General features: G+C 38.1%; 3 protein-coding genes across 3 annotated transcripts; 2 read left to right on the forward strand and 1 right to left on the reverse strand.

Annotated features, from left to right (window-relative positions):
* The first annotated feature begins 7,448 nt into the window (after positions 1-7,448).
* LOC135107200 (zinc finger BED domain-containing protein 5-like) lies at positions 7,449-8,219 on the forward strand. The gene has a single exon (XM_064016875.1). It carries the CDS (start codon positions 7,449-7,451, stop codon positions 8,217-8,219), a length of 771 nt encoding a protein of 256 aa, XP_063872945.1.
* Positions 8,220-8,394: 175 nt separating this feature from the next.
* Positions 8,395-9,219, forward strand: LOC135107211 (zinc finger BED domain-containing protein 5-like). The gene has a single exon (XM_064016881.1). The coding sequence runs from the start codon at positions 8,395-8,397 to the stop codon at positions 9,217-9,219; it is 825 nt and encodes a 274-aa protein (XP_063872951.1).
* Positions 9,220-18,475: 9,256 nt separating this feature from the next.
* Positions 18,476-21,252, reverse strand: LOC135107220 (piggyBac transposable element-derived protein 2-like). The gene is made up of 2 exons (XM_064016888.1): positions 20,900-21,252; positions 18,476-18,686 (listed from the first exon to the last, which is right to left on the reverse strand). Exons 1-2 carry the CDS (start codon positions 21,250-21,252, stop codon positions 18,476-18,478), a joined length of 564 nt encoding a protein of 187 aa, XP_063872958.1.
* Positions 21,253-72,089: the final 50,837 nt, after the last annotated feature.

The raw sequence follows: 72,089 nt of genomic DNA on the forward strand, positions 1-72,089 counted from the left end.
CTCTATCAATCACTACCTTTGGGGTCAAAGCTCTCAGGGATTTTATTACAGTCATAGAGTCAAAATCAAACCTCTTATATATCTGGGAGCTAGCTTCACTGTAGAAATCCAAACAAGATAACCTAAAATTCTGTAGTTCTTCCTTTTCATAAGTTGAATTTCTCAGCTGCAGTGTCACTTTTACACCAAGATAAACTTTATCTAATGGAAGAAATTTTCCAGGATCTCTATAATTGATTTTTGTTAATTGAGTCTTGTTGAGGTACCCTGGCTCCATGTATAATCCTAAAATTGTTTTGAGAGTAGATGAAACTGAGTTATACAGGACATGTACTTGTGTTGATTCTGCCTGCATTTGCTTGTTTAAGTTATTAAAAAGAGGCAACACATATTCCAAAAAAAGAAGATACAGTTTGGTCATAGGATTACATAGCCTATTTAAGATTGTTTCAGATGCAATCAATCTATCACCTAGCACAACATTGGTAAAATATAGCTTAAGTGCCTCATATTGCTCAAGCAACCTTGCCACCACCATTTCCAGTGACAACCATCTAGTCTGAGAAGGGTGTAGGAGCTTATGTGGTTTAACTTGAATGAACTTTTGAAATTCCTCAAAGTCACCCATCCTCTTTGGACTACAATGAAAATAATTATAAATATCCCTTGCTAGATCCTCCAGTGAACGAGGAAGCTTTAAGCAAGCATATGAAGCACACAAGGCAAAAGAATGGCAAATACATTTCATTATAAATAAGTTAGGGATATCTTTTTTCAGCAGAGATGACAATGAGTGATGTGCTCCCAACATAGCATTTGCACCATCAGCAGCAAAACCAATCAAATTTTCTTTGTATGGAATATTGTGCTTCCTAAAGAATTCTACTACATGATTGTACAAGGAATCAGCTGTGGCATCTTTGAGAGGAATCAAGCTTAGAAAACAGTCCTTCACCTCATTTTCAATCATAACCCTAGCTACCATGCATAAATGTTTAACACAGCCTTTGTCAGTTGACTCATCAACAATTAATGAAAACTTATTTGTCTTTAATTGATCAATTAATTTTATTTTGCTTTCCTCCCCTGTCACATGATTAATCAGGGCAGTTACTTTTGTTCTAGCACATTTAACTTCTGTAGCAATTTTAGAATCTGGACACATAGCTTCTACAAGTTTAGATAAATGATCTGCAACTGTCATGGGTAAATCATGCTCTGCTATGAATGCAGCCATCCTCAGTTCAGCTGAATTTACTTTACTCTGGCTTATTTTAGAGCTGAAGATGTTAGTAATGGGCCTATTACTCTGAACTTCTTTAGCTGCATCCTTGTTTCTTATTATCAGCATGCCTCTTAAGATCTGTTTTTCCTGCAGTCAGTTTCAAATGTTTATCACAAGGGATGCAATAGGCATAAAGATCACCTTTTGTGCTGGCTTTAATCCAGCCTTTAAAAACTGGATAATTTTCGTAGGAAGAAGAATATTTATTGCAGTACCTATTTTTTTTTTGTTTTTGCACCCCTTTTTTTTATCTTCCTCTGAATTGTAGTTATCTGATTCTTCACCATCCATTTTTTAATTGTCTGAAACATGCAAAAAGCTTATTTTACAAACATGCCAACATGCAGTCATAATCTCAAAATAATTGAAGGTGAGCAAACCCAAATTAACCCAATTAATCCTAAGCCACTCATGCCTTCAAGCTATCAATCAACACATGCACCATATTTGGCCAACTACTCTATCCAGTACCCAGTCCATACAAATTCAGAAAAAAAAAAACAACAGTGCTAGGAAGCATCCCTGCCTTCATCTCATGTTTTAGGTTACATGCATAAAAAATGTTTGGGAGGCATGATATATCCGATTCATTATACATAAAAACTATTATTAATAGAGAAAATTATACTCTGTTTGCCATCATCTGATATACAAAAATATGATTGATATCATTGTTAAGATATTAATTACAACTTTCTTCAATGCATTGCTATTTGTATTATGAGTCAAACATTAAAATTAATTAAAATTAAGTTCACAATTCGTAATCAACATGATCTTTCATAAGGTGTATGGTCATTATCAGTTGTAGCCCATTTATAAAAGAATATAGTAATGTAAAACAATCACAAAACGTGAAAAACTTCTCGCATCTCTTCCTTTAAAAATTATCAATATCACAATATCACAATATCAATTATCAATCACAGGTATACAATAACAATAACATTGTGTAATGTCTTCTCAGTTTCTGTTAATGATCATTTGCCAGTATTATATAGAGGAATTTGAAATACTTTTTTTCTTAAGTCATTAAAATATAACGGTGAGCAGTAAGGTAAAGTGGGGGCGTACGCTAAGCTGCGCGTTGCCACGGGCGCTCATCTCCCGCCATATCGGCCTTTAAGCCTGTGGTGAATATAATCCGTTAACCTGTGACACAAGGCCAGTGCGAAATCCGGGTAAGCAGTAGCCTACATTATTAGTTTTTTTTCGGCCATGGGCACATACCCCTTGGGTCCCTTGGCCCCTTTTCGAGACTTTACGTCCATAGGCTCGGGCCCCCTTTACCTAATCATTATTATATAGGCCCTGGCCCCGTGGCAGTTTGCTACCTCTGCCACCCTATTGTTACGCCTCCGAGCATGCAGAGCTTACTTACTTGCTATAGCTTGTAGTTGTAAGGGTATAGCGACGATGTAGCTCTATAGCTTGTTCTTGTGTGTTTGCTGGGGTCGTGTAGGGCAGGCTGTGGGACTGTGGGAGTATGTTTGTACTTTGTTTACATGACGCGCGCGCCCTCGGGCCTCGGGGATCAGGATGATCTTGATCTTTATGTAGCCTCTGAATTAAAACTTGATGTTGCAGGTGCCTCCTTCTAGGGGAGGGCTGGCCTTTTTTATCGGCAACTCCCGCAAGGGAAAAGAAAAATACAGGGCATCTGTCCCGAACTCATGCATACCATATTCTTAAGTAAGTGCCTTAAGTGAGGAAAATATCTGTAGATTTTGTCCATTTAGAAAAAAAAATCTGAAAATCTGAAACAAGGTCTGAAATCTGTAGAACCTCAGGAAAATCTGTGGATCTGGCAACACTACAAGTGGACACGGCTGCCCTCACCGCCCGCGCCGCCTCGGTACATACCCCGCGGGTACCTCCCTAGGCCGCCCCCGAAAAGTGCGACCTAGAAATAGCGCCAGCGGCCTTCAGGTCGTGGAGACGGTCCATGGAATGCTGGCTCTTTCTCTGCAGATGGTCACAACAGGAGGCAGTCCACCACGTACACCACTGCACACCGGCATTACAGCGCGCCATCGACGCAAAATTCACCCTCGGTGAGTAAGGCGCCCTGACACAAGACGCGGCGTTAGACGCCATAGGTAAGCTAGTGCTTCGCTCCTCGAATGTAGCAGTGCAGTGGACAGAGTTCTTTGGTGATAGCCAGGGACAGGACGAGAGTGTCGGGGATTTTTTCGTTCGGTGCGCAGAGAAAAGCAGTGACTGCGCGTTTCAGTGTCCCCAGTGCAACCATGACCTCTCTGAGTACCTGCTCCTAAGAAAGTTGATGACAGGGGTCCGTGATACGGGCCTGAAACATCAAATCTATCACATGTGTGATAGCATAGATAGTGTTGATACCTTAAAGGTCATGTGTTGCTCTTAAGAGGCAGCCCGCCGGTACGCTGCAAGCGGGAGCCTGTGGCGGGAAACGGGTCGTTCGTCTGGCACCGCCATCGAGCAGGAGGAAGACCAGCCATGCGACGGTGCCGCCGCTACAAGAGCTGTTAAAACACAAGCCCTCTGTGGCTGCTGGAACTGCGACGCCAAACAGGCAAGAGACAAAGCCTCTTGCCCTGCCAAGGAGGCAACTTGTCTCGGGTGCCGTAAACGAGGCCACTTCAAAAGATGCTGCAGGAGCTCAAAGCGCTCCGACTGTACCTCACCCGGCAACGTTGTCTCAGGCTCAGTGACAACAGCGGGCACTCATCTTTCCCGCCAACCTACCGTACACGTGACGGTAACACCTGAAGGGGCCGGAGCCGAGCACCACACTGCGGCAGTCCCAGACACTGGAGCACAGGTGTGTGTCACCGGTACGACCCTGCTCTCCAGCCTCCACATCAAACCTGCTCGTGATGTGGCGGACCTTCCACTACAATGCATCGGCTCCCACCCGTGTAACATATCCTTGGGAGGCCTGGTAACGAAGCAAGACGTCTACTTCTTACCCTCAGCCAAGTCATTGTTTCTGTCACTGGGGGCGTGCGGAGAGCTGGATTTAATCCCAGAAGGCTTTCCCCGCCATCACAGATTGGCAGTGCGGGCACTGGCCACCAACGCGGTGGCCGAGTCGTGCCCACACACCAAACCCTTAATTAAGGATGCCGTTACACCGCATGAAGAACACGCACACCGGCTGGAGGAGTGGCTTTTACAGCACTTCTCAGCCTCGACATTTAACACCGCCAGAAACCCACTACCGGCGATGGAAGGAAAACCTCATCATATCCACCTGCTAACGCCGTCCCCTACGCTTGCCACACACCAGCATCAGTGCCGAAACACTGGGAGGGCGAGGTGAAGGCTCAGCTGGAAGAGGACATCAAACGTGGCGTCATCGAGCCTGTTCCGGCAGGGGAGCCCAGTGGTCGTGGTGGCTAAGAAGTCCGGCCAGCCGCGGCGCACCGTGGATTACCAGCGTCTCAACGCCGCGTGCCAAAAGGAGACACACCACACCCCTGCCCCGTTTGATATGGTATCAAGCGTCCCCACAGGTGGAGCTACATGAGGAGAGCTGAAAGTTTACCACCTTCATCACTCCATGGGGAAGGTTCAGATACCCCCATGGGCCACTTCTCAGCCGGCGACGCCTACACGAAGCGCTTTGACGACGCTATTTAGGGCATAGCACGGAAACACAAGTGCATGGAAACACAATGGCACCTTACTTTACGACAGCAGCATCGAGGAGGCCTTCTGGCATACCTACGATTTCTTAACGACGTGCACATCGAAAGGCATCACCCTAAAACCAGAGAAGTTCCAGTTCGCTCGGAGGGAAGTCAACTTCGTGGGTTTCTGTCTCGTGTGGGACGAATACAAGCCTATAGACGAGCCTCTCGCGGTGGTTAAGAGCTTCAAGATGCCTGAAAAGTCCTCCATTTCAGACCTAAGGTCGTGATACTTGTTTGTAAGTCAGCTTGCGCCATTCCTCGCCACAGCACAGATTATGAATGACTTCAGGGAGCTCCTGAAAAAAAAAAAAAAAAAAAAAAAAACTGGGAAGACCGTGTACTGGGACGAACAACTAAAGAAGTTTCATAAAGCTCAGGACACCATATGCCAACTCGCTCGGGAAGGCTTTGCATACTACGACAACACACGGCCCACAGCAGCCATCACAGATTGGAGCAAGGAGGGCATCGGATTCGTCATACTGCAGCAGTACTGTCACTGCTATTCCGCTGCCGCAAGTCAGGGTGGCGCTTGGCTTTGTGCGGCAGCCGCCACCTCACCGCCGCCGAGGCCGGCTACGCTGCTGTGGAAGGAGAAATGTTGGCCCTAATGTGGTGTCTCCAAAAAGCCAGGCTGTTCCTGCTAGGATGCCCAAACCTCACCATCATCACCGACCATCGCCCGCTCACGAAACTCTTGGGGGACAGAGCTCTTATAGAAGTAATCAACCCGCGGCTCTTCCGTTTGAAGGAACGGACCCTTAAGTACCATTTCCAGATGAAGTACTTACCTGGAAAGAGACACACCGCAGCAGACTTCCTATCGCGATACCCAGAAGTCCCCCGGCGGACACCGACAAAATTGCACTGGCACTCCCTCAGTACCTGAAAACTCTGTTAAGGGGGATAAATAAGTCGCCCGCCCAACTCACCGCGGGGAGGCAGCTACACGACGTGGTGCCCACGGCCCGCTGGCACCTCAAGGTGGACACTCCGTGAAAGAGAAATACGGATGGGAGAGGAATGCAACACGCTGATGGTCAACAGTCTCGCTTCTCCCAGGCATTCGTGTGCTGGTGCAAGACCAAACTTCGAAAGCGTGGGATCGGACCGGCCTGGTGGTGGAGGGGCTAGCGCACAGGCAATACACCGTCAGGCTCGATGGTAGTGGTTGTATCTGTCTCAGGAGCTGGAAGTACCTGAGGCCCGCCCTCGCCCCCACGCTACTAGCGGCAACACGCTTAGGTACGGGCCACACCGCAAGCCCTCCTCACCCCCAGTCCTCACCCTCACCAAAACCTGCAACCCACAGCCACCATGCCCCAGGAGACAAGCTAAACTCGCGAGGTAGCTGGCCGATTTTGTCTAAACACACACACACACACACACACACACACACACACATATTATATTCACTGGTCACACGTCTCCAGTTTAGCGTTTTATTTCTCAGTTTTTGTTTGTCCTTGAACAGCTGCCTTTAGTTCCTTTGATATATGTACATCACCCATTCCACATGTCAGATCAATGTGTTAGTAGATACACATTCATCTTAAAGGGGAGATGTTGGAGATGTAATATGTACGATATTTTTTCCCAAGGGTGAGGCGGGACGCCTCGCAGTTGCTGCGTTATCAAATAAAGGAAGAGATGTGTCATGCCATGCCTCCTTGACGTACTAGCCAAGCATTCTGTTAGCAGTTTTTTTTTTTTTTTCTGATTCTTCTTAAAGGAGACTTTATATGCATTTTATCGGTTTGGTCCATAACATGATGGTAATCACTAACAGTACATGTTTTTGGCAATGTCGTTCTCTTTCACTATGTAGAACAGTGGTTCCCAAACTGGGGGCCATAATCTGAGGCTATGCATAAAACCAAAGGAGTTTAGCGGGTAGGTAGCCAGTGGAGGGAACTTACAGGTTCAGTACAGGTTTGTGCAATGCCTTGCTGCCAGACACAGTAATACGTCCCTTTTTTTTTTCTTTTTTTTTTTTTTAATCTGATTCTGTGTTCTTGACATAAAACAAGACATGGGGATGTATTAGGGAAGCAAGATGATTTTAACTCAACATAATCCTAATCTAAGGCTTCCTAAGCTGTGTATTCTGCATGATAACCTGGTCTTGAATCTTACGTATCAGCAAGGATGTTCATATTATTCAGTTAACCAAACATTCACAGTTGCAACACTGATCACCGTGTGTGCCTCCCCATATAATCAGTTTCATCCCACCTGTGAATACTTCAGCATTATATGAACTTAAGCCAACATCAATACCACTTTAATGGTAAGTAAGCCCTGCATCATGAAGTATATTAAGAAGAATATCTGCTGTATTTATGCACATTCTATAACTTTTTTGTAACGTAAAATCTAACTTCCTTTCAATCTCATATTTGCCATTTTATTATTCTAATCATGGGTGATGACATATGTTAGCGGTGTTAGAAATAGCAGTTTTTTGTTTGTGCATAGCAGGTACAGTGATGGCTTGTAATAAGAAACGTAACTATGATGACAACTACCTGGATTTTGGATTTACAAGTATCACTGATAAAGGTGTAGTGAAGCCTCAGTGTGTGATTTGTCACAAAATACTCACAGCTGAATCACTAAGGCCCAGTAAACTTAGATTACATCTGGAAACCAAGCATCCTCAACATGTTGGCAAAGATCGTTCCTTCTTTAGTCGACAAGAATTGAACATAAACAGACAGCGACTTGATGCCAGTGGTTCCTTTCATCAACAAAATGCTGCCGTAGTAGAGGCATCATTTCTTGTATCCCTTGAAATAGCAAAGAAAAAGAAGCCTCACACAATTGGGGAGGAATTAATTTTGCCATGTGCCAAAACAATGGTAAAACTTGTTTTGGATGAGAAAAGTGCTGAAAAGCTGAATGCTATTTCACTCTCAAATAATACAGTGCAACGCCGAATCTCCCAAATATCTGATGACATCAAAGAGCAGGTGATACAGGAAATTAAAAGAGCTGGATTATTCATTATCCAACTCGATGAGTCCACTGACGCCCAGTCCTGCTCACAACTCCTGGCTTTTGTAAGGTATGTTCATGATGAGGATCTGAAGGAGGAATTCTTGTTTTGTGAGCCTCTTGAACAATCTACAAAAGGTGAAGATGTAAAGCAGAAACTTACTGAATTCTTTGAATCTGAAGGTCTTGACTGGGGCAATCTCTGTGGGATATGCACAGACAGGGCTCCAGCCATGTTGGGTTCTCAGTCAGGTTTTACATGAGTTATACAAAAAGCACCAAATGCCATCCCTCTTCACTGCATGATCCACAGGCAAGCTCTTGCATCAAAAGCGCTACCCTCAGAATTACAGGATACTCTGAATACAATTATAAAGACAGTTAACTTTGTAAAAGGTAGTGCTCTTAGCACGCCTTTTCAAGAGACTCTGCCAAGATATGGATGCAGCTCATGAGACCCTCCTATTTCATACAGCAGTTCGCTGGCTATCAAAAGGAAATGTAGTTCAGCGTGTATTTGAGCTCAGAGAAGAGATCAGCCTCTTTCTCAGAATACAGAACAAGCAAGATTTGCTGTCAGCATGGTCTGCAGATAGCTTCGAAATATGGCTAGCCTATCTTGTTGACATATTTGGACAGTTGAACACACTGAACCTTGAACTCCAAGGGAAAGGAAGCTTGATAATTGATTTTGTGGACAAATTCAAAGTTTTCATTCGTAAGGTGGAGAATTGGAGGCACAAAGTTGGAATGGGAAACTTGGCAATGCTGGAGACAGTGTCGGAAATTGTAGAGGAGTGTGATGCTGCTACGCAGAACTTGATTACCCAACATCTTGAGGCCTTGGAAGGGGAATTTAAAAGGTACTTCCCAGATATCCAAAGCCTAACTTCTCGGCTAGTAAGGGCCCCCTTCACTGCTCCAGTGACATGCATTCCTGATGACAATTATGATGGCCAAACTGAGCTGTTGACACTTCAGGAGGATTCAGGAGCTAAAATGAAGTTTGAAACTGAATCTCTCACAGTATTTTGGTCATCAATGGCAACTTCATACCCAAACTTATGTGACTTAGCTTTTCTCCACCTCCTCCCACTTTCATCAACTTATTCCTGTGAGGCTGCATTCTCTCAACGACTCCACATTAAAACGAAATATCGCAACAGAATTGAAGTGAAGTATGACCTACGGTGTGCTTTAAGTGAAACAAAACCAAGAATCAAAAAGCTTGCTGATAATCTGCAACATCACCCTTCACACTGAGTGGAATGGGGATTCAAAAGTGAAGGAAACATGAACCTGGCATGAACGTTCAGAAGCAAATGGTCTGGGAGGAGGTGGGTGTGTGGCCACTGAAGGCCATGGTTGTGGCAGTTAATTATGATTCCCTATGATAGCATTTCATTTCAGAATTACAAAGTTATCAGATTTGTAAGATTCAAAGAGATCACATTGCGTGGGATTAATACACTTTTTCAATCCAGTGGAATTTGTTTGTTTGGAGAGGGCATGGACAAGGATCATATATGAAAAGTGGGTAACGACCAGAAAAAAGTTTGGGAACCAATGATATAGAGTGATATTGATGTGTTTTAGCGTTTTGGTACCTATGAAGCTTAAAAAAAAAAAACACTCATAATACAGAAGCTCAAAAAAAAAAAAAAAAAACTCAAAGGACACTATTTTGATAAACATGTTTTGTTTTCCAATATAGCGTTTTCCCATGTTTTTTTTTTTTTTTTTTCGATTTGGTACGTAAGAAGGTAATTTTTTTTTTTCCCACAAAGGATTTTTCCACATTAGTTTTACAACCTAACAAAAATTACAAAATTATCAAATTAGCCAAAAAGGTAAAAAAGAAAAAAAAAAAAATACACTGTTATTACACGTTTCTGTTATTATCTATTGGTTTTCCAAATGTGACGTTTCTTGTAATAATGTCTTCCCATATGGGGTTCTTTGTAAGCACCTTAGCGTTTTCATACCTAACAAGCACAAAAAACACTCAAAACACACGTTTATGTTAATGTTGTTCAGTTTTTTTTTTTTTTCTAGAAAAGGTGATTTGTATGCGTCTTAACGTTTTTATACGAAAGAAGCCCAAACACACACACACACACACACACACACACACACAAATAATAATAATAATAAAACACTATTTTGATAAAGTTGCTTTGTTTTCCATTATAAAGTGTATTCCATGCTTTTAAGTGTTTTGGTACGTAAAACTAGATGTTTTAGAAATACAGTTTTCTTTTTCATTAAAAGTGCTTCGCATGCATGTCAACGTTTTGGTACCTAACAAGCTCAAAAACACTCATATTACAGGTTTTTAGTATTATTGTTCTGATACACTGCTGTTTGCTGTTTTGGTCCCCAACATTGTGGTAATTGTTCATAATACACGATTTAAGTAAGGATATTTTGTTTATTCATATAAAATAATATTCATGTGGTTTAGTGTTTTGGTAGCTAAGAAGGTGAAAATCACTTATAGTACATGTTTCTGTTTATATCGTTACATTTTCGAGAATGGGTACTTTGCATTCATTTCAATTTATTTATCAAAATACACGTTTCTCATAATGTTGTCCTGTTTCTTCAGAAAGGATATTTTGTATGCTTTTTAGTGCTATTCATGTCTTTTAGCATTTTCATAATTAAGAATCCCAAAAACACTCATAATACAAATTTCTGTTAATATCTTTTCGTTTCACATATTGGTCACTTTGCATACACTTTTTATAGTTTTGGTGCCTAACAGGCTGTAAAACACTCAAAACACTCAGGTTTTCGATTTTTTTTTTGTTATATATTGTTTTTTTTTTTTTCTTTTTGGTGCCTAATGCGCTCATAAACCCCCAAATGAAGCGTTTCAGGGATTATCGTGACTACTTCATATGGGGAGATTTGCATGTATTTTGACGTTTTCATACCTAACAGGATAAAAAAAAAGTTTTTTTGTTATATGTCTCCAGAAAAGATGTTTTGTGTGCCTTTTTTTCGTTTTTATTCAAAAGAAGCTCAAAAACACTTGAAAACACAAATAAAATTTTTGTTTTTCAATATACAATTACTATTGTATATTTCAATTACTTGTTTTTTTTTTGGGGGGGGGGGGTTTTGTAAGAAAATGAAAAAAAAAAATAAATAAAACACGTCTTTGGTAAGACTGTTTTCTTTTCCCATATAAGGTGCTTTACATGCACCTTAGTGTTTTTATACATAATAAGCTAAAAAAACATTGATATTGTGCGTTCTTAGCAATGTTTTTTTTTTTTTTCGAATTCTTCTGATAGGGTATACTATATGCATTTTGTCGATTTGGTCCCTAAGATGGTGGTAATCGTTCATAATACACGTTTTAATGTTGTTCTATTTATCCTTATAAGGTGGTATGTGTTTTAGCGTTGTGGTCGCTAAGAAGGTGAAAATTACTCTTATTAAACGTCTGGTAATATCGTTTCGTTTTCCTTAATGGATAATTTGCATATATTTTAGCGTTTTGGTAGCTGACATGGCCAAAAAACTCATATTACACGTTTTTTTAGCATTGTTCTGAATATTTTTTATAGTGCTTTTCTATGCAATATTCCGTGCTGCTCCCAAACATTGTATGTGATTACACATTATACATGTTTTTCTGTAATGTTCTCTTTCTCCACATAGAGTTACAATGATGTGTCTTAGTGTTTTGGTACCTAAGAAGCTAAAAAAAAAAAAAAGAAAATCATAACACGTTCCTTTTAACTTCTTTTCCTTTCCCATATTTGGCACTTTTATATGCAGTTTTACAGTTTTGGTACCTAAAAGACTATAAAACAATCATAAAGTACTTTTTTTGTATAAAGTTATTTTATTTTCTGATATAAAGCCTTTTCAATGTTTTTAAGCGTTTTGGTGCCTAATGCATCGAAATTTCACGTGTTTGATAATATCGTCTCGTTACTCCATATTGGGTGATTTGGATGAATTTTCCCGTTTTGATAACTAACAAGATTAAAAACACTGAATACACTTTTTTTTAATATTTTTCTTTTCTCGAGTTTTTTTTTTTTTTTTTTTTTTTTTTTTTTTTTTTTTTGTACACGTTTTACAGTTTTTGTAAGATAGCATCTCAAAAACATTCAAAAGGCGATTTTTCATTAAGTTTTGTTTTCCAGTATGGAGTGTTTTTCATGCAGAAAAAAAAAAAAAAAACACTGATAAGACACATTCCTGCTCATATCGTTTCCTTTTTCCCATATAGGGTGGTTTGCTCCCACTTTAGCTTTTTAGTACTTTTCAAGCCCAAAAACACTTGTATTAAACGATTTTTTTGTCGTTATCATGGTCGTTCTGATTTTTCTTTTATGGTATACATTTTGCCGTTTTGGTAAAAACAAAAACACTCAAAAGACAGTTTTTCGATAATGTTTTGTTTTCCCATATAGGGTGTTTTTCATTTTTTTTTTTTTTAGCTGAATATGCTCATAAGCACTGAGATGACATATCTCTGGTAATATTGTCTTGTTAGTCCATATGAATTGTTTTGCATGTAAGTTGGCGTCTTATAACCTAACAAGCTCAAGAACACTAAAAAAAAAAAAAATAATAATAAGAAGAAGAAAAATAAAAATAAAAATGAATGCTATTGTGCTTCCCTAGAAATGTATCATTGTATCGTTTCAGATTTTTGTACGAAAGCTCAAAAACATCCAAAAGACACGAATTAATTTTTTTTTTCCAATATAGCATAATTTCTATGCTTTTTAACGTTTTAATACGTAAGAAAAAAAATCAAAACACACTTTTTTGGTATTTTTTTTCTTTTTCCATTTCCATACATATTAGCGTTCTGATATCTATCAGTCTGAAAAAACACTCAAATTACACGTTTTTAGCACTATTGTTTTGATTCTTCATACAGGGTGCTTTTTTGGCATTTTGGCTTTTTGGTCTCTAACATGGTAGTTATCGCTCATAATAGACGTTTTTAATAATGTTGTGTTTATTCGTATAAATTTTTATTCATGTATTTGCGTTATATTAGATAAAAAGGTGAAAAAAAAAAAAAAAACACGTTGAAACACACGTTTCTGTTAATATCGTTTCGTCTCCATAATGGGTACTTTGCTTGTATTTCTAGAGTTTTGTTAACCAGCAAGATATTTATTTATTTTTTTTATTTTTAATAGTTTTGTTTCTCAGTAAAGGATTTTTTGCGTGTGGTTTTTCACGTTTCCGTTTATAAAATAGCCCCACAAAAATAAAAAAAAAAGACTCTTTTTCGATAATGTTGTTTTATTTTTTCATATAGGATATTTGTTGTATAGGATTTGCTGTATAGGTTTCTGCTAATATCGTTTCGTTTCTCATAATGGGTACTTTGCATACATTTTAAGCGTTTTTTGACAAACGTTTTTTCAGTGTTGTGCTATATCCGTATTTTTTTTTTCGATAATTTCGTTTCATTTTCCAATATAGGGTGTTTTCCATTCTTTTATTTATTTATTTATTTATTTATTTATTTATTTATTTGTTTATATTTTTTTTAGCGTTTTATTGCCTATTGCGCGCATAAACACTCAAATGACACGTTTCTAGTAATGTCGTCTCATTACCCCATATTGGGTGCTTTCCATGCATTTTGACGTTTTGATACCTAACAAGGTAAAAATTAAGTAAAACACACGATTTTATTAATATCGTTTTTTTTTTCTCCAGACAGTGTGCTTTATATGTGTCTTAGACAAGATAAAAAACACTGAAAGATATGATTTTTATTTATTTATCTATTTTTTCCAATATAACTTTTTTCCATGCTTAATAGCATTGTGATAAGTAAGAACCTGAAAAGCAATAAAAGATGCGTTTTTGGTAATTTTTGTTTTCTTTTTTTCATATAGGGTGCATTCCATGCACTTTAGCGTTTTGGTACCTAACAAGTCCAAAAATAATCTTATTACAAGTTTTCAACATTATTGCTATGATTTCTCTTATAGAGTGCTTTGTATCCATGTTGGTGTTTTGGTGTCTAACATGGTGGTAATCATCGATGATACAATCTCGTTGTGCCTGCATCGGTGGTAATCATCGATGATACAATCATCGTTGTGCCTGCAACAATCTCATTATGGCTGTATCTCGTTATTATAGTGCTTGGAGTCCAATGTTATAAGTGTTCGAGGCAATTATTTCTTCGTTAACGTCAGTTTATCTAACATATTTTTTCTTGTGACTAGAGAATTGCTGTTTTTGATTGGTAATATGTATGTGATGGTCGTGCCTTGACATAATATTTTTCGCAGATTGGATCTATTCATTAAAAGTGAATGCAACGCACGGCCTTTTGATCTCCATTGACTTGTGGAAGAAATGAAAACAAATATCTCGTTGTTATTACATGGAGGAAACAAGGAATCAAGGTAGCAACGTCATTGTGGGTGTACCGAGGCAACAATGTCTTTGTGGCTGCATCGAGCCAACCCCATCGTTGTGAATGCACCGAGGCAACAATCTTCTTGTGGCCGCATCGAGAGAGCAAGGTCGTTGTGGCTGCATCTAGGCAAGAACCTTTTTGTGGATGCATCGAGCCAATCCCCTGGTTGTGGCTGCATCGAGGCAACAATCTTGTTGTGGCTTTTTTTTTTTTTCAAGCTTGAACCCGTTATTTCTTGTTCTACCCTGGTTGCTGATCCTAAGAATTTTGCTTACATCTTCCTTGCTATAACCCTTATACCACTTAAAGACTTCTATCAGGTCCCCTCTTAACCTAAGTCTCTTTAGAGAATGTAAATTTAACATCTTCAACCTCGCCTCGTAAGGAATACTCCTCATCCCCTGTATCCTTTTAGTCATTCTCCTCTCCTTGCATCGAAGGAACAATCTCATTGTGGCTGCATCGAGGCAAAAATCTCTATGTTGCTGCATCGAGGCAACAATCTCGTTGTGTCTGCATCGAGGCACCAAACTCGTTGTGGCTGCATCGAGATATTGTTCTCGTCATGGCGGCATCGATCCAACCTTCTCGTTGTGATTGTATTGAGGCAACAATCCCCTTTGTTTTCGGTGCATTGACGTAACAAATTCGCTGTAGCTACAATGGGAAAGCAAACTTATGCCGGCTGCATAGAGGCAACAATCTCGTTTTTGCATCCAGTCAACACCACCTCTTTTTGGCTGTATCGAGGCAGCAAGCTCTTTGTAGTTGTTTCCTGGCAACAAACTTGATCTGGCTGCAACGAGCCAACCCCCTGGTTGTGCCTGTTAGAGCGAACCTCTTCGTTGAGGCTTCATCGAGGCAACAATCTCGTTGTTTCCGCATCGAGGAGACAATCTCGTTGTGGCTGCATTGAACCAACAAACACGATGTGACTGCATCAAGGCAAACTTTTCGTTATGGTTGCATCGAAGTAACAATATCGATGTTGCTGCATCGAGGCAGCAAGCTTGTTGTGGCTGTACCGAGGCTTCAATCTCGTTATGGCTGCATCTAACGACCTTTTTGTGGCTGCATCGATGCAACATTATCGTTGTGGCTGCATCGAGGCAACAACCTCGTTGTGGCAGCATCAATGCAACAATCTCGTTGTGTTTGCATTGAGGAAACAATCTCGTTCTCTCTGCATCGAGGCATTAATCTCATCGTGGCTGCATGGAAATAACCTTTTTGTGGCTGTATCTAGGCAACAATCTCGTTGCCAACCCCTTCCTTGTGGCAACAAATTCGTTCTAGCCTTATTGAGCCACCCCACTTGTTATGGCTGCATCGTGGCAATAATCTTTTTTGTGTCTGCATCGAATCAACCCTATTGTTGTGGCTTCATGGAGGCAACAATCTTGTTTGGCTGCATCGAACCAACAATCTCGTTGTGGCTACATAAAACCAACCCCCTCGTTGTGGTTGCATCGTAGCAGCAAATTCATTTGCCTGCATCGAGGCAACTATCTCGTTGTGGCTGCATCAAACCATTTCGTTGTGGAGTCAACAACCTCGTTGTGGCTCCACCGAGGCAGCAAGCTCATCGTGGCTGCATCGACGCAACATTCTCGTTGTGGCTGCATTGAGACAACAATCTCGTTGTTGTTGCATCGAGCCAACCTCCTCCTTGTGGTTGCGTCGATGAAACAATCTCGTTTTGGCTGCATCGAACGAACCCTTTCGTTGTTGTTGTATAGAGGCAACAATCTCGTTCTGGTTGCATCGAGGCAGCAAGCTCGTTGTGGCTGCATCGAAGAAACTCTCCTTGTGATTTCATCAAATTAACCTCTTCGTTGTGGCTATATCGAGGCAACACCCTTTTTTGTGGCTGCATCGAAGTAACACTTTTGTTCACGGTGCATCGAGTCAACAACTTCGTTGTGGCTGCATCGAGGCAAAAAATCTCATTGTGGCTGTATCGTACCAACCCCTTCATTGTTCCTGCATCGAGACAACGAGCTGGTTGTTCTTGCATCGAGGCAGGAAGCTCGTTGTGGCTGCAATGAGCCAACCCTCTCGTTGTGGTTGCATCGTGGGAAAAATCTCCTTGTGGCTGCGTCGAGACAACCCATTCATTGTAGCTGCATCGAGATAACAATCTCAATGCAATCTCGATCACTGTAGCAAAACAAATTTTGCTACATTGAAAACACACATGTTTGTTAATGTTCTCTTGCTCTAGAAAAAGGTGTGTTTTTTTTACGCTTTTGAATGTTTTAGTACGTAAGAAGCTCAAAAACAATCTAGAAATATAATTTTGATGAAGTTGTGTTTTCCTGTACAGGGTTTTTTTTTTCAAGGTTTCGGTACGTAAAAACTCAAAAAAAAAATACTCGAAACAACGTTTTGGTATTGTATTTTTTTTTTCTTTGCTTGCAGTGTTTCATTACCTGATAATCCCAAAAACACCCATATTACACGTTTTTTAAATTTTTTTATATCCTTATTAGGTGCTATCCATGCATTTTTGTCATTTTTGTTCCTAACATGGTGGTAATTACTCATAATAGATGCTTTTGGTAATGTCTTTCTGTTTCTCCATATTGAGTGCTATTCATGTATTTTACCGTTTTTATACCTAAGAAGCTGAACAATACTCATTATACATGTTTTTGTTAATATCATTTCGTTTCCCATACTGGATACCTGCCATGTATTTTTTTTGCCGTTTTGGTAGCTAACGAGCTCAGTAACAATAAAAAATTTCGTTAATGTTAATTGGTTTCCCATATAGAGTGCTTTACATGGTATTTAGCTTTTTGGCGCCAAATACACTCATAAACACCCAAATGACACCTTCCTGGTAACATCGTTTTGTTACACTATCTCGGGTTCTTTACGTGTTTTTTTTTTTTAATGCTTGAGAAGATCAAGAACACTCAAAACACACGGTAAAGTCATTCTGTTAGGTCCAGAAAGGTGTTTAGTATTGGTTTTAACGTTTTTGTAAGTAAGATACTCAAAAGACACGATTTACATTTTTTTTCTTTTCTAATACAGAATTTTACATGCTTTTTAGCTTTTGGTATGTAAGAAGAAGAAAAGCACTCAATAGACATATTTTTGGTAATTTGTTTTCTTTTAACATAAAAGATGATTTCCATGCACTTTAGAGTTTCGGTACTCTTAGATTACACGTTATTTATCATTGTTCTTTTTTTTTCTTTTTCTTCTTCCAGGGTGCATTTTCTCGTTTTGGTCACTAATATTTTGGTAATCACTCAAAATACATGTTTTTGGTAATGTTGTTATAATTTTTCATATAGAATGCTATTCATATGTTTTGGCGTTTTGGTACCAAACAAACAAAAAAATCTCATAATATACGTTCCTGTTAATAACGTCACTTTCGTTGTGGTTGCATCGAGGCAACAATCTTTTTGTGGATTTATCGAGACAGCAAGCTTATTGTGGATGCAATGAGGGAACATTCGCGTTGTGGTTGCAACCGCACTCTTTTTCGCTGCATCAAGGCATCAAGCTCGTTGTGGCTGCTTTGAGGCAACAATTTCATTTTGGCTATTTTGAGCCAACCCCCTCGTTATGGCTGCATCGAGCCAACCCTTTTGTTGGTACCAAACAAACAAAAAAAAATCTCATAATATACGTTTCTGTTAATAACGTCACTTTGGTTGTGGTTGCATTGAGGCAACAATCTTTTTGTGGATTTATTGAGACAGCAAGCTTATTGTGGATGCATTGAGGGAACATTCGCGTTGTGGTTGCAACCGCATTCTTTTTCGCTGTATCAAGGCATCAAGCTCGTTGTGGCTGCTTTGAGGCAACAATTTCATTTCGGCTATTTTGAGCCAACCCTCTCCTTATGGCTGCATCGAGCCAACCCTTTTGTTGTGACTGCATCGATGCAACAATCTCGTTGTGATTGCATCAATGCAGCAATGCATTGTATTAATGCAGCTCGTTGTGTCTGGATCGAAGCAACAATATATTTGTCGTTGCATCGAGCCAACTCTCTCGTTTTGACTTAATCGAGGCAACAATCTCGTTGTATCTGAATCGAGGCACCAATCTCATTGTAGCTGCATCGAGGCATTAATCTCGTCGTGGCTGCATCGAGTCAACCTTCTCGTTGTGGTTATATCGAGGCAAACATATCCTTGAGGCTGTCGCGTCAATCCCTTCGTTGTAGGTGCATCGACGCAATAAACTCGTTGTGGCTGCTATGGGGCAGCAAGCTTGTTGTGGGTGCATCAAGTGATCATCATCACGCGCATCAAGCATCGAGCCAATCCCCTCGTTGTAGCTGCATTGATGTAACAATCTCGCTATGTCTGCATCAATGCACCAATCTTGTTATGGCTGCTGCATCGATGCATTAATCTCGTCATGGCTGTATCGAAACAACCTTCTCTTTGAGGCTGCATCGCTTTAGCCCTTTCGATGGAGCTGTATTGTGGCAACAAACTCGTTGTAGCTGCATCGGAGCAGCAAACTTGTATTGGCTACATCGAGGCAACAGACCTGCTTTGACTGCATCGAACCAACATCTTTAAGGATTCATCAAGACAGCATGCTCGTTGTGGCTGCATAGAGCCAAAAAAATTTTTGTAGCTGAATCCATGTGGCTGCTTTGAGGCAACAGTCTCTTTGTAGTTGCATCGAGGCAACAAGCTCATTGTAGAGGCATCAATGTAACAATCTCTTTGTGGCTACATCCAGCCAACCCCTGTATCGACGCACCAATCTCGTTGTAACTGCATCGAATTAAGAATCTTGGTGTGACTGCATAGAGGCAAATGTCTCATTTAGGCTGCATCGATGCAAAATCTCGTTGTACCTGCATCGGGGAAGTAGGCTTGTTGTGCTTGCATCGAGGCAACATTCTTGCTGTGGTTGCAACGAGGCAACAATCTCCTTATGGCTGCATCGAGCCAACCACTTTGTTGTGGCTGCATCGGGGCAATAATCTCGTAGTAGCTACATAAAGGCAACAACCTCGTTGTGGTTGCCTCGAAGGAACTGTCTTGTTTTGGCTGCATCGAACCAACCCCTTCGATGTGGCTGCATCGAAACAACAATCTTGTTACTTCATCGAGGCAAGAACCTCGTTGTGTCTACATCGAGGCAGCAAGCTCATTATGTCTGCATCTTGTTGTGGCTGCATCGTGGCAACAATCTCGTTGTGGCTGTATTGAACCAACACATTCGTTGTGTCTGCATCGAGGCAACAACCTCGTTATGGCTGCATCGAGGCAACAAAAACATTGTGTCTGTGTGTCAACATCGAGCAAACCCCTTCGTTTTTTTTTTTTTTTTTTTTTGCATCGAGGCAACATTCTCGTTCTGGATGCATCAAGCAAACTCATTCGCAAATTCATCGAGGTAACAATCTCTTTGTGGCTGCATCAAGACAGCAAACTGGTTGTAACTGCATCGAGGCAAGAATCTCGTTGTGTCTACATAGAGGCAGCAAGCTTATTGTGTCTTCATCGAGGCAACAACCTCGTTGTGTCTGAATCGAGCCAATCCCATATTTGTGGTTGTAGGCAAGCTTGTTGTGGCTGCAAAGACTTAACCCCCTCCTTGTGGCTGCGTGAAGGCAAAAAATTCGTTGTGGTTGCTTCAAAACAGCAAGCTTATTGTGTTTGCATCGAGGCGACAACCTCATTGTGGCTGCATGGAGCCAACCCCCTCTTTAATGATGTATATGACGGAACAATCATGTTGTGGAAACAATCGCGGAAACAATCGTTATGGCTGCATCAAAACACCAATATCGTTATAACTGCATTGAATTAAGAATGTGGCTGCATCGAGACATTAACCCATTTAAGCCGAAAAAAAAATGGAAGTAAGAATTTGATGTTGCGGCTTTGATATATGCATAATGTAAACCTAACCAGCAGACATATGATGAAAAATACTCCATATGTACAATGGCTCTCATTTTATTGACGGAAATGTGTTGTTGCGTAAACGCAACGAGCAGCGTTTCGACCGCAATACATGTTGCGTAAACGCAACTATCGGCACACAAGGAGAACCATCAGAAAAAAAGAAACATACATACATACATATATATGAGCATGATGGGAAGCAAATTTGCTCTTCTTCATATGAAAAACTAAAGGAGCCGACTAGGATAAGATTTTTAGCTTGGAAGAATTTAAAAAATGCCATATGAAATTCACTTTTGATACATAATTAGAATTTCCTGACTAAAAAAGGAAACCTTGAATTTCTTGATTACAAATGAAAGAAAACCAAAAAATACAGTTCTCGAAGTGGGGAAATGTGGTGCATGTGATAATAAAAAAAAAATAAATCTTGATAAAGAAATAGTACAATCTACCTTACATACATTTTCACAGTATTCTCCTGGCCTACATGGTATGGTACTGCACTGAACACTTTTGATGCAGGTATACTTTACATTTCTGGCATATAAATACAGTCTGATTGTTACACAACCTGCAACGACAGCGTTTTGGGGGATCCGATTTTACGATGTGATGCCCTACATTATCATAGCGCATTTGTGGAGATACACCTGCAACACTGAGAACTGATCGTGATCTTCCTAGATTACTTGGCTTTTTGCCGTGATTCTGTAGCCATTCAGTAGCAGCAGCACGTATCTTCTGAGAAGCAACATAGCGTTCAGCCTTCACTACTGGTGATACTCCATACTCAGATGATGCAATGGTAACAATGCCATTATCTTGCCAGCGTGCTGCAATTATCCCTGATTCAGCATCACAAAAATGTTCTTCAGATCCCCTAGGTAATTTCATAAACTTAGCAGGATTTGTAAATGGGCATTTTTCGATTCGGTTTTTTCTTAGTGTGCCAGTAGAATCATGAGCCATGCTCTTGATTTTTTTTCTACAAGTTTGAGGGATGTAAAGAAGTTATCAAAGTAAAGGGATAACTTCTTTGTTGGATAATATTTTTCTATCACATCCAAAATATCAAGTACAACTTTTCCACCAAGTCCATAAGATGCATTAGCCTTATCCTTAGCACCATCTTTGCCTTGGTAAACAGATATATCAAAAACATAAGCATTTGGATCAGCTGCAACCCATGCTTTATAACCCCATCCCACAGGCTTTCCTCTGATGAACTGTTTTGTGGGATACCGACCAAAATAAGGTATCATATATTTCTTGGCTCAAATACTTCCCCGTACTTGAGGAAGTTGTCATTCAGGATTTCCATGAGGGGAGAAACTTTGCCATACTTGTCATTTTTGGGAAGCTTGAAAATACTTCATGATCTCATCAAAGCGATCCCGGCGCATGGAGTCAGCAATAAGCTAATTGTACACATCTGGTTGTCTCTGCCAATAGAGTCTGCGACGTGGAACGCAACAGTAGCCTGACACTAACAAAATTCCTATGAAGGTTTTCATTTCATCACTTGTTAACGTAAATGAATGTTTACTGTTCTGTACAGCATAGTTTACAGTGATCAATAGCTAATACATCCAAGAAAAGCTCAAGGGTCTCACTAAGCTTATGTGGAATATCAGCAATTGTTGGTTTATATGGGTAACATGGAACATTTGTCTTTTCTGGGAGATCCTGTGCTTTCTTTTTCTGGGATGCTTGTCTTTCAACATTTTCATCTGCATCATCTTGCGACTCTGAGGAATCTAACACTGCAAAAGCAGTTAGTTGTGTACCGGGAAGATTAGGGATATCCACGCTTTCTTCTTCGCCAGAATCTTCATCCGTCACAGCACCATCATTTGCAGGCATGATGTAAACGTCATATGTTTCAGTTTGTTTTACCATTCCACTGGATTCATCTTCATCACCAACTTCACTCTCGTCAGACATAGTAGGTCTCTCTAGCTCGTCTAAGATGTCGTTCAAATTCATTTTTCTGAAAAAAAGGGAAATTATATATCGTAAAATGTTCGTAGACGATATGTATGCTTTCAACAAACAGGTTAGGCTACACAGATATATTCATTCACTGCAATTTTATGCGCAAAAAAAAAAAAAAAAAAAAAAAAAATATATATATATATATATATATATATATATATATATATATATATATATATATATATATATATATATATATATATATATATATATATATCAAAGTAAAGGGATAACTTCTTTGTTGGATAATATTTTTCTATCACATCCAAAATATCAAGTACAACTTTTCCACCAAGTCCATAAGATGCATTAGCCTTATCCTTAGCACCATCTTTGCCTTGGTAAACAGATATATCAAAAACATAAGCATTTGGATCAGCTGCAACCCATGCTTTATAACCCCATCCCACAGGCTTTCCTCTGATGAACTGTTTTGTGGGATACCGACCAAAATAAGGTATCATATATTTCTTGGCTCAAATACTTCCCCGTACTTGAGGAAGTTGTCATTCAGGATTTCCATGAGGGGAGAAACTTTGCCATACTTGTCATTTTTGGGAAGCTTGAAAATACTTCATGATCTCATCAAAGCGATCCCGGCGCATGGAGTCAGCAATAAGCTAATTGTACACATATATATATATATATATATATATATATATATATATATATATATATATATATATATATATATATATATATATATATATATATATATATATGCGTTACAAAATAACTACTTCAATGAAGAGGCCTGTGCCGATGGTTGCGTTAGCGCAACTTTTTCTTTATAAAGTTTTTACACAACTGCTATCAGCATACTATCAAATAAAATATGGCTCAAAAGGGTTCTGTCATGAAAAGAAACACAGAAGATCCTTATGAAATAGATATGAACAAATACTCGATGATAATTTTCCTTACTCACCTCTTTTTTTTATGAAGACGTTGAATTTCAGAAAGTGGAGCTCCTTTCACTTGCTTTTCCCCTCAAATGATGAGACGTGTGACATCATATGAACCTTCCACTAGAAGTTCTGGGTGTCTACTGGCATCGGAAGCAGCTACAGGATACAGCATGCCGTCTTCTCGGTGTAGCTCAACATTATTTTGTAGCTTGTTTCACGTTGTGTTGACGCAACAAGCGGCGTAAATGGGCTAATCTCATTATGGTTGCATCAAGGCAACAATATCGTTCTAGCTTCATCGAGGCAAGAAGCTCGTTTTGTTTGCATCAAGGCAACAATATCTTTGTGCCTATATCGAACCAACCCCTTCGTTGTGGCTGCATGGGAGCGAAAATTTTGTTGTGGCTTCATCGAGTCAGCAAGCTTGTTGTGGCTGCATCAAGGCAACAATATTGTCGTGGATGCATTTAGCCAAACACTTCGTTGTGGCTGCATCGAAGCAACAATCTCGTTGTGGCTGCATCCAGCCAACCCCTTGTTGTGGCTGTATCGAGGCAGCTAGCTCGTTGAGGCTCTCGTGTCTGTACTGACCCACCATATTCGATGTGGCTGCATCGAGGCAACAGTCTCGTTCTGGCTGCTTTGAGGCAACAATCTCGTTGTTGCTGCATCGATGCAACAGTATCTTTGTTTCTGGATTGAGGCAATAGTCTAATTGAGGCTGCATCGAGGCAACAATCTCGTTGTGACTGCACCGAAGACAGACAATGTGGATCGGGGCAACAATCTCCTTGTGGCTGTATTGAGGCAATAATATCTTGTGAATGCGTCGAGGCAGCAACCACGTTCTAGCTTCATCGATCCAACTCCCTATTTGTATCTGCATCGAAGCCGCAAGCTAGTTGTGGTAAACATCGTTATTGCTGCATCGAACCAATCCTCTCCTTGTAACTGCATCGAGCCAACAATCTAGTTGTTACTACATCGAGGCTACAGTCTCCTTGTGGCTGCATCGAGGTAACAATCTCGTTATGGCTGCATCAAGGCAAAAATCTCGTTGTGGCTGTAACAAGCTAACCCTTTCCTTATTGCTGTACGGAGGTAACAATTTCATTGTTGCTACATCGATCACACTTCCGTGTTGTTGCTGTATCAAGGAAACAATGTCGTTGTGTCTTCATCGGGGCCTGTATCGAACCAAGCCCGTCGTTGTGGCTGCATCGGGGAACAACCTTGCTGCAGCTGCATCGTAGCACCAGTCTCGTTATAATTGCATCGAATAAAAAATCTCGTTGTAGCTGCATCGAAGCAAAAATATAATTTGGCAGAAAGGAGGGATCAATCTCTTTGTGGCTGTATCGTTGAAACAGGCTTGTTATGCTTGCTTTGAGGCAACAATTACGTTGTGGCTGCATCGAGGCAACAATACCTTTGTGGCTTCATCGAGGCAGGAAGCTTGTTGTGGTTGTATCAAGGCAACAATCTCGTTTTCGCTGCATCGAGCCAACCACTTTTTTATGGCTGCATCGAAGCAACAATTTCGTTGTGGCTCCTACAAGTCAACAACCTCGTTGTGGCTGCATCAGTGCAACAACCTCGTTATGGCTGCATAGAGGCAACAATCTCGTTGTGGCTGCATCGAAGGAACAGTCTCGTTGTGGCTGCATCGAGGCAATAATCTCGTTATGGCTGCATCGATACAACAATGTTGTTTTGGCTGCATCGAGACAAGAATCTCGTTCCATCGAAGAAACAGTCTCGTTGTGGACCCATCGGGGCAATAATCTCGTTTTCGTAGCATTGAGGCAACAATGTCATTGTGGCTGCATCAAAGCAAAAACCTTATTCTGGATCCATCGAGCCAACCACCTCTTTTTGGATGCATCGAGGCTCATGGCCTCCATGCATGCAAGCAACGCAAGCAAACACAAGGCGAAAACCTCGTTGTGGCTACATCGAGGCAAGAAGTTCTTTTTGGTTGCATCAAATCTCGATGCAGCTACAGCGAGGCAACAATCTCACTCTCGCTCCATCGAAGCAACAATCCCATTGTGGATGCATTAAGTCAATCCCCTCGTTGTGGCTGCATCGAGGCAAGAATCTTGTTGTCGCTGCATCAAACCAATCCCTTTGGTGTGGTTACATCGAGGCAACAATCTCCTTATGGCTGCATGGGGGGAGAAAACTCGTTGTGGTTGCATCGAGGGATAAAATCTTCTTATGGCTACATCAAGCAAAGCCCCTTCGTTGTGGCTGCATCAAGGCAACAATCTCGTTGTGGCTTCATCAAGGCAAGATCGTACTAGCACTATCGGAGCAACAATCTCGTTTTTGCTGCATCGAGGTAACAATGTCGTTGCGGTTGCATCGCGGTAACAACCTATTTGCGGCTGTATCGAAGCACCAGTCTCGTTGTAAATGCAACAAATTAAGAATCTCCTTTTGACTACATTGAAGCAAAAACCTCATTATGGCTCATTCGAGGCCAGAACGAAGTGGTTGGCTCAATGCAGCCACAACGAGATTGTTTGTTGCCTCGTTGTAGCTGCATCGAGGAAATTGGCTGGTTCTGCTTACATCGAGGCAACAATATCGTTTTCGCTGCATCGAGGCAACAAACAATCTCGTTGTGGCTGCATTGAGCCAACCACTTCGTTCTGGCTGTATCGAGGGAATAATCTTGTTGTGGCTGCATCGAAACAACAGATTCGTTGTGGCTGCATCGAAGACACAATCTCGTTGTGGTTGCATCGAGGCATAAAGTTCGATGTGGCTGCATCGAGTCAACTGTCGCTCTGGCTGCATTAACCCAACACATTCGTTGTTGCTGCATCAAGTTAACAGCCTCATTCTAGTTGCATCGAGGCAGCAAGCACTCCATGGAGGCAACAATCTAGGCTCAATCTGTGGCTCAATCTGTGGCTCCACCAAACCAACCCCCCTCGCTGTGGCTACATCAAAGCAACAATCTTGTTGTGGCTGCATCGAGGCAGCAAGCTCGTTGTGGCTGCATCGAGGCAACAAACTCGTTGTGGCTGCATCGAGGCAACAATCTCTTTGGGGCAACATCGAGGCAATAATCTCGTTGTAACTGCATCAAGACAACAATATCGAGCTAACCCCCTTGTTATGGCTGCATCAAGACCACAATCTCGTTGTGATGGCATCTAGACAACAATCTTGTTCTGCCTGCATCGATGCAAAATTCTCATTGTGGCTGAATCGAAAGAAACAATCTCATTGTGGCTGCATTGAGGTAATAATCTTATTGTGACTTCATCGAGCCAATAGTCTCGTTGTGGCAACACTGAGGCAAAAATCTCGTTTTGGCTCTATCGAGGCAACAACCTTGTTGGCTGCATCGATCCAACCCCCTCTTTGTGGCTGCATCGAGGCAGCAAGCTCGTTGTGACTACATCGAGGTAACAATCTCTTTCTGGTTATATCGAGGCAACATCTTAGTTGTGGCTGCATCGAGGCAACAATCTCATTGTGGCTGCATTGTTTCTGCATCGAGGAGGCAATCTCGTTGTGGCTGCATTGAACCAACAAACACAATGTGACTGCATCGAGGCAAACCTTTCGTTATGGTTGCATCGAGGCAACAATATCGATGTTGCTGCATCAAGGCAGCAAACTTGTTATGGCTGTATCGAGGCTTCAGTCTCGTTATGGCTGCATCTAACGCCCTCTTTGTGGCTGCATCGATGAAACATTATCGTTGTGGCTGCATCGAGGCAACAACCTCGTTCTGGCTGCATCGAGGCAACAACCTCGTTGTGGATGCATCAATGCAACAATCTCGTTGTGTTTGCATCGAGGAAGCAATCCTGTTCCCTCTGCATCGAGGAATTAATCTCATCGTGGCTGCATGGAAATAACCTTTTTTTTTTGTGGCTCTATCGAGGCAACAATCTCGTTTTCAACCCCTTCCTCGTGGCAACAAATTCGTTTTAGCCGTATTGAGCCACCCCACTTGTCATGGCTGCATCGTGGCAATAATCCTTTTATGTCAGCATCGAACCAACCCTATTGTTGTGGCTCCATCAAGGCAACACTCTCTATGTGGTTGCATCAGACCAACCAGTTTGTTGTGGCTTCATGGAGGCAACAAATTTGTTTGGCTGCATCGAACCAACAATCTCGTTGTGGCTACATCAGACCAACCATCTTGTTGTTGTGGTTGCATCGTAGCAGCAAATTCATTTGCCTGCATCGAGGCAACTATCTCCTTGTGGCTGCATCAAACGAAGCATTTCGTTGTGGCTGCATCAAGGCAACAATCTCGCTGTGGCTCCACCGAGGCAGCAAGCTCATTGTGGCTGCATCGACGCAACATTCTCGTTGTGGCTGCATTGAGGCAACAATCTCGTTGTTGCATCGAGCCAACCTCCTCCTTGTGGTTGCATCGATGAAACAAACTCGTATTGGCTGCATCGAACCAACCCTTTCGTTGTTGCTGCATTGAGGCAACAATCTCGTTCTGGCTGCATCAAGGCAGCAAGCTCGTTGTGGCTGCATCGAAGAATCGAAACAATCTTCTTGTGGCTTCATCAAATTAACCTCTTCGTTGTGGCTATATCGAGGCAACAATCTTTCTGTGGCTGCATCGAGGCAGCAAACTCGTTTTGGCTACATCAAAACAACACCCATTTTTGTGGTTGCATCGAAGTAACATTTTTGTTCACGGTGCATCGAGGCAACAACTTCGTTGTGGCTGCATCGAGGCTAAAATCTCATTGTGGCTGTACCGTACCAACCCCTTCTTTGTGCCTGCATCGAGACAACGAACGGGTTGTTCCTGCATCGAGGCAGGAAGCTCGTTGTGGCTGCATCGAGGCAACAATCTCTTTGTGGCTGCATTGAGCCAACCCTCTCGTCGTAGTTGCATCGTGGGAAAAATCTTGTGGCTGCGTCGAGACAACCCATTCGTTGTAGCTGCATCGAGATAACAGTCTCTTTGTGGTTACATCGAGGCAACAACTTAGTTGTGGCTGCATCGAGGCAACAATCTTGTTGTGTTTACATTGAGGTACCAATCTCCTTGTGGCTGCATCTAGGCAACAACCTCGTTTTTGTTCCACTGAGGCAACAATTATGTTGTGTTTACATCGATGTTCCAATCTCGCTGTGGCTGCATCTAGGCAACTCCGTTGTTGCTACATCGAGGCATCAATTTCGTTGTTGCTGCAGCGAGGTACCAAGCTCGTTGTGGCTGCATCGATGCAACAATCTCGTTGTGGTTGCATCGAGCCAACTCCTCTTTGTCGCTGCATCGAAGTTGCAAGCTCGTTTTGTCTGCTTTTAGCCAACAATCTCGTTGTGGCTTCATCTACCCAACCCCCTCATTGTTGTTGCATTGAGGCAACTATCTCCTTGTGGCTGCGTCGAGTTAACCCCTTCGTTGTAGCCAAATCGAGGCAACAATCTCTTTGTGGCTGCACAGAGGCAACAATCTCTTTATGGGTGCATCGAGGCATTCACGTCGTTGTTGCTGCATGGAGGCAATAATCTCGTTGTGGTTGCATTGAGGCTGTCTTTGCGGCTGGATCGAGGCATTTTGACGTCGTTATACCTAGCAAGCTCAAAAACACTGAAAACAAACTTTTTTTGATAATATTGTTCTTTTTAATACCTAATTCATTCACGAAACTCCAAATGACACGTTTTTGGTAATGTCTTGTTACCCAATATATGGTGCTTTGCTTTCATTTTCGCGTTTTCCTACAGTCAAAACACACATGTTTGTTAATGTTCTCCTGCTCCAGATGTGTTTTCCAGTACAACGTTTTGGTATTGTAGTTTTTTTTTTTCTTTGCTTGCAGTGTTTTATTACCTGATATGCCCAAAAACACCCATATTACACGTTTTTCGCATTTTTTTATATCCTTATTAGGTGCTATCCATGCATTTTGTCATTTTTATTCCTAACATGATGATAATTACCCATAATAGATGTTTTCGGTAATGTCGTTCTGTTTCTCCATATTGAGTAGTATTCATGTATTTTACCGTTTTTGTACGTGTTTTTGTTAATATCATTTCGTTTCCCATACTGGGTACCTGCCATGGTACCTGCCATGTATTTTTTTGCCTTTTTGGTAGCTAACAAGCTCAATAACAATCAAAAATATTAGTTTTCGTTAATGTTAACTGGTTTCCCAAATAGAATGCTTTACATGGTATTTAGCTTTTTTGGCGCCAAATACACTCATGAACACCGAAATGACACCTTTCTGGTAACATCGTCTTGTTACCCCATCTCGGGTTCTTTAGTTTTTTTTTTTTTTTTTTTTTTTTGCGTTTTAATGCTTCAGAAGATCGAGAACAATCAAAACACACATAAGAACAACATAAGAACATAAGAAATAAGGGAAGCTGCAAGAAGCGACCAGGCTTACACGTGGCAGTCCCTGTATGAAACACACCTACCTATTTCCATCTGCTATCCCCATCCATAAACTTGTCTAATCTTCTCTTAAAGCTCTCTAGTGTCCTAGCACTAACTACATGATTACTGAGTCCGTTCCATTCATCTACCACTTTATTTGAGAACCAATTTTTTCCTATCTCCTTCCTAAACCTAAATTTTTCAAGCTTGAACCCGTTATTTCTTGTTCTACCCTGGTTGCTGATCCTAAGAATTTTGCTTACATCTCCCTTGTTATAACCCTTATACCACTTAAAGACTTCTATCAGGTCCCCTCTTAACCTACTTCTCTCTAAAGAATGTAAATTTAACAGCTTCAACCTCGTCTCGTAAGGGATACTCCTCATCCCCTGTATCCTTTTAGTCATTCTCCCCTGTACTGATTCTAATAGGCCTATATCTTTCCTGTAATGTAGGGACCAGAACTGCACCGCGTAGTCTAGATGAGGTCTGACCAGCGCCAAGTATAACTTTAATATTACTTCCGGCCTTCTACTTTTAACACTCCTAAAAATGAATCCTAGTACCCTATTTACCTTGTTTCTGGCTTCTATGCATTGTTTAAACGCTTTCAGTAAACTTATTCTGTTAGGTCCAGAAAGGTGTTTAGTATTGGTTTTAACGTTTTTGTAAGTAAGATAAAAAATACTCAAAAGACACAATTTACATTGTTTTCTTTTCTAATACAGATTTCTACATGCTTTTTAGCTTTTGATATGTAAGAAGAAGAAAAGCATTTAAAAGACACGTTTTTGGAAATCTTGTTTTCTTTTAACATAAAAGATGATTTCCATGCACTTTAGAGTTTCGGTACTTGACAAACACAAAAAACTCTTAGATTACACGTTATTTATCATTGTTGTTTTTTTCTTCTTTTTCTTTTTCTTCCATGGTGCTTTGGATGCATTTTCTCGTTTCGGTCATTAATATTGTGGTAATCACTCAAAATACATGTTTTTGGTAATGTTGTTATATTTCTTCATATAGAATGCTAATCATGTGTTTTGGCGTTTTGGTACCAAAAAAACAACAAAATCTCATAATATACGTTCCTCTTAATAACGTCACTTTCGTTGTGGTTGCATCGAGGCAACAATCTTTTTGTGGCTTTATCGAGGCAGTAAGCTTATTGTGGATGCATTGAGGGAACATTCGCGTTGTGGTTGCTTGTTGTATCTGGATCGAAGCAACAATATCTTTGTCGTTGCATCGAGCCAACCCTCTCGTTTAGACTTAATCGAGGCAACAACCTCGTTGTGTCTTAATCGAGGCACCAATCTCATTGTGGCTGCATCGAGGCATTAATTTCGTCGTGGCTGCATCGAGCCAACCTTTTCGTTGTGGTTGTATTGAGGCAAACATATCCTTGAAGTTGTCGCGTCAGTCCCTTCGTTGTAGGTGCATCGACGCAACAAACTCGTTGTGGCTGCAGTGGGGCAGCAAGCTTGTTGTGCTTGCATCAAGTGAACCCCCTCGTTGTGGCTGCATAGAGGAAAAAAGTTCGTTGTAGCTGTTGTTGTGTATCGAAACAACAACAATGTTGTTGTGGCTGCTTCGAGCCAACCCTTTCGTTGTGACTGCATCGAAGCAACCACCCTCTTTTTGGCTGCATCAAGCAACAATATCGCTGTAACCGTTTTCGAGGTTGTGCCTGCATCGAGCTAACCTCCTCCTTGAGGATGCATCGAGGCAACCCGTTCGTTGTGGCTGCATTGAAGCAACAATTTCTTTGTGCCTCCATCGAAAGAACCACTTCTTGTTGTGCTTGTTGTGGCTGCACTGAGGCAACAATATTATTGTTGATGCATCGAGCCAATCCTCTCTTTGTAGCTGCATCTATGCAACAATCTCACTGTGTCTGCATCAATGCACCAATCTTATTATGGCTGCATCGATGCATTAATCTCGTCGTGGCTGTATCGAAACAACCTTCTCGCTGTGGCTGCATCCCTTTAGCCTCTTCGATGTGGCTGTATTGTGGCAACAAACTCGTTGTAGCTGCTTCGGGGCAGCAACCTTGTTGTGGCTACATCGAGGCAACAGTCCTGCTTTGAGTGCATCGAACCAACATCTTTAAGGATTCATCAAGACAGCATGCTCGTTGTAGCTGCATAGAGCCAAAATTTTTTTTGTAGCTGAATCCTTGTGTCTGCTATGAGGCAACAGTCTCTTTGTAGCTGCATTGAGGCAACAAGAGGCATCAATGTAACAATCTCTTTGTAGCTACATCCAGCCAACCCCTGTATCGACGCACCAATCTTATTTTAACTGCATCGAATTAAGAATCTTGGTGTGACTGCATAGAGGCAAATATCTCGTTGTAGCTGCATCGGGGAAAAAGGCTTGTTGTCTCGCTGTGGCTGCAACGAGGCAAATATCGCCTTATGGCTGCATCGAGCTAACCACTTTCTTGTGGCTGCATCGGGGCAATAATATCGTAGTAGCTCCATAAAGGCAACAACTCGTTGTTGCCTCAAAGCAACTGTCTTGTTTTGGCTGCATCGAACCAACCCCTTCGATGTGGCTGCATCGAAACAACAATCTTGTTGTTACTGCATCGAGGCAAGAACCTCGTTGTGTCTACATCGAGGCAGCAAGCTCATTGTGTCTGCATTCTGTTGTGGCTGCATCGTGGCAACAATCTCGTTGTGGCTGCATTGAACCAACACATTCGTTGTATCTGAATCGAGGCAACAACCTCGTTATGTCTGCATCAAGGCAACAAAAACATTGTTTCTGTGTGTCAACATGGAGCAAACCCCTTGTTTTTTGTTTTTGTTTTTTTCGCATCGAGGCAACATTCTCGTTCTCGCTGCATCAAACAAACTCATTCGTAAATTCATCGAGGTAACAGTCTCTTTGTGGCTGCATCGAGACAGCAAACTCGTTGTAACTGCATCGAGGCAAGAATCTCGTTGTGTCTACATTCAAGCAGCAAGCTCATTGTTTCTTCATCGAGGTAACAACCTCGTTATGTTTGAATCGAGCCAATCCCATATTTGTGGTTGCAAGCAAGCTCATTGTGGCTGCATCGAAGCAACAGTCTTGCTGTGGCTGCAAAGACTTAACCCCCTCCTTGTGGCTGCATCAAGGTAACAATTTCGTTGTGGTTGCTTCAAAACAGCAAGCTTATTGTGTTTGCATCGAGGCGACAGCCTCGTTGTGGCTGCATGGAACCAACCCCCTCTTTAATGATGTATGTGATGGAACAATCATTTTGTGGCTGCATCGAGTAAATCTCTTCGTTATGGCTGCATCGAGGCAACAATCTCGTTGTGGCTGCATCGAACAAACACCCTCGTTGTGGCTGCATCGAGGCAAAAATCTCATTGCGTCTGCATCGAGGCATCAACCTCGTTATGGCTGCATCGAGCCAACCCACTCTTTGTGGCTGCATCGCGGAAACAATCTCTTTATGGCTGCATTAGAGCAGTAATATCGTTATAAATGCATTGAATTGAGAATGTGGCTGCATCGAGGCATTAATCTCACTATGGTTGCAACGAGGCAACAATTTTGTTCTAGCTTCATCGAGGCAAGAAGCTCGTTTTGTTTGCATCAAGGCAACAATCTCTTTGTGCCTTTATCGAACCAACCCCTTCGTTGTGGCTGCATGGAAGCGAAAATTTTGTTGTTGCTTCATCAAGTTAGCAAGCTCGTTGTGGCTGCAACAATCTTGTCGTTGATGCATTTAGCCAAACACTTCATTGTGGCTGCATCGAAGCAACAATCTCGTTGTGGCTGCATCGAGCCAACCCCTTGTTGTGGCTGTATCGAGGCTGCTAGCTCGTTGAGGCTCTCGTTGTGTCTGTACTGACCCACCATATTCGATGTGGCTGCATCGAAGCAACAGTCTCATTCTGGCTGCTTTCAGGCAACAATCTCGTTGTTGCTGCATCATTGCAACAGTGTTGTTGTTTCTGGATTGAGGCAACAGTCTAATTGTGGCTGCATCGAGTCAACAATCTCGTTGTGACTGCATCCAAGAAAGACAATGTGGATCGGGGCAACAATCTCCTTGTGGCTGTATTGAGGCAATAATCTCTTGTGGATGCGTCGAGGCAGAAACCACGTTCTAGCTGCATCGACCCAAGCTGCATCGAAGCCGCAAGCTAGTTGTGGTTACATCAAGGCAACAATATCGTTATTGCTCGAACCAACCCTCTCCTTGTAACTGCATCGAGGCAACAATCTAGTTTTTACTACATCGAGGCTACAGTCTCCTTGTGGCTGCATCGAGGTAACAATCTCGTTATGGCTGCATCAAGGCAAAAGATCTCGTTATGGCTGTGCTTGTGACAAGCTAATCCTTTCCTTGTTGCAATAATTTCATTGTTGCTACATTGATGACACCTCCGTGTTGTGGCTGCATCAAGGAAACGATGTCGTTTTGTCTTCATCGGGGCCTGTATCGAGCCAAACCCTTCGTTGTGGCTGCATCGGGGAACAGCCTTGCAGCGGCTATCGTAGCACCAGTCTCGTTGTAATTGCATCGAATAAAAAATCTCGTTGTGGCTGTATCTAATCAAAAATATAATTTGGCTGAAAAGAGGGAACAATCTCTTTGTGGCTGCACCATTGAAACAGGCTCGTTATGTTTGCTTTGAGGCAACAATCCCGTAGTAGCTGCATCGAGGTAACAATACCTTTGTGGCTTCATCGAGGCAGGAAGCTTGTTGTGGTTATATCAAGGCAACAATCTCGTTTTCGCTGCATCGAGCCAACCACTTTTTTTATGGCTGCATCGAAGGAACAATTTCGTTGTAGCTGCTACGAGTCAACAACCTCGTTGTGGCTGCATCGGTGCAAGAACCTCATTATCGCTGCATAGAGGCAACAATCTCGTTCTGGCTGCATCGAGGCAACAGTCTCGTTGCGGCTGCATCGAGGCAATAATCTCGTTGTGGCTGCATCAATACAACAATGTCGTTTTGGCTGCATTGAGGGAAGAATGTCGTTGTGACTGCATCGAAGAAATAGTCTCGTTGTGGATCTATCGGGGCAATAATCTTGTTCTCATAGCATTGAGGCAACAATGTCGTTGCGGCTGCATCAAGGCAAAAACATCATTCTGGATCCATCGAGCCAATCACCTCTTTTTCGATGCATGCAAGCAACGCAAGCAAGAACAACAAGGCGAAAACCTCGTTGTGGCTGCATCGAGGCAAAAATTTATTTTTGGTTGCATCAAATCTCGATGGAGCTACAGCGAGGCAACAATCTCATTCTGGCTCCATCGAAGCAACAATCTCGTTGTGGATGTATCGTGTCAATCACCTCGTTGTGGCTCCATCGAGGCAACAATTTTGTTGCTGCATCAAGCCAATCCCTTTGGTGTGTTTACATCGAAGCAACAATCTCGTTATGGCTGCATGGGGGTAGGAAGCTCGTTCTGGCTGCATCAAGGGATAAAATCTTCTTATGGCTACATCGAGCAAAGCCCCTTCGTTGTGGCTGCATCAAGGCAACAATCTCGTTGTTGCTTCATCAAGGGAAGATCCTACTGGCACCATCGGAGCAACAATCTCGTTATTGCTGCATCGAGGTAACAATTTCGTTGCGGTTGCATCGCGGCAACAACCTCTTTGCGGCTATATCAAAGCATCAATCTCGTTGTAATTGCAACAAATTAAGAATCTCCTTTTAACTGCACTGAAGCAAAAACTTCATTATGGTTCATTCGAGGCAACAATCTCGTTGTAGCTGCATCGAGAAAATTGGCTGGTTATGCTTCCATCAAGGCAACAATATCGTTTTCGCTGCATCAAGGCAACAAACAATCTCGTTGTGGCTGCATTGAGACAACGACTTCGTTCTGGCTGTATCGAGAGAATAATCTTGTTGTGGCTGCATCGAAATAGATTCGTTTTGGCTGCATTGAAGAAACAATCTCGTTGTGGCTGCATCGAGGCAGAAAGTTCGATGTGGCTGCATCGAGACAACAGTCGGTGTGGCTGCATTGACCCGATACATTCGTTGTTGCTTCATCGAGTTAACAGCCTCATTCTGGCTGCATCAAGGCAACAACCTCGTTCTAGTTGCATCGAGGCAGCAAGCCTTCCATCGAGGCAACCCCCTCGTTGTGGCTGCATCAAAGCAACAATCTTGGTGTGGCTGCATCGAGGCAATAATCTCGTTGTAACTGCATCAAGACAACAATATCGTTGTGGCTTCATCGAGCTAACCCCCTCGTTATGGCTACATCAAAACCACAATCTCGTTGTGATTGCATCTAGACAACAATCTTGTTCTGCCTGCATCGATGCAAAATTCTCATTGTGGCTGAATCGAGGCAAAAATCTCATTGTGGCTGCATTGAGGTAATAATCTCATTGTGGCTTCATCGAGCCAGTAGTTTCGTTGTGGCAACATTGAGGCAAAAATCTCGTTTTGGCTCCATCGAGGCAACCTTTTTGACAACGTTTTTGGCAACCTTTTTTGGCAACCGAGACAACCTTTTTGGCTGCATCGATCCAACACCCTCTTTGTGGCTGCACCGAGGCAGCAAGCTCGTTGTGACTACATCGAGGTAACAATCTCTTTGTGGTTACATCGAGGCAACAACTTAGTTATAGCTGCATTGAGGCAACAATCTCATTGTTGCTACAACGAGGCAAATATCTCCTTATGGGTGCATCGAGCTAACCACTTTGTTGTGGCTGCATCGGGGCAATAATATCGTAGTAGCTGCATAAAGGTAACAACCTCGTTGTGGTTGCCTCTAAGCAACTGTCTTGTTTTGGCTTCATCGAACCAACCTTTTCGATGTGGCTGCATCGAAACAACAATCTTGTTGTTACTGCATCGAGGCAAGAACTTCGTTGTGTCTACATCGAGGCAGTAAGCTCATTATGTCTGCATCTTGTTGTGGTTCCATCGTGGCAACAATCTTGTTCTGTCTGCATTGAACCAACACATTCGTTGTGCCTGCATCAAGGCAACAACCTCGTTATGGCTGCATCGAGGCAGCAAAAACATTGTGTCTGTGTGTCAACATCGAGGAATACCCTTCGTTTTTTTATTTTATTTTATTTTATTTATTTATTTATTTATTTATTTATTTTTTTTGCATCAAGGACACATTCTCGTTCTGGCTGCATCGAGCAAACTCATTCGTAAATTTATCGAGGTAATAATATCTTTGTGGCTGCATCGAGTCAGCAAACTCGTTGTAACTCCACCCAGGCAAGAATCTCGTTGTGTCTACATTGAGGCAGCAAGCTCATTTTGCCTTCATCGAGGCAACAATCTCATTGTGTCTTATTCGAGCCAATCTTATATTTGTGGTTGCAAGTAAGCTCGTTGTGGCTGCATCGAAGCAACAGTCTCGTTGTGGCTGCATTGAGGCAACAATCTCGTTGTTGTTGCATCGAGCCAACCTCCTCCTTGTGGTTGCATCGATGAAACAATCTCGTTTTAGCTGCATCGAAAAAACCCTTTCGTTGTTGCTGTATTGAGGCAACAATCTCGTTCTGGCTGCATCGAAGCAGCAAGCTCGTTGTGGCTGCATCGAAGAAACATTCTCCTTGTGGCTTCATCAAATTAACCTCTTCGTTGTGGCTATATCGAGACAATACCCTTTTTTTGTGGCTGCATCAAAGTAACATTTTTGTTCACGGTGCATCGAGGGAACAACTTCGTTGTGGCTGCATCGAGGCAAAAATCTCATTGTGGCTGTATCGTACCAACCCCTTCATTGTGCCTGTATCGGGACAACGAACTGGTTGTTTCTGCATCGAGGCAGGAAGCTCGTTGCGGCTGCATCGAGGCAACAATCTCGTTGTGGCTGCATTGATCCAACCCTCTCGTTGTGGTTACATCGTGGGAAAAATCTCGTTGTGGCTGCGTAGAGACAACCCATTCGTTGTAGCTGCATCGAGATAACAATCTCTTTGTGGTTACATCGAGGCAACATCTTAGTTGTGGCTGCATCGAGGCAACAATCTTGTTGTGTTTACATCGAGGTACCAATCTCCTTGTGGTTGCATCTAGACAACAACCTCGTTTTTGTTCCATTGAGGCAACAATCTCTCTGTGGCTGCATCTAGGCAACTCCGTTGTTGCTGCATCGAGGCATCAATCTCGTTGTTGCTGCAACGAGGCACCAAGCTCGTTGTGGCTGTATCGATGCAACAATCTCGTTGTGGTTGCATCGAGCCAACCCCTTCTTTGTCGCTGCATCCAGGTTGCAAGCTCGTTTTGGCTGCCTTTAGCCAACAATATCGTTCTGGCTACATCGAGCCAACTCCTTCGTTGTAGTTGCATTGAGGCAACTATCTGTTTGTTGTGGCTGCGTCGAGTTAACCCCTTCGTTGTAGTTGCTTCGAGGCAACAATTTGTTTGTTTTGTTTCACATATGCTTTTTACTTTTTAATACCTAATTCATTCATGAAACTCCAAATGACACGTTTCTGGTAATGTCTTGTTACCCAATATATGGTGCTTTACTTTCATTTTCGCGTTTTGCTACAGTCAAAACAAACATGCTTGTTAATGTTCTCCTAATCCAGAAAAAGGTGTCTTTTTTACGCTTCTGAATGTTTTAGTACGTAAGAAGCTCAAAAGTAATCTAGAGATACGATTTTAATAAAGCTGTGTTTTCCAGTACAGGTTTTTTTTTTCTTTTTGAAGGGTTCGCTACGTAAAAACTGAAAAAAAAAATACTCGAAGCAACGTTTTGGTATTGTAGTTTTTTTTTTTCTTTGCTTGCAGTGTTTTATTACCTTATAAGACCAAAAAAACAATGTTACACTTTTTTTTGCAATTTTTTTTATTAGGTGCTATCCATGCATTTTGTCATTTTTTTTCCTAACATGGTGGTAATTACTCATAATAGATGTTTTTGGAAATGTCGTTCTGTTTCTCCATATTGAGTGTTATTCATGTATTTTACCGTTTTTTTACCTAAGCAGCTGAAAAATACTCATTATACATGTTTTTGTTAATATCATTTCGTTTCCCATACTGGGTACCTGCCATGTGTTTTTTTGCCGTTTTGGTAGCTAACAATAAAAAAATATAAGTTTTCGTTAGTGTTACTTGGTTTCATAATAGATGAATATAATAACTCAAATACACTCACTCGAGCCAGCAAGCTGGTTTTGGCTGTATCGAACCAAAGCACTCGTTCTGGCTGCATCGAGGTAACATTCTCGTTGTGGCTGTATCGAGACAACAACCTCGTTGTAGCTGCATGGAGACAACAATCTCGTCCTGACTGCATCGAGGCAACAATCTCATTGTGTCTCCATAGAGGCACCAATCTCATTGTGACTGCATCGATCCTACCACCTCGATGTGACTGCATCGAGGCAACAATATCGTTCTGGTTGCATCGTCCTAACCTCTTCGTTGTGGCTGCATCGAGGCAGAAAACTGGTTGTGACTGCTTTGAAGCAATAATCTCGTTGTGGCTGCATCGAGCCAACCCCCTCGTTATGGCTACAACGAGGCAACAATCTCGATGTGGTTGCCTCGAGGCAACCCCCTCGTTGTGCCGCATGAAGGCACCAATCTCGTTATAGTTGTATCGACGCAATAATCTCGTTGAAGTTGCATCAAAACAACATTCTAGTTTTGGCTATGTCGAGAAAACAATCTTGTTGTGGCTGCGTCGCGCCAATTCCTATGTTGTAGTTGTATCGAGGATATAACTCGTTGTAGGTGCATCAGTGCAGCAGGCTTGTTAGCTTGCTTGCTTGTTTTTGCTGCATCGAGCCAACCCTCTCATTATGGCTGCATCAAGGCATCACGCTCGTTATGCCTGTATCGAGCTAACAATCTCGTTGTGGCTGCATGGAGGCAACACACTCGTTGTAGCAGCATCGATGTAGCAAGCTCCTTGTGGTTGCATATAAGCAACAATCTTGTTTTGGCTCCATCGAGCTATCCCGCTCGTTGTGGATGCATCAAAGCAGCAAGCTCGTTGTAGCTGCATTGAGGGAAGTATCTCGTTATGGCTGCATCAAGGAAACCCAGTCGTTGTGGCTGCATCGAGGCAACAATCTCGTTGTGTCTCTGTCGAGCCACTCCCCTCATTGTGGCTGCACCGAGGCAACAATCTCGCCGTGGATGCATCGAGCGAACCCCTTGTTGTTGTTACATCAAGGCAACATTCTCGTTGCGGCTGCATTGAGGCACTAATTTCTATTTGGCTCCATTGAGTCACCAATCTCTTTGTGGCTGCATCAAGGCAACAATCTCGTTGTAGCTGAATCAAAGTAACAATCTCGTCGTGGCTGCATAAAGGCAGCAAGCTCGTTGAGGCTGCATCAAGGCACCAATCTCCTTGTGGCTGCATCGAGCCAACCCCCTCGTTGTGGATGCATCGATGCAGCAGGCTCGTTGTGTCTGCATCGGGACGTTGTAACCCCGTTGTTGTGGCTGCATCGAGTCAGCAATCTTTTTTTGTGGCTCCATCGAGACAACAATCTCGTTTTAGCTACATCGAGCCAACCCTTTCGTTCTGGATGCATCGAGGCAACAATGTTTTTATGACTGCATCGAGCCAACCCTTTCGTTGTGGTAGCATCGAGGCAACAATTTCGTTGTGCCTGCATTGACCCAACACATTCTTTGTGTGTGCATCGAGACAATATTCTCGTTTTGGCTGCATCGAGGCAACATCCTCTTTGTGGCTACATTAATGCAACAATCTCGTTGTGGCTGCATCAAAGGAAACAATCTCGTTGCGGCTGCATCGAGGCAATAATCTCGTTGTGGCTGCATCAATACAACAATGTCGTTTTGGCTGCATTGAGGGAAAAATGTCGTTGTGACTGCATCGGAGAAACAGTCTCGTTCTCATAATCTCGTTCTCATAGCATTGAGGCAACAATGTCGTTGCGGCTGCATCAAGGCAAAAACCACCACCTCTTTTTGGATGCATCGAGGCTCATGGCCTCCATGCATGCTAGCAACGTAAGCAAGAACAACAAGGCGAAAACCTCGTTGTGGCTGCATCGAGGCAAAAATTTATTTTTGGTTGCATCAAATCTCGATGGAGCTACAGCGAGGCAACAATCTCATTCTGGCTCCATCGAAGCAACAATCTCGTTGTGGATGTATCGAGTCAATCACCTCGTTGTGGCTCCATCGAGGCAACAATTTTGTTGCTGCATCAAGCCAATCCCTTTGGTGTGTTTACATCGAAGCAACAATCTCGTTATGGCTGCATGGGGGTAGGAAGCTCGTTCTGGCTGCATCAAGGGATAAAATCTTCTTATGGCTACATCGAGCAAAGCCCCTTCGTTGTGGCTGCATCAAGGCAACAATCTCGTTGTTGCTTCATCAAGGGAAGATCCTACTGGCACCATCGGAGCAACAATCTCGTTATTGCTGCATCGAGGTAACAATTTCGTTGCGGTTGCATCGCGGCAACAACCTCTTTGCGGCTATATCAGAGCATCAATCTCGTTGTAATTGCAACAAATTAAGAATCTCCTTTTAACTGCATTGAAGCAAAAACTTCATTATGGTTCATTCGAGGCAACAATCTCGTTGTAGCTGCATCGAGAAAATTGGCTGGTTATGCTTCCATCAAGGCAACAATATCGTTTTCGCTGCATCAAGGCAACAAACAATCTCGTTGTGGCTGCATTGAGCCAACGACTTCTTTCTGGCTGTATCGAGAGAATAATCTTGTTGTGGATGCATCGAAATAGATTCGTTTTGGCTGCATTGAAGAAACAATCTCGTTGTGGCTGCATCGAGGCAGAAAGTTCGATGTGGCTGCATCGAGACAACAGTCGGTGTGGCTGCATTGACCCGATACATTCATTGTTGCTTCATCGAGTTAACAGCCTCATTCTGGCTGCATCAAGGCAACAACCTCGTTCTAGTTGCATCGAGGCAGCAAGCCTTCCATCGAGGCAAAAATCTAGTTGTGGCTCCATCGAACCAACCCCCTCGTTGTGGCTGCATCAAAGCAACAATCTTGGTGTGGCTGCATCGAGGCAGCAAGCTCGTTGTGTCTGCATCGGGGAAACAAACTCGTAGCTGCATCGAGGCAATAATCTCGTTGTAACTGCATCAAGACAACAATATCGTTGTGGCTTCATCGAGCCAGTAGTCTCGTTGTGGCAACATTGAGGCAAAAATCTCGTTTTGGCTCCATCGAGGCAACCTTTTTGACAACGTTTTTGGTAACCTTTTTTGGCAACCGAGACAACCTTTTTGGCTGCATCGATCCAACACCCTCTTTGTGGCTGCACCGAGGCAGCAAGCTCGTTGTGACTACATCGAGGTAACAATCTCTTTGTGGTTACATCGAGGCAACAACTTAGTTATAGCTGCATTGAGGCAACAATCTCATTGTTGCTACAACGAGGCAAATATCTCCTTATGGGTGCATCGAGCTAACCACTTTGTTGTGGCTGCATCGGGGCAATAATATCGTAGTAGCTGCATAAAGGTAACAACCTCGTTGTGGTTGCCTCTAAGCAACTGTCTTGTTTTGGCTTCATCGAACCAACCTTTTCGATGTGGCTGCATCGAAACAACAATCTTGTTGTTACTGCATCGAGGCAAGAACTTCGTTGTGTCTACATCGAGGCAGCAAGCTCATTATGTCTGCATCTTTTTGTGGTTGCATCGTGGCAACAATCTTGTTCTGTCTGCATTGAACCAACACATTCGTTGTGTCTGCATCAAGGCAACAACCTCGTTATGGCTGCATCGAGGCAGCAAAAACATTGTGTCTGTGTGTCAACATCGATGAAACCCCTTCGTTTTTTTTATTTTATTTTATTTATTTATTTATTTTATTTTTTTTTTTTTTTGCATCGAGGACACATTCTCGTTCTGGCTGCATCAAGCAAACTCATTCGTAAATTCATCGAGGTAATAATATCTTTGTGGCTGCATCGAGTCAGCAAACTCGTTGTAACTGCACCCAGGCAAGAATCTCGTTGTGTCTGCATTGAGGCAGCAAGCTCATTGTGCCTTCATCGAGGCAACAATCTCATTGTGTCTTATTCGACCCAATCTTATATTTGTGGTTGCAAGCAAGCTCGTTGTGGCTGCATCGAAGCAACAGTCTCGTTGTGGCTGCATTGAGGCAACAATCTCGTTGTTGTTGCATCGAGCCAACCTCCTCCTTGTGGTTGCATCGATGAAACAATCTCGTTTTAGCTGCATCAAAAAAACCCTTTCGTTGTTGCTGTATTGAGGCAACAATCTCGTTCTGGCTGCATCGAGGCAGCAAGCTCGTTGTGGCTGCATCAAAGAAACATTCTCCTTGTGGCTTCGTCAAATTAACCTCTTCGTTGTGGCTATATCGAGACAACACCCTTTTTTTGTGGCTGCATCGAGGGAACAACTTCGTTGTGGCTGCATCGAGGCAAAAATCTCATTGTGGCTGTATCGTACCAACCCCTTCATTGTGCCTGTATCAGGACAACGAACTGGTTGTTTCTGCATCGAGGCAGGAAGCTCGTTGCGGCTGCATCGAGGCAACAATCTCTTTGTGGCTGCATTGATCCAACCCTTTCGTTGTGGTTACATCGTGGGAAAAATCTCGTTGTGGCTGCGTAGAGACAATCCATTCGTTGTAGCTGCATCGAGATAACAATCTCTTTGTGGTTACATCGAGGGAACATCTTAGTTGTGGCTGCATCGAGGCAACAATCTTGTGTTTACATCGAGGTACCAATCTCCTTGTGGTTACATCTAGACAACAACCTCGTTTTTGTTCCATTGAGGCAACAATCTCGCTGTGGCTGCATCTAGGCAACTCCGTTGTTGCTGCATCGAGGCATCAATCTCGTTGTTGCTGCAACGAGGCACCAAGCTCGTTGTGGCTGTATCGATGCAACAATCTCGTTGTGGTTGCATCGAGCCAACCCCTTCTTTGTCGCTGCATCCAGGTTGCAAGCTCGTTTTGGCTGCCTTTAGCCAACAATATCGTTCTGGCTACATCGAGCCAACTCCTTCGTTGTAGTTGCATTGAGGCAACTATCTGTTTGTTGTGGCTGCGTCGAGTTAACCCCTTCGTTGTAGCTGCTTCGAGGCAACAATTTGTTTGTTTTGTTTCACATATGCTTTTTACTTTTTAATACCTAATTCATTCATGAAACTCCAAATGACACGTTTCTGGTAATGTCTTGTTACCCAATATATGGTGCTTTAGTTTCATTTTCGCGTTTTGCTACAGTCAAAACAAATATGCTTGTTAATGTTCTCCTGCCCCAGAAAAAGGTGTCTTTTTTACGCTTCTGAATGTTTTAGTACGTAAGAAGCTCAAAAGTAATCTAGAGATACGATTTTAATGAAGCTGTGTTTTCCAGTAGTTTTTTTTTTTTTTTTCAAGGGTTCGCTACGTAAAAACTGAAAAAAAAAAATACTCGAAACAACGTTTTGGTATTGTATTTTTTTTTTCTTTGCTTGCAGTGTTTTATTACCTGATAAGACCAAAAAACCCATGTTACACGTTTTTTGCATTTTTTTTATCCTTATTAGGTGCTCTCCATGCATTTTGTCATTTTTGTTCCTAACATGGTGGTAATTACTCATAATAGATGTTTTTGGAAATGTCGTTCTGTTTCTCCATATTGAGTGTTATTCATGTATTTTACCGTTTTTGTACCTAAGAAGCTGAAAAATACTCATTATACATATTTTTGTTAATATCATTTCGTTTCCCATACTGGGTACCTGTCATGTATTTTTTTGCCGTTTTGGTAGCTAACAATAAAAAAATATAAGTTTTCGTTAGTGTTAATTGGTTTCATAATAGATGAATATAATAACTCAAATACACTCACTCGAGCCAGCAAGCTGGTTTTGGCTGTATCGAACCAAAGCACTCGTTCTGGCTGCATCGAGGTAACATTCTCGTTGTGGCTGTATCGAGACAACAACCTCGTTGTAGCTGCATGGAGACAACAATCTCGTCCTGACTGCATCGAGGCAACAATCTCATTGTGTCTCCATAGAGGCAACAATCTCATTGTGACTGCATCGATCCAACCACCTCGATGTGACTGCATTGAGGCAACAATATCGTTCTGGTTGCATCGTCCTAACCTCTTCGTTGTGGCTGCATCGAGGCAGAAAACTGGTTGTGACTGCTTTGAAGCAATAATCTCGTTGTGGCTGCATCGAGCCAACCCCCTCGTTATGGCTACAGCGAGGCAACAATCTCGATGTGGCTGCCTCGAGGCAACTCTCTCGTTGTGCCGCATGAAGGCACCAATCTCGTTATAGTTGTATCGACGCAATAATCTCGTTGAAGTTGCATCAAAACAACATTCTAGTTGTGGCTATGTCGAGAAAACAATCTCGTTGTGGGTGCGTCGCGTCCCTATGTTGTGGTTGTATCGAGGATATAAACTCGTTGTAGGTGCATCAGTGCAGCAGGCTTGTTAGCTTGCTTGCTTGTTTTTGCTGCATCGAGCCAACCCTCTCATTATGGCTGCATAAAGGCATCACGCTCGTTATGCCTGTATCGAGCTAACAATCTCGTTGTGGCTGCATGGAGGCAACACACTCGTTGTAGCAGCATCGATGTAGTAAGCTCCTTGTGGTTGCATATAAGCAACAATCTTGTTTTGGCTCCATCGAGCTATCCCGCTCGTTGTGGATGCATCAAAGCAGCAAGCTCGTTGTAGCTGCATTGAGGGAAGTATCTCGTTATGGCTGCATCAAGCAAACCCACTAGTTGTGGCTGCATAGAGGCAACAATCTCGTTGTGTCTCTGTCGAGCCACTCCCCTCATTGTGGCTGCACCGAGGCAACAATCTCGCCGTGGATGCATCGAGCGAACCCCTTGTTGTTGTTACATCAAGGCAACATTCTCGTTGCGGCTGCATTGAGGCACTAATTTCTATTTGGCTCCATCGAGTCACCAATCTCTTTGTGGCTGCATCAAGGCAACAATCTCGTTGTAGCTGAATCAAGGTAACAATCTCGTCGTGGCTGCATCAAGGCAGCAAGCTCGTTGAGGCTGCATCAAGGCATCAAGGCAATTTCCTTGTGGCTGCATCGAGCCAACCCCCTCGTTGTGGATGCATCGATGCAGCAGGCTCGTTGTGTCTGCATCGGGACGTTGTGACCCCGTTGTTGTGGCTGCATCGAGTCAGCAATCTTTTTTGTGGCTCCTTCGAGACAACAATCTCGTTTTAGCTGCATCGAGCCAACCCATTCGTTCTGGATGCATCGAGGCAACAATGTTTTTATGACTGCATCGAGCCAACCCTTTCATTGTGGTAGCATCGAGGCAACAATTTCGTTGTGCCTGCATTGACCCAACACATTCTTTGTGTGTGCATCGAGACAATATTCTCGTTTTGGCTGCATCGAGGCAACATCCTCTTTGTGGCTACATTAATGCAACAATCTCGTTGTGGCTGCATCAAAGGAAACAATCTCGTTGTGGCTGCACTGAGGCACCAATCTCGTTGTGGCTGCATCGAGGCAACAATCCCGTTCTGGCTTCATCGATCTAACCCCCTCGTTATGGCTGCATCGTGCCAACAATCTCGTCGTGGCTGCATGGAGCTAACCCCTTCGTTTTGGCTCCATCGACGCAATTGGTTCTCAAATAGAGTGCTAGATGAGTGTAACGGTTTCAGTAATCATGTTGTTAGTGCTACAGCATTAGGGAGCTTTAAGACAAGATTAGACGGGTTTATGGATGGGGATGATAGGTGAAAATAGATTGATATATTTCATACGTTGAGGCTGCATCGATGCAACAATGTCGTTCTGGGGGCAACGAGGCAGCAAGCTCCTTGTGGTTGCATCAAAGAAACAATTTCGTTGTGGCTGCATTGAGCTAACGCCTTCTCTGTGGTTCCATCAAGGCAACATCTCGATGTGACATCGAGGCAGCAACATTGTTGTGGTTGTATCGAGGCAACAACTTGTGTCTGCATGGAGGCACCTATCGCGTTGTGGCTGCACCGAAGCCTTAATCTCGTCGTGGCTGCACCGAACCAACCTTCTCGTTGTGACTCTATCAAGGCAATAATCTCGTTGCAGCTGCATTGCGCCAACCCCTTCGTTATGGGTGCATCGACGCAACACTCACTTTGTAGCTGCAATGGGGCAGCAAGCTTGCTATGGCTACAATCTCGTTTTGGTTGCGTCGAGCCAACCCCATCCTTGTGGCTACATCGTGGCAACAAGCTCCTTATGGCTGCATCGAGACAACAATATCGTTGTGACTTCATCAAGCCCGTCCCTTCTTTGTGGCTGCATCGAGGCAAAAATCTTGTAGTTGCTGCATTGAGGCAACAAGTTCATTGTGGCCCCATCGAGGTAATAATCCATTTGTGGTTGCAACGTGCAAATTTTCTCGCTCTGGCTGCATCGAGGCAACAGTCTCGTTCTGCATCATGGCACCAATGCCATTCCGGCTGCATCGAGTCAACCCCCCCCATTGTGGCTGCATTGAGGCATAAATCTTGTTGTGGCTGCATCGAGGCAACAATCTCTTTGTGGCTTGAACGAGCCAATTCCCTCGTTGTGGCTCCATCGAACCAACCACCTCTTTGTGATTGCATCGAGGTAGCAATGTCATTCTGGCGGCATCGAGGCAACAATCTCGTTTTGACTGCATACAACCAACCCTCTCTTTGTGGTTGCATTCAGGCAACAAGCTCGCTGTGGCTGCATCGAGGCAACAATCTTTTTGTGGTTTGAAGAAGCCAATTCCCTTGTTGTGGCTGCATCGAACCAACCCCCTGTTTGTGGTTGCATCGAGGCAGCAAGCTCATTGTTGCTTCATCGAGGCAACAATCTCGCTGTGGCTGCATAAAAAAAAAACAATTGTTGTGGCTGTATCGAGGTAATAATCTCGTTGTGGAAGCTTCGAGGCAACAGCCTCGTTGTGGCTGCATCGAGGCAAGAATCTCTTTGTTGCTTCATCGAGGCAATAATATTTTTTGTGGCTGCATCGATGCACCAATCTCGTTGTGGCTGCTTCGAGGCGATAATCTCGTTTTGGTTGCATCGAGCCACTGCTTTCGTTGTAGCTGCATTGAGGCAACAATTTCGTTGTGGTTGCCTCGAGGAAGCATTCTCGTTTCTAATTATATAATGACCCGATAAGGAATGCTTGGCATGTATTTTGTCGTCTTGATACCTAAGAAGCTCAAAACACTGAAAACACACGTTTTTGGTAATATACTTCTCATTCTCCAGATAGGGTGTTTTGTATTTGATTTAGCGTTTTTTGTATGAAAGAAATTAAAAACAATGAAATGACAAGATTTTCATTTTTTTTTCAAATATTGCGTGTTTTCTGTGTGTGTGTTTTTTTTTTTTTCTAGCGTTTTAGTATGTGAGAAGCTGAAAAGTACTTAAAACTCACGTTTTTGGTAATTTTTTTGTTCTTTTTCCATGAAGGTGCACTGCATGCACTTTAACGTTTTTTTTTTTATCCTTAAATGCTATATATATATATATATATATATATATATATATATATATATATATATATATATATATATATATATATATATATATATATATATATATATATATATATTATTCGTTTTCAGGAAATTTGTTCTGATTCTTTTTTGTAGGGTGGTCTGTATGCATTTTGTCTGTTTAGTCACTATCTAATAGTAGTAATTGCTCATAATACACGTTTATTTTTTTTTGTTTTTTGTAATGTTATTCTGTTTATCCATATAAAAGTGTTATTCATGTGTTTTTAACGTTTTGAGGCATAAGAAGGTAAACAAATATTCATATTACTCGTTTTTGTCAATATTGATTCGTCTCCCATAATGGGTACTTTGCATGCTTTGTTGCTTTGTTACTTAACAAGTTTCATGAGTGTTTTCGTTGTGGTACTTAAATATAATATTGTTTTGTTTTCCCATTTAGGATGTTTCCCATGTTTTTTGGTGCCTGATACGCTTATATGACACGTTTCTGGTAATTTCAACTCGTTACATTATGTAGGATGCTTTATATGCATTTTGGCATTCTTTTAACCTAACAAGCTCAAAACACTTAAAAACACACATTTGTTAATGGTATTCTGTTTCTTCAAGAAAAGGTATTTTGTATGCGTTTTAACATTTTTTTCTATATAAGAAGCTCAAAAGACACTTTTTTCAGTAATGTTGTTTTCTTTCACATATAGGGTGTTTTCTACTTATTTATTTATTTATTTATTTATTTTTTAGTGTTACCCAATATATGGTGCTTTGCTTTCATTTTCGCGTTTTGGTATCTAACAAAGTCAAAAACAGTCAAAACACACGTGCCTGTTAATGTTCTGCTGCTTCAGAAAATCTTTTTTTTTCTCATACTTTTGAACGTTTTAGTACGTAAGAAGCTAAAAAAAACAATCTAGAGACACGGTTTTGATGAAGTTGTGTTTTCGATATAAGGTGGTTTCTATTTTTTTTCTCTCTTTAAGGTTTCGGTACGTAAAAACTGAAAAAAAAAACACTCGAAACACGTTTTGATATTGTATTTTTTTCTTTCCAACATAGAGTTCTTTCCTTGCAGTGTTTTATTATCTGATAAATCCAAAAACACCCGTATTACACGTTTTTTGCATTTTTGTTCTTAATCTCCTTATCGGGCGCTATCCATGCATTTTGTCATTTTCGCTCCTAACATGATGATAATTACTCATAATACATGTTTTTGGTAATGTTGTTCTATTTCTCCATATAGAGTGCTATGTATGTGTTTTACCGTTACCTAAGAAGCTGAAAAACACTCATTATACACGTGTTTGTTAATATCATTTCGTTTCCCATATTGGATACTTTCCATGAATTTTTGCCATTTCGGTAGTTAACAAACTCAAAAACAATCAAAATACAAGTTTTCGTTAGTGTTAATTTGTTTTCCTGTATAGAGTGCTTTACATGGTATTTAACTTTTGACGCCAAATCTGCTCATAAACACCCAAATAACACCTTTCTGGTAACATCGTCTTGTTACCCCATTTCGGGTTCTTTACGTGTTTCTTTGGCGTTTTAATGCTTCAGAAGATCAAGAACACTCTAAGCACACGCTTTCAGTAATATTATTCTATTTCTCCAGAAAGATGTTCTGTATTCGTTTTAACGTTTTTTTTTTTACGTAAGAAGGTTAAAAATACTCAAGAGACACGATTTACATTACGTAGTTTTTTTATTTATTTATTTATTTATTTATTTTTTTTAGCTTTTGGTAAGAAAATGAAAAGCACTCAAAAAACACGTTTTTGGTGATCCTGTTTTCTTTTAACATAAAAGGTGCTTTCTTTTAGCTTTTCTTTACCGTTTTGATATTTGACAAGCCCAAAAACTCTTATATTACACGTTTTTATCATTGTTCTATTTTTTTTTTTTTTTTGTCTTCTTCTTCTTCTAGGGTGCTTTGGATGCATTTTGGCGTTTTGGTCATTAACATTTTGGTAATCACTCAAAATACATTTTTCGGGGGAATGATGTTTTATTTCTCCCTACATATGTTTTTGTGTTTCGGTACCTAAATGAAAAGCTCAAAACACTAATATTACACGTTTTTTTTTTTTTTTAGAATTCTTGTTCCGATTTTTTTCTTATAGGGTGCTTTGTACGCATTTTGGCGTTTTGTCCCTAAGATGGAGATGACCCAAGTTTTTGGTAATGTCGTTCGGCCTCTCCATATAAAGTGCTATTCATACGTTTCATATAAGTGCTCTCCATATAAAGTGCTATTCATTTTGGTACCTAAAAATCTAAGGAAAAAAATACTCACAACTCATTTTTCACTTAATATCATTTCGTTTCCCATACTAGGTACTTTGTAAACATATTTGCCATTTTGGTGGCCATGAAGCTGAAAAACACTCAAAGAAACACACACACACACAAAAAAAATAAAATAAAAATAAAAATAAAACATTCCATAATGTTTTACCGGAAAAGATTTTTTGCTGTTTTTTTTTTTTTTTTGTACGTAAAGAGTCTCAGAAACACTTAAAAGGCACGTTTTCAATAATGTTGCTTTATTTTCCAATGTAGAGTGTTTATTTTTATGCTTATTAGCGTTTTCGTAGCTAATATGCTTATAAACACAGAAATGACACTTTTTTGGCAGTGTGTCCTTAAATATATATATATATATATATATATATATATATATATATATATATATATATATATATATATATATATATATATATATATATATATATATATATATATATATATATATATATATATATATATATATATATATATATATATATTTTATTTCTACAGAAAGGGTGTTTTCTCTGTGTTTTATCATTTTTTTAACGTAAGAAGCTCAAAAATACTGAAAATATACGTTTTTATGATGTTGTTTTGTTTTCCAATATAACGTCTTTTCCATTCTATTTAGCGTTTTTGTATGTATGAAATTGAAAAAGCACTAAAAAATACGTTTCTAAATATATTGTTTTATTTAACACATATAGAGTGCTTTGCATGTTTCGGTATCTGACTAGCCGAAAAACGCTTATATTACACATTTTTTAGCATCATTGATCAGATTTTTCTCATAGCATGATTTGTATAGAATTTCGCCTTTTGTTCCTAGGATGGAGGTAATCACTCGCGATACAAGTTTTTTGTAATATCTTTCTGTATCCCTACATACAGTGCTATTCGTGTGTTTTATCGTTTTCGTGACAAATAAGCTGAAAAACACTCATAAAACACGAGTCAGTTAATATATTTTCGTTTCCCAAATTCGGTACATTACTGTTTTGGTACGTAAGTAGTAAAAAAAAAAAGGTTTTCATAATGTTAATTTGTTTTCTAATATTTTTCATGCCTTTCTAATATTCTTTCTAATATTTTTCATGCCTTTCAGCTTTCTAACGCCTAATTCGTTCATAATCACCCAAATAAGACGTGTCTTTTAATATCGTCTTATTACCTCATATCGGGTGCTTTCCATGCATTTGGGCGTTTTGATACATGAAGAATTAAAAAAACACTCAAAAGATACATTTTTGGTAATGTTGCTCTACCTCTCCAAAAAGAGTGTTTTGTGTGCGTTTTTTTTTCTACGAAAAACATTTAGATTTAGATTTTTTTTCAGTATAACGTATGTAAGAAGCTAAAAAAACACACAAAACTCATTTTTTAAAATATATAATACCATTTTCTTTTCTATAGAATGTGCTTTGCATACACTTTAGCGTTTTGGTACTTAACAAGCTAAAAAAAAACTCATATTACACGTTTTTTTAGCATTCTTGCTCTGATTCTTCTTATGAGCTAATTTGTATGCATTATTTTCCGTTCTGGTCCCTAACATGATGGTAATCGTTCATAATACATGTTTTAGATAATGTTATGTTTATCCATGTAAAGTAGAATTATGTGTTTCTTTTAACGCATTGGTAGCTACGAAGGTAAAAAAAAAAAAAGACTACACATTTCTGTTAATATCGTTACTTTGCAAGCATTTTTTTTTTTTTTGCGTTTTGGTACATAATAATCTTAAATACACTCATATTGCACGAGTTCAGCATTGTTGATCAGATTCTTCTTTTATATATATATATATATATATATATATATATATATATATATATATATATATATATATATATATATATATATATATATATATATATATATATATATATATATATATATATATATATATATATATATATATATATATATATATATATATATTTATTTATTTATTTTTTTTATATATGCAATATGCCGTTTTTGTTAATAATATTTTGTTATTCTCACATAATACACGTTTTGGTAATGTTTTCTTTCTTCAGAAAGAGTGCTATTCATGTGTTTTAGCGTTTTAGTATCTATGAAGCTGAAAAAAAAATGCTAATACACGTTTCTGTTTACTTCTTTTCATTTCCCATATTGGGTATTTTCCATGCATTTTTACAGTTTTGGTACCTTTTTTTTTTTTAAACAGTTTTTACAGCTTTTTTTTACAGTTTTGGTAACAAGCAGAAACACTCCCAAAATGCACATTTTCGATAATATAAATTTATTTTTACCATAAGTGTTCCTATCCTATTTTTTTTTCTTGTGTTTTTGTTCCTAATACGTTCATAAACACGTAAATAACACGTTTCTGGTAATCTCGTCTCGTTACCTAATATAGGGTACTTTGTATATATTTTCACGTTTTGGTACTTAACAAGACACGTTTTGGTACAATCAAAACATTCGTTTTTGGTAATACTGATCTTTTTCTCCAGAAAGGATGTAAAAAGTAAAAAATCTCAAAAAGAAAACTAACTAAAAGAGAAGTTTTTGGTAATTTTGTTTTCTTTTCCCATATAGGGTGCTTCCCATGCCCTTTCGCATTTTGGTACCAGAGAAGCCAAAAAAAAAAACACTCATATTGCACGTTTTGCTTTTTTTTTTTTTTTTTTTATCAATGTTGTTATTCTTCTAAATGAAGAATGCTACATGGAGAAGTGTGCTTTGTATACATTTTGGCATTTTGGTCAGAATCATGAAGGTAATCAATCATGATGTACTTTTTTTTGTTTTTGTAATGTCTTTCTGTTTCTCCATATAGAGTGCTAATTATGTTTTGGTACCTAAGAAGCTGAAAAAAAAAAACATTCATTATACACGTTTCTACTAATATCTTTTCATTTCACACATTGGTAACTTTGCATGCATTTTTGTCGATTTGGTACCTAAAAAAAAAAAAAAAACACGTTTTTCGATGTTCTTTTTTTTTGGCATATAGGATGTTTTCTTTTTTTTTTTTTTAGTGTTTTGGTGCCTAATACGCTTATAAACACTGAAATGACACGCTTCTTGTAATATTGTGTAGTTACTCCATATACGGTGCTTTGTATGCATGTTGGCGTTTTGATACCTAACAACCTCAAAAATACTCAAAACACACCATTTCGTAATGATCATCTATTCCTCCAAAATGAGTTTTTTTATGCTTTTTTTTTAAGCGTTTTTGTACGAAGGAAGGTCAAAAACACTTAAAAGACATGATTTTCATAAAGTTGTTTTGTTCTCTAACATATTGATTACTATGGCCTTTTAACGTTTTTCCTCGTAAGAAGCTGAAAAAAACAAAAGAAAAGTTTTTTAGTAATGTTTTATTTTTGCAACAAATGGTGGTTTAAATGCACCATATCGTTTTGTTACCTAAGAAGTTCAAAACGCTCACATTATACGTTTTTTAGCAGTTGTTCTCACTCTTCTTATATGGTGAAATTAATGCATTTTAGTGTTTTCATTACTAACAAAAATCACTGATAATAATCGCTGATAATACATGATTTTGGTAAATTAGTTATGGTTCTCCACATAGAGTGCTATTCATGTGTGTTATTGTTTTGGTACAGAAAAGAAATGAAAATCACTCATAATAGACGTTTCTGTCAATAACTTTTTGTTTTTGCATATTGGGTACTTTGCATGCATTTTTTGCCATTTTGATAACTAACAAGCTCAAAACATTCAAATCACACGTTTTTTTGATAATGTTACTTTTATTTTGTTTGTTTTTCTCTTTTTTTTCCATTTTGCGTGTTTTTATTACTCTTGGCAAGTATTCTTGGCAAACGACACGTTTCCTGTAATATTGTATCGTTACACCATATGGGGTGATTTGTATGCATATTGGCGTTTTGATTCTTAACAACTTCGAAAAATACTCAAAACATGTTTTTGATAATGTTGATCTGTTTCTCTAAAAATGCGTTTTTGCGTTTTTCTTTTTTTCTTTTTTTTTTTTTTTTTTACAAAGTTAGCTAAAAAAAAATCATGAAAGACACGATTTTGATTAATTTGTTTTGTTTTCTGCTTTCTTTTCCCATGCAAGGTGCTTTAAATGCACTTTAGCGTTTTGGTACCAAGCAGAAAAACACTCAAATTACACGTTTTTAGCATTTTTTTTTTTTTTTTATGATTCTCTTTATAGAGTGCTCTGTATGCATTTTTTTCGTTTTGGTCCCTAACATAGTATTAATCACTTATGATATACGTTTATCAAATTATTGTTCTGCTTATCCATAAAATGTTATGTTTTACCGTTTCGGTAGCTAAGGCGTTATAGCTTTTTCTTTTATGTAATAAATTCAAAAACAAGTAAATTCCACATTTTCGATATTTTTTTTTTTTTATAGAGTGATTTCTATGTTTTTTTTTTAACGTTTTGCTGCGTAAAAAGCTGAAAAGCACTTAAAAGTCATGTTTTCTTTTCCCATATAGGGGTATTTTCCTTGGGCTTCAGTCATTTGGTATCTAACATGCCAAAAAAACAATCATATTGCATTGTTGTTATGATTCTTCTCTTATAGTGTTTTTTTTTTTTTTTATGCACTTTCCCGTTTTGGTCCCTAACATTTTAATAACCACTAATAATACACGTTTTTGGTAATGTTCCGTTTCTTTATCGAGCGTTGTTTATACTTTTTACCGTTCTGGTACCTAAGAAGCTGAAAAAAAAAAAAAATCTTATAATACTCATTTATGTTAATATCTTTTCCTTTCCCATATTTGGTACTTCACATGCATTTTAAACGTCCTAACAAGCTAAAAACACGCAAGATAAACCTTTTATATATATATATATATATATATATATATATATATATATATATATATATATATATATATATATATATATATATATATATATATATATATATATATTTTTTTTTTTTTTTTTTTTTTTTTCGTTACGTAATAAGCTTAAAATCACTCAAAATAAACGTTTTTGGTAATGTTGTTTGCTTTTCCAATAAAGACTGCTTTCCATGCACTTTAACGTCTTGTTACATGACCAGCCCAAAAATACTCATATTACACGTTCTTAGGATTATAGTTCGGATTCTTCTTATAGGGTGTTTTGTATGCATTTTGGCGTTTTGGTCCCTAACATGGTTGTAATCACTCATAATACACATTTTTGGTAATGTTGTTCTGTTCCTCCATATAAAGTGCTCTTTAAGTGTTTTAGGGTTTTGGTACCTAAAAAGCTTAAAAGCGTTCATAATACACGCTTCTGCGCTTTGCATACATTTTTTCGTTTTGATACGTAACAAGCTGAATAACTCTCAAAACTCATGTTTTTGTTACTATTTTTCTGTTTCTCCAGAAAGGGTGTATTGTATGCGTTTTAGCGATTGTATGAAAGAAGCTCAAAAACACGCAAAAAACAGTTTTCATAAATGTGTTTTGTTTTCTAATATACAGTGTTTTCCATGATTTTTTTTTAAGCGTTTTAGTAGGTGAGAATCTAAAAAGCACTAAAAAATACGTTTTTGGTGATGTAGTTTTCGTTTCTCATGTAGGAGTATGCACTTTACCGTTTTGTTATTTAACAAACCCAAAAACACTCATATTACACGTTTTGTTCTAATTCATTTTACAGGGTGCTTTGTAGGCGTTTTGGTGTTTTATTACCTAACATGTTGTTAATCACTCATAATACACGTGTTTCGTAATGTCGTTCTGTTTCTGTGAATGAGGCTATCAAAAAGGTATGATTTTGATGAACTTGTTTATTAGTTATTAGTTATACTTGGTTATTAGCGTTTTGGTAAGTGAAAAGCTGAAAGATCTTAAAAATACATGTTAATATTGTTTTTTTTTTTTTCCAAAAAGCATGCTTACATGCAGTTCAGAGTTTTGGTACCTAACAAGCAAAAAAAAAAAAAAAGTCATATTACAAGTTTATTTTTATTTATTTATTGTTTTTTTTTAAGGAGATTTTATATGCATTTTATCGATTTGGTCCATAATATGATGGTATTCAGTCATTACATATGTTTTTGGTAATGTCATTCTCTTTCTCTATATAGAGTGATATTGATGTGGTTTAGCATTTTGGTACCTGAGAAGCTGAAAAACACCCATAATACAGAACCTCAAAAAAAAAAAAAAAAAACTCAAAGGACACGATTTTGATAAACATGTTTTGTTTTCCAATATAGCGTTTTTTTCCATATATTTTTTCTTACGTTTTGCTATGTAACAAGGTAGAAAGAGTCAAAACACACAAACATCACAAAGGATGCTTTTTTCATCCACATTAATTTTACAATCTAACAATCTCAAAAAGTCATATTACACTTTTTTTTCTTCTTTTGGGGAGCTTTGTATGTATTTCAGCGTTTTGTTCACTAAAATTATGGCAATCATTCACAATACACGTATCTATCCTTATATCACGTTTCTATCTATCCTTATAAACTCGTACTCGAGTACGAGTTTATCTGTATCCCTACATACCCTATTCCCTATTCGTGTGTTTTATCGTTTTCGTGACTAAGAAGCTGAAAAACACTCATAAAACACGAGTCAGTTTATATATTTTCGTTTCCCAAATTCGGTACATTACTGTTTTGGTACGTAAGTAGTAAAAAAAAAAAAAAAAGTTTTAAATAATGTTAATTTGTTTTCTAATATTTTCCATGCCTTTCTAATATTCTTTCTAATATTTTTCATGCCTTTCAGCTTTCTAACGCCTAATACGTTCATAATCACCCAAATAAGACGTGTCTTGTAATATCGTCTTATTACCTCATATCGGGTGCTTTCCATGCATTTGGGCGTTTTGATACATGAGAAATAAAAAAAAAAAACACTCAAAAAGATACATTTTTGGTAATGTTGCTCTACCTCTCCAAAAAGAGTGTTTTGTGTGCGTTTTATTTATTTTTTCTACGAAAACTCCAAAACACTTAGATTTAGATTATTTTTCAGTATAACGTGTCTAAGAAGCTAAAAAACACACAAAACAAATTTTAAAAAATATATAACACCATTTTCTTTTCTATAGAATGTGCTTTGCATACACTTTAGCGTTTTGGTACTTAACAAGCTAAAAAAAAAAAAAACTCATATTACACGTTTTTTAGCATTGTTGCTCTGATTCTTCTTATGAGCTAATTTGTATGCATGATTTTCCGTTTTGGTCTCTAACATGATGGTAATCGTTCATAATACATGTTTTAGATAATGTTATGTTTATCCATGTAAAGTAGAATTATGTGTTTGTTTTAACGTATTGGTAGCTACGAAGGAAAAAAAAAAGACTACACATTTCTGTTAATATCGTTACTTTGCAAGCATTTTTTTTTTTTTTTTTGCGTTTTGGTACATAATAATTTCAAATACACTCATATTACACGAGTTCAGCATTGTTCATCAGATTCTTCTTTTATAGTTTTTTTTTTTTTATATGCAATATGCCATTTTTCTTAATAATATTTTGTTAATCTCACATAATACACGTTTTGGTAATGTTTTGTTTCTCCAGAAAGAGTGCTATTCATGTGTTATAGCGTTTTAGTATCTAGGAAGCTGAAAAAAAAATGCTAATACACGTTTCTGTTTACTTCTTTTCGTTTCCATTATTGGGTATTTTCCATGCATTTTTACAGTTTTGGTACCTAACAAGCAGAAACACTCCCAAAATGCATATTTTCGATAATATTATTTTTTTTCCCATAAGTGGTGCTAGCCATGTTTTTTTTTTTTTTCTTGCGTTTTGGTTCCTAATAGGTTCATAAACACGCAAATAACACGTTTCTGGTAATCTCGTCTCGTTACCTAATATAGGGTACTTTGCATATATTTTAACGTTTTGGTACTTAACAAGACACGTTTTGGTACAATCAAAACATTCGTTTTCGGTAATACTGATTTTTTTCTCCAGAAAGGATGTAAAAAGTAAAAAATCTCAAAGGAAAAGTAACCAAAAGAGACGTTTTTGGTAATTTTGTTTTCTTTTCCTATATAGGGTGCTTTCTATGCCCTTTCGCATTTTGGTACCGGAAAAGCCAAAAAAAAAAAAAAAACACTCATATTGCACGTTTTTTTTTTTTTTTTTTTTCAATGTTGTTATTCTTCTTTTAAATGAAAAATGCTATATGGAGAAGTGTGCTTTGTATACATTTTGGCATTTTGGTCAGAATCATGAAGGTAATCAATCATGATATACTTTTTTTTTTTGTAATGTCTTTCTGTTTCTCCATATAGAGTGCTAATTATGTTTTGGTACCTAAGAAGGTGAAAAAAAAAAAACATTCATTATACACGTTTCTATTAATATCTTTTCATTTCACACATTGGTAACTTTGCATGCATTATTTGTCGATTTGGTATCTAAAACACAAAAAAAAATACACGTTTTCGATGGTGTTCTTTTTTTTTTTTTGCATATAGGAAGTTTTCCTTTTTTTTTTTTTAGTTTTTTGGTGCCTAATACGCTTATAAACACTCAAATCACACGCTTCTTGTAATATTATGTAGTTACTCCATATACGGTGCTTTGTATTCATGTTGGCGTTTTGATACCTAACAACCTCAAAAATACTCAAAACACACCATTTCGTAATGATCATCTATTTCTCTAAAATGGGTTTTTTTATGTTTTTTTTAAGCGTTTTTTTTTTTTTGTACGAAAGAAGGCCAAAAACACTTAAAAGACATGATTTTCATAAAGTTATTTTGTTCTCTAATATATTGATTACTATGGCCTTTTAACGTTTTTCCTTGTAAGAAGCTGAAAAAAAAAAAGTAAAGTTTTTTGGTAATATTTTATTTTTGCAACAAATGGTGGTTTAAATGCACAATATCGTTTTGTTACCTAAGAAGCTCAAAACACTCACATTATACGTTTTTAGCAGTTGTTCTCACTCTTCTTATAGGGTGAAATGAATGCATTTTTGTGTTTTCATTACTAACCAAAATCGCTCATAATAATCGCTCATAATACATGATTTTGGTAAATTAGTTATGTTTCTCCACATAGAGTGCTATTTATGTGTTTTATTGTTTTGGTACAGAAGAAACTGAAAATCACTCATAATATACGTTTCTGTCAATAACTTTTTGTTTTTACATATTGGGTACTTTGCATGCATTTTTTTTTTTTTTTTTTGCCATTTTGATAACTAACAAGCTCAAAACATTCAAATCACACGTTTTTGATAATGTTACTTTGTTTTTGTTTTGTTTGTTTTTCTCTTTTTTTTCCATTTTGCGTGTTTTTATTACTCTTGGCAAGTATTCTTGGCAAACGACACGTTTCCTGTAATATTGTATCGTTACACCATATGGGGTGCATTGTATGCATATTGGCGTTTTGATTCTTAACAACTTCGAAAAATACTCAAAACATATTTTTGATAATGTTGATCTGTTTCTCTAAAAATGTGTTTTTGTGTTTTTCTTTTTTTTACGAAGTTAGCTAAAAAAAATCATACGACACGATTTTCATAAGACACGATTTTGATTCATTTGTTTTGTTTTCTGCTTTCTTTTCCCATGCAGGGTGCTTTCAATGCACTTTAGCGTTTTGGTACCTACCAAGCAGAAAAACACTCATATTACACGTTTTTAGCATTTTTTTTTTTTTTTTATGATTCTCTTTATAGAGTGCTCTGTATGCATTTTTGCGTTTTGGTCCCTAACATAGTATTAATCACTTATGATATACGTTTTTCAAAATATTGTTCTGTTTATCCATAAAATGTTATTTTTTTAGCGTTTCGGTAGGTAAGGCGTTATAGCGTTTTTTTTTTTTTTTTTGTAATAAATTCAAAAACAAGTAAATTGCACGTTTTCGATATATATATATATATATTTTTTTTTTTTTTACGTTTTGCTGCGTAAAAAGCTGAAAAGCACTTAAAAGTCATGTTTTCTTTTTCCCTATAGGGGTATTTTCCTTGCGCTTCAGTCATTTGGTATCTAACATGCCAAGAAACAATCATATTGCATTGTTGTTATGATTCTTCTCTTATAGTGTTTTTTTTTTTTCTATGCACTTTCCCGTTTTGGTCCCTAACATTTTAATAACCAATAAAAATACACGTTTTTTGGTAATGTTCCGTTTCTTTATAGAGCGTTGTTTATACTTTTTACCGTTCTGGTACCTAAGAAGCTGAAAAAAAAAAAATCTTATAATACTCATTTATGTTAATATATGTTTTCCTTTCCCATATTTGGTACTTAACATGCATTTTAAACGTCCTAACAAGCTAAAAACACGGAAAATAAACCTCATATATATATATATATATATATATATATATATATATATATATATATATATATATATATATATATATATATATATATATATATATATATATATATATTTCGTTACGTAATAAGCTTAAAATCACTCAAAATAAACGTTTTTGGTAATGTTGTTTGCTTTTCCAATAAAGACTGCTTTCCATGCTCTTTAACGTCTTGTTACCTGACCAACCCAAAAACACTCATATTACACGTTTTTAGGATTATAGTTCGGATTCTTCTTATAGGGTATTTTGTATGCATTTTGGCGTTTTGGTCCCTAACATGGTTGTAATCACTCATAATACACATTTTTGGTAATGTTGTTCTTTTTCTCCATATAAAGTGCTCTTTAAATGTTTTAGGGTTTTAGTACCTAAAAAGCTTTAAAGCGTTCATAATACACGCTTCTGCGCTTTGCATACATTTTCTCGTTTTGATACGTAACAAGCTGAATAACTCTCAAAACTCATGTTTTTGTTACTATTTTTCTGTTTCTCCAGAAAGGGTATATTGTATATCGTTTTAGCGAATGTATGAAAGAAGCTCAAAAGCACGCAAAAAAACACAGTTTTCATTAATTTGTTTTGTTTTCTAATATACGGTGTTTTCCATGTTTTTAAGCGTTTTAGTAGGTAAGAATCTAAAAAGCACTAAAAGATACGTTTTTGGTAATGTAGTTTTCGTTTCTCATGTAGGAGTCTTTATATGCACTTTACCGTTTTGTTATTTAACAAACCCAAAAACACTCATATTACACGTTTTGTTCTAATTCATTTTACAGGGTGCTTTGTAGGCGTTTTGGCGTTTTATTCCCTAACATGTTGTTAATCACTCATAATACACGTGTTTCGTAATGTCGTTCTGTTTCTGTGAATGAGGCTATCAAAAAGGCATGATTTTGATGAACTTGTTTATTAGTTATTAGTTATACTTGGTTATTAGCGTTTTGGTAAGTGAAAAGCTGAAAGATCTTAAAAATACATGTTAATATTGTTTTTTTTTTTTTTTCCAAAAAGCATGCTTACATGCAGTTCAGTTTTGGTACCTAACAAGCAAAAAAAAAAAAAGTCATATTACAAGTTTATTTTTATTTATTTATTTATCTATCTATTTATTTATTTATTTTTTTAAGGAGGCTTTATATGCATTTTATCGATTTGGTCCATAATATGATGGTATTCAGTCATTACACATGTTTTTGGTAATGTCATTCTCTTTCTCTATATAGAGTGATATTAATGTGGTTTAGCATTTTGGTACCTGAGAAGCTGAAAAACACCCATAATACAGAACCTCAAAAAAAAAAAAAAACTCAAAGGACACGATTTTGATAAACATGTTTTTTTTTCCAATATAGCGTTTTTTTCCATTTTTTTTTTTTTTTTTTTACGTTTTGCTATGTAACAAGGTAGAAAGAGTCCAAACACCTTTTTTTTCACAAAGGATGCTTTTCATCCACATTAGTTTTACAACCTAACAATTTCAAAAAACTCATATTACACTTTTTTTTTTTTCTTCTTTTGGGGAGCTTTCAGCGTTTTGTTCTCTAAAATTATGGCAATCATTCACAATACACGTATTTTTTTTTTTCCAAATCTATACTTATTAACTCGTACTCGAGTACGAGTTTATCTGTATCCCTACATACAGTGCTATTCGTGTGTTTTATCGTTTTCGTGACTAAGAAGCTGAAAAACACTCATAAAACACGAGTCAGTTAATATATTTTCGTTTCCCAAATTCGGTACATTACTGTTTTGGTACGTAAGTAGTAAGAAAAAAATAATAATTTTCATGTTAATTTGTTTTCTAATATTTTTCATGCCTTTCTAATATTCTTTCTAATATTTTTTATGCCTTTCAGCTTTCTAACGCCTAATACGTTCATAATCACCCAAATAAGACGTGTCTTTTAATATCGTCTTATTACCTCATATCGGGTGCTTTCCTTGCATTTGGGCGTTTTGATACATGAGAAATTTAAAAAAAAACACTCAAAAAGATACATGTTTGGTAATGTTGCTCTACCTCTCCAAAAAGAGTGTTTTGTGTGCATTTTATTTATTTATTTTTTCTACGAAAACTCAAAAACACTTAGATTTAGATTTTTTTTCAGTATAACGTGTCTAAGAAGCTAAAAAACACACAAAACTATTTTTTTTAAATATATAATCCCATTTTTTTTTCTATAGAATGTGGTTTGCATACACTTTAGCGTTTTGGTACTTAACAAGCTAAAAAAAAAAAAAAACTCATATTACACGTTTTTTAGCACTGTTGCTCTGATTCTTCTTATGAGATAATTTGTATGCATGATTTTCCGTTTTGGTCCCTAACATGATGGTAATCGTTCATAATACATGTTTTAGATAATGTTATATTTATCCATATAAAGTAGAATTGTGTGTTTGTTTTAACGTATCTTTTTACCGTATTTTTACGTAACGTATTTTTACCTAACAAGCAGAATCACTCCCAAAATGCATATTTTGATTTTTTTCATTTTTTGTATTTTGGTCCGCAATATAGTGGCAATCGGTCATAATACACGTTTTTGGTAATATTGTTTCCTTTACCAATATGAGGCGTTATTCATGTGCTTTGATAGCTAAAAAGGTAAAAAAAACATTCATATTACACATTTCTGTTATTATATTGGTTTTCTATAATGGGTATTTTGCATGTATTTTTTAGTTTGGTACTTAACAATCTCAAAGACACTCAAGATAAACGTTTCTCATAATGCTGTTCTCTTTTTTTTCGGAAAGGTTGTTTTCCATGCGTTTTGGGGTTTTAGTAGGTAAAGAATCACAAAAACACTCAATAGACACGTTTCTGATAATGTTTTTGTTATCCCATATAGGGTATTTTCTATCCTTTTTACCGTTTTGGTGCGTAGTACGCTCAAAGCACATGAATGACACTTTCTGGTAATGTTGTCTCGTTACCCCATACAGGGTGATTTGCATAAATTTTGGTGTTTTGGTACCTAACAAGCTGAAAAACACTCAAAACTCACGTTTTTCTTAAATATTTTTTAAATGTTTCTGAAATGTTTCTACAGAATTGGTATGTTATGTGTGTTTTAGCTATTTTTTTTTTTTTACATGACATTAATATCGTTTCGCTACCCCATGTAGTGTACTTTGCATACATTTTCCGTTTTAATACCTAAAAAGCTCCAAAACACTGGAAGTACACGTTTTTGGTAATGCCGTTCTATCGCTCTAGAAAGACTATTTTGTGTGCGTTGTGTTTTTTTTATACGAAAGAAGGTCAAAAACACTCTAAAGACACGATTTTGATAGTTTTTTTGTTTTCCACTATAACGTGTTTTCCATTATTTTTAGCGTTTTGGTACATAAAAAGCAGAAATATGAAAACAGTCAAAACACATGTTTTTTTGTACAATTTTGTTGTTCTATAAAAGGTGCTTTCCATGCATTTTAGCGTCGAAAACACTCGTAATATACGTTTTTCGCATTGTTGTTTTGATTCTTATTATATGCTGCTTTATGTGCATTTAGGTTAGGTAAGACACATTTTTGGTTATGTTTTATTTATACATATAAAGTAGTATTCATGTGTTTTAGCGTATTGTTAGCTAAGAAGGTGAAAAACACTCAAATTATGCGTTTCTATTATTCTCGCTTCGTTTCCCATAATGGGTACTTTGCATGCATTTTAAGCGTTTTGGTACCTAACATGCTCAAACATACTCAATTTTTTTTTTTTTTCATAATTTGATCTCTTCCTCTAGAAACTTTGTCTTGTATGTATTTTAACGTTTTTTTTTTTACGTACGAACCTCAAAAAACACTCAAAAGACAGGATTTTGATAAAATTGTTTTGTTTTCGAATATAGCGTGTTTTCAAAACTTTGTTGCGTTTTGGTACGTAACAAACTAACATTTACAGCACACGTTTTTAGTAAAGTTCTTTTGTTACTACAGTGTTTTTTTTTATGCGTTTAAGCGTTTTTTGTACAAAAGAAGCTCGAAAACACAAAAGCAAAAAAAAAAAAACGATTTCAATAAAGGTATTTTGTTTTCATATATAGCATGTTTTCCATCATTTTTGCCCATTTCAGCACGTAAAAAGCTGAAAAGCATTCAAAAGACACTTTTTTTTTGTTTATGTTGCTTTGTTTTACCCGTATAGAGCGTTTTTCTACCTGACAAATTTTTGGTAATATCGTTCTTTTCTCCATATCAAGTGTTATTAATGCGCTTTAGCATTTTGGCACTGAAGGAGTTGAAAATACTGATAATACACGTTTAAGTTAATATTTTTTTCGTTCATAATATTGATAATACACGTATATGTTAATATCTTTTCATACATTTTTCCCGTTCTGGTACCTAAGAAACAGAAAAACGCTCAAAATACAAATTTTCGATAATGTTAATTTGTTTTCTCTCATAGTATGTTTTCCATGCTTTTCATCGTTTTTGTGTTTAATACGCTCATAAACACACAAATGGGACGTTTCTTGTAATAACATCTCCCCCATATGAGGTGCTTTGTAAGCATTTTAGCGATTTGATAGCTAACAAGCACAAAGACACTCGAAACACACGTTTATGTTAATGTTGTTCTCTTTCTCTAGAAAAAGTGTCTTGTATGCGTCTTAGCGTTTTTATACGAAAGAAGCTCAAAACACTTAAAAGACACTATTTTGATAAAGCTGTTTTGTTTTCATTATATAGTGTATTCAATGCATGTAAGTGTTTTGGTACGCAAGAAGCTGAAAAACACAAAATACATATTTTTGGTTATACTGTTTTATTTTCATAAAAGATGTTTTCCATGTACGTTAACGTTTTGGTAACTAACAAGCTCAAAAACACTCATTTTACATTTTTAGAATTGTTGTTCTGATTCTTCTTATACGCTGCTTTGTATTAATTTTGTAGTTTTGATCCCACAACATAACACATGTTATGTTAATACACGTTTTAGGTAAGCTAATTCTGTTTATTCCTATAAAGTGGTATTCATGTGGTTTAGCGTTTTGGTAGCTAAGAAAGATGAAAATCGCTCATATTACATCTTTCTGTTAATATCAATACATTTTCGATAATGGGTACTTTGCATTCGTTTTGATACCTAACATACTCAAAGACAGTAAAAATACGCGTTTCTCATAATGTTCCGTTTCTTCAGAAAGTGTGTTTTGTATTTTTTTTCCCTTAGTGTTTATTTTTATGTAAGAAGCTAAAAAAAAAACATGAAAATACAATTTTTATAAATATATATATATATATATATATATATATATATATATATATATATATATATATATATATATATATATATATATATATATATATATATATATATATATAATATAGCGTTTTTTTTCCATGCTTTTTAGCGTTTTCGTATGTAAGAAGCTAAAAAAGCACTCCAGAGACACGTTTTTGTAATGTTTTTTTTTCTTTTACACATACATTTTGATTGTGGGTAACAAGGAAGCAGAGCAATTTCTTAAGGTAATTCAGGATAATTTTTTAAAACAGGTAGTCGTAGAACCCACAATGGGGAATAATATTTTAGATTTAATTCTTACTAACAGGGAGGAAGCAGTCACGCAGGTAGAGGTTGGAGGACAGTTAGCTAACAGTGACCATAGGGAAATTAGGTACAATTTAGAATGGAAAGAAACTGTTAGAAGCAAAAACACTAGTAAAATACCTGACTTTAAGAGAGCAGATTTTGAAGAATTAAAAAGGTACCTCCAAAGAGTGGACTTACAAAGGATGCAGGATGAGGTCAGGTCAGGGACGGAGTTCAGAGAGATAAGGCAGGATGAGAGAGGTGAGGTGAGGCGTGAGGGTGTAGGACAAGAGGAGGGAGTAGATAATGGCAGAGGGAGGCAGTAGATAATGGTGATAGTTATGATATCTTATATCTGGACTTTAGTAAAGCATTTGACAAGGTACCCAATCAAAGGCTCCTGAGAAAGGTTAGGGCACACGGGATAGATGGGAAAGTGTTAGGCTGGATAGGGTCATGGCTGGGTAACAGGCGACAGAGAGTGGTAATAAACGGCTCGAAATCCGAGTGGGGTCATGTAATTAGTGGGGTGCCACAGGGATCAGTTTTAGGGCCATTGTTATTTCTAATATATATATATATATATATATATATATATATATATATATATATATATATATATATATATATATATATATATATATATATATATATATATATATATATATATATATCAATGACTTGGATAGTGGAATTAGTAGTGATGTTAGTAAATTTGCGGATGACACAAAGATAGGTAGATTAATTAGGTCAGAATCGGATGCCATCGCCTTGCAGGCAGACTTAATTAGAATGAATGAATGGACGGATTGATGGCAAATGCAATTTAATATCAATAAATGCAAAGTGTTTAGCGTAGGTAGAGGAAACCCACACAATAGGTACACATTAAACAACCAAACTCTAGTAGGTACAGGGTACGAGAAAGATTTAGGAGTTATAGTTAGCTCTGAACTTCGTCTAGGGAAACAATGCATAGAAGCCAGAAACATTGCAAATAGGGTACTACGAGTAGGATTCATTTTTAGGAGTGTTAAAAGTAGAAGGCCGGAAGTAATATTAAAGTTATACTTGGCGCTGGTCAGACCTCATCTAGACTACGCTGTGCAGTTCTGGTCCCCACATTACAGGAAAGATATAGGTCTATTAGAATCAGTACAGAGGAGAATGACTAAAAGGATACAGGGGATGAGGAGTATTCCTTACGAGGCAAGGTTGAAGCTGTTAAATTTACATTCTTTAGAGAGACGTAGGTTAAGAGGGGATTTGATAGAAGTCTTGAAGTGGTATAAGAGTTATAACAAGGGAGATGTAAGCAAAATTCTTAGGATCAGCAACCAGGGTAGAACAAGAAATAACGGGTTCAAGCTTAAAAAATTTAGGTTTAGGAAGGAGATAGGAAAAAATTGGTTCCCAAATAGAGTGGTAGATGAGTGGAACGGACTCAGCAATCATGCAGTTAGTGCTAGGAAGCTAGTAGAGAGCTTTAAGATAAAATTAGACAAGTTTATGGATGGGGATAACAGATGGAAATAGGTAGGTGCGTTTCATACAGGGACTGCCACGTGTAAGCCTGGTCGCCTCTTGCAGATTCCCTTATTTCTTATGTTCTTATCTTCTTATATAGTGTTCTTTGCATAGACTTTAGTGTTTTGATATCCGAGAAGCCCCCACAAAAAAACACGTATTAAAAGTTTTTAGTATTGTGTTTCAAATTCTTCTTATAGGGTGCTCTGAATTTTTTTTTACGTTTTCATTAATAGAATTGTGATATTTATTCATAATACACATTCTTGATAATGTTTGCATGTGCCTTTTATGGTTTTAGTGCCTAACAAGCTGTAAAATACTGAAAATACACGTTTTCGATTTTTTTCCCATATATTGTTTTTTTTTTTTTTTATCGTTTTGCTGCCTAATGCGCCCATAAACAGCCAAATAAAACGTTTCAGGGATTATCGTGCCTATGCTTCATGTGGGGTGCATTTAAAAAAAAAAACATCTGCATGCATTTGAAAAAAATAAATAAAAATACGTTTTTAGTGAAATTTCTCCAGAAAGGGTGTTTTGTGTGCGTTTTAGCGTTTTTATACAAAAGTAGCTCAAAACACTTGAGAACACATGATTTCCATAATTTTTTTTCTTTTTAATATAATTTGTTTTTCATGTTTTATTATTTTTTTTAGCGTTTTGGTAACAAAATAAAAAAAATAAATAAATAAATAAAATACGTCTTTGGTAATACTGTTTTCTTTTTCCATAAAAGGTGCTTTACATGCACCTTCCTGTTTTTGTACTTTATAAGCTCAAAAACATCCATATTGCACGTTTTTAGCAGTGTTGTTCTGATTCTTCTGATAGGGTGCACTAAGATGGTCCCTAAGATGGTGGTAATCATTCATAATACACGTATTAGTTAATGTTTTTTAGGTTTATCCATATAAGGTGGTATTATGTGTTTTAGCGGTTTGGAAGTTAGAAGGTGAAAAGCACTCAAATTATACGTTTCTGTTAATATCTTTATGTTAATATCTTCTGTTAATATCTTTATGTAGGAGGGGCACCGGCCAAGGGCAACAAAGATCCATTAAAAAAAAAAAGCCCACTGAGATGCCAGTCCCAGAAAAGGGTCCATAGCGGTACTCAAAAATTAAAGGATAAGTGTCTTGAAACCTCCCTCTTGAAGGAATTCAAGTCATAGCAAGGTGGAAATAGAGAAGCAGGCAGGGAGTTCCACAATTTACCAGAGAAAGGGATGAATGACTGAGAATACTGGTTAAATCTTGCATTAGAGAGATGGACAGAATAGGGGTGAGAAAAAGAAGGGGAGGCATACAATATGCAATATGCCATGTTGCTCCCTAACATTTTGTTAATCATACATGATACACATTTTTTTGTAATGTTATGTTTCTCCACATAGAGTGACATTCATGTGTCTTAGTGTTTTGGTACCTAAGAAGCTGAAAAAAAAAAAAAAATCATAAGACTTTTTTTTACTTCTTTTCCTTTCCCATGCATGCATTTTTTTTTCACCGTTTTGGTACCTAAAAGGCTCAAAAATACTCATAAGACAATTCTTTTCTATAATGTTGTTTTATTTTCTGATATAAGGTCTCAATGTTTTTAAGCGTTTTGGTGCCTAATGCGCTCATAAACACCCAGATGACACGTTTCTGATAATATCGTCTCGTTACTCCATATAGGGTGATTTGCATGAATTTCGCCGTTTGATAACTGACAAGATTAATAACACTCAATACACTTTTTTTTTTTTGTGTAATATTCTTTTCTCGTGAGAGGGTTTTTTGTAAACGTTTTAGAGATTTGTAAGAAAGGAGCTCAAAAACACTCAAAAGACACGATTTTTCATTAAGTTTTGTTTTCAATATAGTGTGTGTTTTTTTCATGCTTTTTAATGTTTTCGTACGTAAAAAGCTGAAGAAACACTCATAAGACACGTTCTTGCTCATATTGTTTCCCCTTCCCATACAGGTTACATTGCTTTCCCTTTAGCTTTCTAGTATCTTTCACGCCCAACAACATTCGTATTAAACGATTTTATCATTGTAGTTCTGATTTTTTTTCTTTTATGGTATACATACAAAAACACTCAAAAGAATTTTTTTTCGATAATGTTTTGCTTTCCATATAGGTTATTTTTCATGTTTTTTTTTTTTTTTTGGGGGGGGCCGAATATGTTAATAAACACCGAAATGACACGTCTGTGGTAATATCGTCTTGTTAGCCCATATGAATTGCTTTGCATGCATTTTGTTTTTTTTATTCCCTAATAAGCTGAAAAGACATAAAAAAAAAAAAAAACATCAATGCTATTATGCTTCCCCAAAAATGGTGCTTTGTATGCATTTTAGATTTTTTGCACGAAAGCTCAAAAACACCTGAAAGACACGACTTTGATAAAATTATTTTCGTTTCCAATATAGCGTAATTTTTTTTTTTTTTTGCGTTTTAATACGTAAGAAACCGAAAAAAAAAAAAAAACTTTTTTGGTAAAGTTGTTTTCTGTTTCCATTTCCATACATTTTAGCATTTTGGTATCTAACAAACTTAAAAACACTCTTATTACACGTTTTTAGCACTGTTGTTCTGATTCCTGATATAGGGTGCTTTCTAGGCATTTTGACTTTTTGGTCTCAAACATGGCTCATAATAGACGTTTTATGATGATGTTGTGTTTATATATATATATATATATATATATATATATATATATATATATATATATATATATATATATATATATATATATATATATATATATATATATATATATATATATATATATATATATATATATATATATATATATATATATATATATATATATATATATAAAGTTTTATTCATGTATTAGCGTTAGATAAAAAGATAAAAAAAACACTCATATAACACGTTTCTGTTAATATCGTTTCGTCTCCTCTAATGGGTACTTTGCTTGCATTTTTAGAGTTTTGGTACCTAACAAGCTCAAAGACATATAAAATTCTCGTTTTTCATAATGTTGTTTTTGTTTCTCAGTAAAGTGTTTTGCATGTGTTTTTACTTTTTCGTATATAAAAAGCCTTAAAACGCTCAAAAAAAAAAAATTTTTGATAATGTTGTTTAGTTTCTCATATAGGGTGTTTTCCATTCTTAGATTTTTTGTGCCTGATGCGCACATAAACACTCTAATATCACGTTTCTGGTAATATCGTCTCCTTAACCCATATAGGGTGTTTTGCCGTTTCGAGACCTAACAGCCTCAAAAAACACACATTTCTTAAACTGTTGTTTAATTTTTTTTTTTATTTGTATTTCATTTTTCCATAATGGGTGTAAGAAGCTCAAAAACATTCAAAAAACACAATTTTGATAAAGTTGTTTGTTCCCCAAAATAGCGTTTTTTTTTTTTTTTGTGCGTAAATGACTCAAAATCACTAAAAAGACATGTTTTTGGCAATAATATTTTATTTTCCCATATAAAGTGTTTTGCATTCACTTTAGCATTTTTGGTATTCGATAAGCTCAAAAACACTGACATAACACGTTTTTTAGAATTGTTGTTCCGATTCTTCTTATAGGATGATTTGTATACTTTTTTTTTCGCGTTTTGGTCTATAACATTGTGGTAATCACTCATAATACATCTTTTTGGGAATGTTGTTCTCTTTCTCTATATAGAGTGCTCTTTATTAGCGTTTTCGTACCTAACAAGCTGAAAAACATTCTAAACACGTTTTTTTTTTTTTGTTAGCGTTTTGGTAATGTGTTTGGTAATGTAATAGTAACATCTTTTTGGTAATGTTGTTCTCTTTCTCTATATAGAGCGCTCTATATTAGCGTTTTCGTACCTAACAAGCTCAAAAACATTCAAAACACACGTTTTTTTTTTTTTTTTTTAGCGTTTTGGTGCTTAATAAGCTCATAAAAACTCAAATGACACGTTTTTGGTAATATCGTTTCGTTACCCCATATAGGGGGCTTCGAATGCATTTTTGCGTTTTGATACCTATCAGTTTATAAAACACTCAAAACACATGTTTTGTTCTGTATCTCTAGAATGGGTATTTTGTGTGCTTCTTGGAGATTTTGTATGAAAGAAGGTCAAAAACACTCAAATAACACGATTTTTTTTTAAATGCATTTTCCATGCTTTTTAGCATATTGGTACGTAAGAAGCTGATAAAAGCTCAAACACCTGTTTATGGTAATATTGTTTTATTTTCCCATAAAGGATGCTTTGTATGCACTTTAACGTTCTGCTACCTAACAATCTCATTACACGTTTTTAGCATTGTTGTCCTGGTTCTTCTTATAGCGTGGTTTACATGCCTTTTGGTGTTTTAGTTCCTAACATCGTGGTGATCACTCATAATACACGTTTTTGGTAATGTTGTTCTGCTTATCCATATAAAAAGA

Source organism: Scylla paramamosain, chromosome 2 (genome assembly GCF_035594125.1).
Source record: "Scylla paramamosain isolate STU-SP2022 chromosome 2, ASM3559412v1, whole genome shotgun sequence".
Lineage (NCBI taxonomy): Eukaryota > Metazoa > Arthropoda > Malacostraca > Decapoda > Portunidae > Scylla > Scylla paramamosain.

Bases quoted from the DNA above. Each gene is read 5' to 3' on its own strand.
- LOC135107211 (XM_064016881.1), top strand. From the start codon at position 8,395: ATGGATGCAGCTCATGAGACCCTCCTATTTCATACAGCAGTTCGCTGG.
- LOC135107220 (XM_064016888.1), bottom strand. From the start codon at position 21,252: ATGGCTCATGATTCTACTGGCACACTAAGAAAAAACCGAATCGAAAAA. The intron at 18,687-20,899 runs GCATCACATCGT...ACATCAATGCAG, and splicing joins ATGCGCTATGATAATGTAGG to CTACAACGAGGGGATTGGCT.
- LOC135107200 (XM_064016875.1), top strand. From the start codon at position 7,449: ATGGCTTGTAATAAGAAACGTAACTATGATGACAACTACCTGGATTTT.